The sequence below is a fragment of the Phyllobates terribilis genome, unplaced genomic scaffold (assembly GCF_046119375.1).
Source record: "Phyllobates terribilis strain yellow unplaced genomic scaffold, ASM4611937v1 Scaffold_2__4_contigs__length_985480577, whole genome shotgun sequence".
Lineage (NCBI taxonomy): Eukaryota > Metazoa > Chordata > Amphibia > Anura > Dendrobatidae > Phyllobates > Phyllobates terribilis.
In genome coordinates this window covers 682,650,614-682,722,702 of record NW_027362762.1, presented here as the reverse complement: position 1 = coordinate 682,722,702, position 72,089 = coordinate 682,650,614, and the positions used below count along the sequence as shown (strand labels likewise).

General features: G+C 43.3%; 1 protein-coding gene across 1 annotated transcript; it reads left to right on the top strand.

Moving 5' to 3' along the window:
* The first annotated feature begins 58,935 nt into the window (after positions 1–58,935).
* On the top strand, positions 58,936–64,342 carry LOC141247190 (interleukin-20-like). The gene is made up of 5 exons (XM_073669193.1): positions 58,936–59,028; positions 59,735–59,797; positions 63,166–63,327; positions 64,054–64,167; positions 64,259–64,342. The coding sequence occupies exons 1-5, from the start codon at positions 58,936–58,938 to the stop codon at positions 64,340–64,342; spliced, it is 516 nt and encodes a 171-aa protein (XP_073525294.1).
* Positions 64,343–72,089: the final 7,747 nt, after the last annotated feature.

Here is a 72,089-nt window from a genome sequence, read left to right as displayed (position 1 = left end):
CAGGACCGTCTCGAAGTTTCTGTGGCCCAGACAACACTCCATTAGTCGTTGGAAGGTTCCCGGTGCGTTGCAGAGTCCGAACGGCATGCAGGTGAACTCGCTAAGTCCCATCGGGGTGGTGAATGCGGTCTTCTCCCGGTCCGCCTCTGCTACAGGAACCTGCCAGTACCCGCTAGTGAGATCCAAGGTAGAGAAGAAGTTAGCAGATCTTAAAGCAGCCAATGACTCCTCTATCCTTGGTAAGGGGTACGCATCCTTGTGTGTGATACGATTGATTTTCCGGTAATCTACACACATCCTCGTGGTGTTGTCTTTCTTTCGGACTAAGACTAGTGGAGCTGCCCAGGGGCTACAGCTATCCCTGATCACCCCAGCCTCCTTCATGTCTCTAAGCATCCCCTTGGCGTGTTGGTAGTGGGCAGGGGGTACGGGTCGATACCTCTCTTTTATAGGAGGATGGTCTCCCGTGGGGATGTGGTGTTCTACCCCCTTGACTCGCCCGAAGTCTAACGGGTGTTTACTGAACACTCTCTCGTACTCCTGAACCACCCGATAGACTCCTTGTTTCTGGTGTGCGGGAGTGGAGTCAGTACCCAGATGTAGTTGCTGACACCAGTCCTCCATGTTTTTCTTAGAGCCGTTACCTTCCTCCGGGTGAGATGGAGGCAAGGGTTCCACAGATTGTATAGAATTTTGGTTAATGGTATATAATTTGGCTAGCGTGGCATACCGGGGCAGGTACCCTTCCCTCTCCCCGATATTTATTATGCGAACGGGCACCCTCCCATGGCGTACATCAACCACCCCCCGTGCTGTCAAAATGGTGGGCCTACTGTCCGAGTAAACTGGTTCTACCATTGCCTGGTAATCTCTACCTCTCAGACCAATAGCTGCCCGGCACCAAATCATCATTTCACTTTTTGGGGGCATGGCAATAGGAAAAGGGTCACACATTCTTACGCTACCAATCTCACCGCCGGAGAGTTCCACCTGTTGCCGTCGCATCAGTGCCCGGATCTCTTTCTGGTGCACCCGCTGCTCGCCGGAGCTGGCGTTCTTGGCAACCTGCTGTAAAAGGAAAATCACCTCTGCAAGACAATTTTCAATTACATTAGTTCCTAGAGTTATTTTTGGGTGACTCTCATGTTTGTCAATATCTACAATGATCAGTCCCTGTGCTGCCAGTTCGACTCTACCGATTTTGATGGTCACCTCTTTAAATCCGATCTGTGGCACGGGCTGGCCATTGCTGGCGATGATACTCAAGTCGTCGTCAGGGTAGCGGGTAATATCCGAGTCATTCCAGTACTGCTTAAAGAGCACGTACGGGATGGTGGTGACCTGTGACCCGGTGTCCAGTAGGGCACTCATGGGAATGCCATCCAGTACCACAGGCAAGACTGGACGTCCTCCCACATATCTGTCGCGCCAGTTCGATGGGCCTGGTGATCTTTTTCCTGGGGGTTGGCCCTCTACCCCAGGTTGTGCCCGTTTAAAGAACAGTACCTTGCCATATGTCCAGGTTGATTGCAGCGGCGGCAGATGGGTCGTCCGTCCTCGCTGTATCGGTCACTGGGTCTTCCTCTGGCCGGTGGGGTCCTCCTTGGTCGACGCCACGGGATGTCCTCCGGTCCGGATGCCAGCTGGATCTTCCCTGGGGTGGAAGCCTGTAAAGACTGCACAGTTCGGGTTAGCGCAGCAACGCTCTTAACTAGCTCTTGGACCTGATGGTGTAGGTCTGGAGCCGGGTCATTGTCCAAAGCCTGCGCATCAGCTCCCACAGGCCCTGCCGACAAGTGCGCCGCCTCCTGGTGGTAAGTGATAGCAGGGCGCTTGTGGGTCACAACGCCACCCGGTGCCGGTTCTCGGAGCACCCGGATGGCTCTGTCCTTGAACTGTGCAAAGCCCAGATGGGGATCCTGTAAGGCCATTGCCCGCAACTGGGTTCGGTGGGTATTACAATACAGTCCCTCTATAAACTGTTCGGTCAACAGCCTGTCCTCGTTTCCCACTCCATCAGGGTCGGTCTGCTTAATGGCCCTCAGGGCCTCTTGTAGGTTTAGTGCATAGTCCCTTATACTCTCATGCGCTCGCTGCTTGCACCCGTAGAATCTAAGCTTAATCTCGGCTGAGGTGCGGGTATCAAAGGTGTCCTTCAGCCGGGTTAGTATCCCTGCGACAGTCTTCCTCCCAGGTGGCCAGGATTTTACTTCCCTTTTGGCTGCCCCGGTTAGTTGGGCCACCAGGATGCTCACTTTTTGCTCTTCTGTGAGGGGGTACACCTGGAAGAGGCTATCCAGCTTTTCTCTAAAGTCATGCAGGGTATGTGACTCCCCTGAGTACTGGGGTAGCCAAGCTGCTCCCGGGATATAGGGCATGGTGAAGGGCATAACTGCAGCAGCGGTAGCGCTGGCGGGGGTTGAGGCAGTGAAGCTCTCCTCCGTATCCGACATCTTCCTCCCCCCTAGTGGACCGTGGCCTACCTTGCGATGATCCTGTTCCGTAGGCCGCGGCTCCGCAGTGGATCGTCAGGGTTGAGGACCTTCCGTCGCGCTCCTGTGACGTCGGCGTCTGCTGGGCTCCTTCCAGGACCGTACGCAACATCCGGACGTGAGGCGGGGCTTCAGTTCTCGCGCGCTTTCGGAGTCCACGCCCCTCTTCTTCCCGCGCGGCGTCCTCAAGATGGCGTCCAATGGCGGGAAAACTCCACGGATGGCGGGAAGAAGGCAGAAGATGGCGCCGGATGGCGGGAAACTTCACCGATGGCGGGAAGAAGGCTGAAGATGGCGCCGGATGGCGGGAATCTTCACCACAGGTAAGTTTGAAAAGTCTCTTTTTCAGGCACGCAGTACCCGGTGGTTGCGGGCACGAAATCCTGCCGACTACGCCAAAGTTGACGCGCCCCTGGGCCTGTGTCGTGCTGTGTTGCGCACGCGGGAGCTTACCCGGAGCCGGATCTCTTGAGGGTTGTAGTCTCGTGGCGGTGACCCGGTCTGTGCCCAGGGAGTCAAACTGAGCGGCGATGTAACAGCGGTAGATGTAGGATGACTACGCCACCCGTTGAATGCAGCTATGGAGCTGCCGCTGCAGGACAGTCCGCTGAGGCCGGTGGATGGATGGTGCAGCGTAGATGGTATAACCCCCAACGGGAGGGGTATGGCCTCAGGGCAGCAGATGTGGATGATGGGGGTAGCAGGAACCACTCAGAGACGGTGCGGTGTAATTCAGGGTCTTTACTGGTAACAACGATAGACCCTCCCGGAGTACTTGCTAGTGAACGGGGCCTGGTCAGTCCTTGAGCAGATGGGATCTCCCCTGGCCAGGCGGAGTTGTAGGCCTCCCAAACTGACTGTACTCTTCTGGCTACCTTGCTAGAAGCGGATATAAGTAGCCCACGTCCCTGAGTGTACCGTGTGGTGCTCACCCGTATGGCCGGTGACTCGGGGCCTTCTAATGGCTTCCGCTCCATGATGGCGGTGCTGGTCCCACGCGTGTGACCGTGCCTTCGGGTTTCTGGGCCTGAGGACCTGAAATCCCCTGCCGGTCGGCTTCTGCTGCTGGGTAAGAGTTAGTCCCCACAGCCTCGGACGCCGGGTCCGGTAAGAAAGCTTCTCAGTCAGGGCGAGCTCTGCAGCTGCCAGCCCCTGACTCGTAGTAGTATTGCTTCTGCTGTTTCTTGTCTCTACTCTCCTTGACTGACTAACCCTGCCTCAGCCCAGGGTTTATACAGGGGAAGTTCTTCCCCTCCCAAGACTGGGCAGGAGGTGTGGCATGCACAGGATCCCTGACCAAAGGACCTCCCACCTGCTCTCAGACATAACATTACATTACTGTGGAAAACCAGACCCCTGGGGTGCCACACTTGCATTGGAATGCATGGATTATGCATCACTGTATATGTAGATGCGCATTCCATGCGTTCTAATGTGCGGATGGCACCCGGGTGTGGAGGACAGGAGACTCTCCTCCAGACACAAGTACCATAGAAACTGTAAGAAAAAGAATAAAATAAAAAATAAATGTTATAGTTACCTTCTGACAGCCCCTGATACGCTCGTGCTCTCATTCCGGCAGATCGCGATGAACTGAAGGACCTACGCTGCCGTCATAGTCATGTGACGGGTCACGCCATGCTGACGTCGGCAGGTCCTTCAATGTACCGCGATCTGCCGGCAGCCAGGACGCAGCGAAGCAAGACTCTGGGGGCCATTGGAAGGTAAGTATAAATTTATTTTTTTATTTTTAACCATTCTTTGGGGTCACACTATATAAATCCATGCCATTTGCATGGATTTATATAGTGTGACCAAGTTGACAAGCACTTTCCAAGTGATGCTAAAATCGCTTGGAAAGCGCTTGTCAACCCGCAAGCGGAAATGCATGTGAAGAACGCTTCACATCCGCATGTCCCTGGCAGGAAAACGCATGTACAATCCGCATGTACAATCCGCATGCGTTTTTTCTGCCAGGGGAGATGCAGAAACGCTCAGGAAAAATCCGGAGCATTTCTGCATCGTGGGCACATAGCCTACGAGATAATTATGATGTGGCCCCATTTTAGCATCCATATTACAGCTATTCCTGTCCCAACTGTGATTCTCATGTCGGGAACATACAGCATCAATAATGCATAGGATGCTTTATATAAACTTAGAAACATGAAGTCACAAATTCAAATCATATAAAAAATAATGACTTTATTAAATCATGTTAAAATAGAACAAAGTTTTGAGGTCACCAAAAGAGAATAGGAAAAAAAAGCAGCATATCATGATTCCTTGATAATTAATGTCGGTGACATACTATCGATCCCACCACTGCCACCAATTTGTCACGAACAGTACTCCACTTGCCACCAATTTTTTAGGAAGATCAGGAAGATATCCCACAGCTGCCACCAATTGTCAAAGCAATCAGAATTGACAGATAGATGGACGAGGAAACTAGCCACTAGGCAGGTTATTGGGTGCTTTCACCGTGAACATATAGTATATACACATCCATTTCCAGCCTTGACCAGCAACCTGAGATAATCGAACACATGGCTATAAACTGTATACAGTTGAAACCAGAAGTTTACATACACTATATAAAAATACACATGTGCATGTTTTTCTCAATATCTGACATGAAATCAGAATAAACCTTTCCAGTTTTAGGTCAATTAGAATTTCCATAATTTTTAATGTTTGCCAAATGCCAGAATAATAAGAGGGAAAGAATGTTTTAAGGCATTTTTATTACTTACTGCAAAGTCAAAAGTTTACATACATTTCATTAGTATTTGGTACTATTGCCCTTAAACTGAATGACTTGGGTCAAACGTTTGGAATATCTTTCCACAAGCTTCTCACAATAGCTGGTCAGAATTTGGGCCCATTCCTCCTGACAAAACTGGTGTATGTGATCCATGTTTGTAGGTCACCTTATTCGCATCTGCCTTTTCAGCTCTGCCCATAAATTTGCAATAGGATTGAGATCAGGGCATTGGGATTTCCACTCCAAAACATGGACTTTGTTATTGTTAAGCGACTTTGTTACCATTTTGGCAGTATCCTTTGGGTCATTGTCCTTTTCGAAGACCCATTTCTGCCCAAGCTTTTAACTTTCTGGCTGATGTCTTGAGTTGTTGCTTCAGTATTGCCACATAATCTTCTTTTCTCATGATGCCATCTATTTTGTGAAGCGCACCAGTCCCTCCTGCAGCAAAACAATCCCACGACATGATGCTGGCACCCCCGTGTTTCACAGTTGGGATGGTGTTCTTAGGCTTCCAAGCTTCTCCCTTTTTCCTCCAAACGTAACGCTAGTCATTATGCTCAAAAAGTTACATTTTAATTTCGTCAGACCACAGGACATGTCTCCAAAAATCAAGTTACTATAAGAATGGCACAGATCTTGCAAAGGGGAGAACTCCATTTAGAAAATATCACAGTCCTTACACTGTATCTCACAGCACTAAACATTGGGTTCTAGGTCAGAACCAGCTTTCACCAGGTAGCAGCCATTCCCACCTACGTCCCCTGGTGACCTCAGATGGGGGCCGGTAGATGAGATGCGAGCTCAGGTGCCAAAAATTCTGAGATCCCCCATCTTAAGGATATCTACCCCACTGAAGGTCCATGGTGAAAGATATTAACGTCTTATTTTGAATCATATTTTTAGCTTTCTATACATGTGAGACATGGTATACATACCTTCATCCACCTGGCCGATATTAATTTTGGGCTAAAAGGCAGACCGCACAGTAATGCAAGTGAATGCAAAGCATTCGGCACTGTGCCACAATGCCAAAAATATATCTTTCATATCTATAGAACATACACCTGTCCCAAAAAGCCCAATATTCATACCTGGTATGTGGCTCCGTAAAGTCTGAGACATTGTCTTGTGTTGCTTTGAAGTAAGGAAACCTAATTACACAGGGACAGAAAAGTATCACCACACAAGCCTATTGTTTAATATTCATACTGACCACAAAGGATTTGGCTGCGCAAATGGGAGGAAGAGATTGTCAGCTCTTTTTTCCCATGGCCCTGATTACAATTCATATCAAATAGTATATAGTGGCAAGTACGCTGTAAGTTCCAAGTAAAATTAAAGCGAAATTACCCCAGTATTCCCAAAATCAAGTACAAATTTTAGAAATATAATGCAACAATGCTAATACATAATAATGGTACATGTAAAGTTCTTTAAATACCAATCTCACCCATGATATGTAGTACAAAAGTGACTCATATGATTGCCACTGCCCCAATGCGCGTTTGCATGCCCACTTTCTCAAGAAGACATATGCTCACTGCCCTGAGTTCTGTTATATTAATGGATTACAAATTACCTAATCCAATACCACTGTGTTACTAGCGCATGTCCGGTGATGTCACACGGGCAAGCCAGCTACACTTCTGGGCATCAACTCAGAGTGAGCATTCTCTAGCAGTGTGGCACGCCATTGCACTACTGGCACGTGCATAGGACTGTGATGCCATGACAGGGTAGGTCAGGAGGGTGACTCAGCGGACATGCGCTCTAGCACTGAAAGAATAAAAAGAGAAACAAGGTGTCCATGGCACAATAATGCAACTTGACCCAGGGTGCAGTGAGTGGGTGGGTCAATAGATGACCCAGCAGACATGCGAACCAGGAGAAAAGGGAAAAGACGAGATAAAGAATATTCACATTATAAAAGCTCAATTAGATCTGTAGCTAAGTACATCTAAAATAAAGTGAAATTGTGCATAAAAAAGCAAGAAATATTGCAGTTATATAAATAAACAATAATATGTTACATCATTTTAAATTGGTATAAAGATAATAAAGGCATTAAAAGAAATACATTTATTTCATATGATTTTCAGTATTTTGATTCCATAGTATCAAGTATCACATGGACATAAGGATGGAAGAATGACCAAAATATTAATCTATATGAATAATAAAACAAGTGTCAGTAAAATAGGACAATGAAATTAAAAAAAGTAAAAAATGGTAGCTATTACAAAAATGATGAAAAACTAAATTTCTCATTAAGACCATTGGGCCCCTTGATGCTAAGTAAATTTATCTTGAAGAAATTACACAGCAAAAATGAATTAATTATGGGATTGGATAGTGCTACTGAGCGGGAGGCCTTGGCAGTACTTGATAATCTACTATGTGAACAGAACCTCAAGAAACAAGGTACATTTGTTCTCTAACTCAGTTATCCCTGATCCATGGTATTCCCCCATTTGTCACTCTGCCCTCAAATTTAAATCTTTACCAGACTTGTTGAAATTTTTAAATATATTTCCACAAAGGGGTAACTAATGATAACCAATCACCTGAACAACGCAGAGCATAAAAAATTACAATCTTATAGTAGTGTAGTTTGCAAGGCAGCTGACAAAGTGGGCAATGTAGTAGTTTTGCCAGTTAAAAAAATGCGAAAAAGGGTCTTTTATGCAACTAAAGTATTGAGACACATATGTCAAACAATCTACCAATTTCAGCTGCTGCTAAATTTTAAAAAATACTTAAGATGAAGATGGTGTTATTCCTAAAAAAGTCTTTAACGTACTTATTGTTTAAAATTTCAAAATACCCACTTTCTATATTTTACCAATAAAGATCCGCCAAGGAATATTGTCTGTGGCAAGGGAGTTCTCCTCAGCACGACTATCCGGGACATATATTTCTGTGAGATGATTTTAAAGTTATTACAATTCATAATAACACACATTTTTTTTTTTATTAAAAAAATATACACTGCTCAAAAAAATAAAGGGAACACTCAAATAACACATCCTAGATCTGAATGAATGAAATATTCTCATTGAATACTTTGTTCTGTACAAAGTTGAATGTGCTGACAACAAAATCACACAAAAATCATCAATGGAAATCAAATTTATTAACCAATAGAGGCCTGGATTTGGAGTCACCCCCAAAATTAAAGTGGAAAACACACTACAGGCTGATCCAACTTTGATGTAATGTCCTTAAAACAAGTCAAAATGAGGCTCAGTATTGTGTGTGGCCTCCACGTGCCGGTATGACCTCCCTACAATCCCTGGGCATGCTCCTGATGAGGTTGCAGGGTGATACTGCAATGATAGACACTTTTATGAAGTCCTTGAATAACAATGATTGCAACATTAGACTTACATATACATACAGCCAACACAAAATAGAGTTCCTGGATATACAATTTGCTGATGGTTGAAAGTTGAAAACTGATGTTCACAGAAAGAGCACATTGGTGAACTCTTTACTCCATGCATTGTCAGCCTATAAACCCTCTACCATCAAGGTGGACCGAATTGGTCAATTTCTAAGGATGAGGTGAAAGTGCTCATCTGTGGAGAAATTTGAACAGCAAGCCCTAGAGCCATTGTGATATTAAAAATAGTTAAGGATGGCTCACTTTACTAAACGTCAGGATCTCCTATATCTATCAATGAAACCTAAAAATGGAGATTTTTTTTCATCCATACACATAATAATCCATGGCATTGTATAAGACAAATATTGATGAAACATTGGTCAATCCTTAAAATTGATCCAGAACTAGCTGCTAATTTACCTGACCTTAATGACAGCAAGAAAAAAATGTGAGAGCTTGGTGAGATGTCATAATATTATTAATACAACTCATTTTGTGTCTGCTAATGATAAAAGAAATCTCCAAATAAGAGATTACAATTCATGCAGTACTACCCATGTGATATATTATACCACCTGTATATGTCCTAAAATGTACGTGGGCCTTACCACAAGGGAATATACATACATGGGAACATGTCAGGGACATAATTGGAGCCAGAGACACTCAGGACTTATCCTCATTGAAAATCATTCCAAGACATTTTAGACCCTTGGTGTCAGAGGGGGGTGATATTAAATGCCTATTGGCCTAAACCAAGTGCTGTTGTGTAGTGAACCATGGCATCATGGTGCCAATGGTCTTAATGAGAAATTGAGTTTTGCATCATTTTTGTAATAGCAACCATATTTTATTTTTATTTAATTTCATCGTGCTATTTTATTGACACTTGTTTTATTATTCATATAGATTGATATTTTGGTCATTATACCATCCTTATGATCATGTGACACTTGATACATTGGATGAAAATACTGAAAATCGGATGAAATACATTAATTTCTTTTCATCTTTATATTTATTCAAAATGATGTAATGTAGTATTGTTTATTTATGTAACTGTATTTGTTGTTTTTTATGTCTAAAATTCTTTATTCAAAATGTACTAAGGTACAGTTCAAATTGTACTTTTATACTGTTGAGGATATTCTGTATCACATTATCCTTTTACTGCTGTTACGCATATCTGCTGGGTCATCTGCTTGACCCATCCATTTGCAGCACCAAGGCCCTGTAGGTCGTGTTGCATTGTTGTTCTGTGGACATTATGTATCACTTTCTGTTCCTTCTACTATATACTTCTTGATATTGATTATCATGGAATCATATTTTTGATATGTGCTTCTATCATACTGATATGCTGCTATTGTTTCATATCCTCCTTTGGTGATTTCAATACCATAATATGAAATTTGTTCTGTTTTAATATGATTTAATAAAATATTCTAACATTTTGCTATGTAATAATTTTTTACTCAATTTTTCTGAGTGTTTTGTTATGTAGGGACGATACATTATAAATAGAGATGAGCGTTGTTCTACTCGAACTGTTCGCCAATCTCAAATTCGAGCTGTTTTGGGAGGTGTTCGAGCCGTTCGGCGAACACGAACAATTTGAGAAAAATTCGGCTGTTCGAGGTTATGTTCGATAACTGTTCGTGCACCAAAATCATAACTGGATTTTTTCTCAGTAATGATGAAAATTAATGTTAATACGCAGTTTGAGTGTACAGCGGGGTGGGGGGAGGGGCAGGGGATGGATCTCTGCAGGAACAATGAAGATCTCCATTTTTTTTCCTCTTTCCCGCATTTACAGTGGGGAGGTGCAATCTGTCAGCCTATCAGCAGCGCACACACGGAGCGAAGTGCTTTTTTTCACACAAGCAAGGGCATGTGTCATTGGCAGTGTATGTCACATGTCCTTGCCCTATAAGACAAAGCCATTTTCCCCGTCGCCACCATTTTCTCACTGCTGCAGCTGCGTGTTAGACGGCACCGCTGTTGCTGTGTGCGCTATACCTTGTTAATTTCAAGCCAATATTCGCACAAATATACAGATAGCTTGGGAGTAGGGAATAGTTGTGATTGCAGTCCTTTTAAGGACTAGGTTACAGCATTTCCTACGACTTTTATCAGGCAGGTCTGTGCTCTTAAATAGATAGGTTGTGGGAGTAAAGACTAATTGTAATTGGAGTCCTTTTCAGGACTAGGTTACATCAGTTCCTATCAGTTTTTGCCAGGCAGGTCTGTGCCAGTGCTGTGCAAGTTTTTTTCACAGCATTTGGCTGAATCTAGCAAAGCTAATCCTTTTTGGCCTATTGCAGAGTGTGTTAGTCAGTGGAGTAGCCTATCTGTGTTGCAAGATATACCACCTGTGTATAGAATACCAATTTTTTTACTGCACCTAGTGAAGTAAAATCTTTTGGGCATAGCATCATTCTATTAGTCCATCTATACTGACCTCCATCAGGTTGCAAACTGAATCTAATTTTTTTCTGCATCTAGCTCTGAAAAAATATTTGGCCTTCTAGCAGTGTGTCGGACTTTCTCTATTAGTCCATCTATACTGACCTCCATCAGGTTGCAAATTCAAAATAATTTTTATCTGCATCTACAGTACCTCTGAAAAAATATTTGGGCTTCTAGCTGTGTGTGGGACTTGTTGTATTAGTCCATCTATACTGACCTCCATCAGGTTGCAAACTGAATATATTTTTTTCTGCATCTACCTCTGAAAAAATATTGGGCTTCTAGCTGTGTGTGGGACTTGTTGTATTAGTCCATCTATACTGACCTCCATCAGGTTGCAAACTGAATATATTTTTTTCTGCATCTACCTCTGAAAAAATATTGGGCTTCTAGCTGTGTGTGGGACTTGTTGTATTAGTCCATCTATACTGACCTCCATCAGGTTGCAAACTGAATATAATTTTTTTCTGCATCTAGCTCTGAAAAAATATTGGGCTTCTAGCTGTGTGTGGGTCTTGTTCTATTAATCAATCTATACAGACCTCCATCAGGTTGCAAACTGAATATAATTTTTTTCTGCATCTAGCTCTGAAAAAATATTTGGCCTTCTAGTAGTGTGTCGGACTTCCTCTATTAGTCCATCTATACTGACCTCCATCAGGTTGCAAATTCAAAATAATTTTTATCTGCATCTACAGTACCTCTGAAAAAATATTTGGCCTTCTAGCTGTGTGTGGGACTTGTTGTATTAGTCCATCTATACTGACCTCCATCAGGTTGCAAACTGAATATATTTTTTTCTGCATCTACCTCTGAAAAAATATTGGGCTTCTAGCTGTGTGTGGGTCTTGTTCTATTAATCAATCTATACAGACCTCCATCAGGTTGCAAACTGAATATAATTTTTTTCTGCATCTAGCTCTGAAAAAATATTTGGCCTTCTAGCAGTGTGTCGGACTTTCTCTATTAGTCCATCTATACTGACCTCCATCAGGTTGCAAATTCAAAATAATTTTTATCTGCATCTACAGTACCTCTGAAAAAATATTTGGGCTTCTAGCTGTGTGTGGGACTTGTTGTATTAGTCCATCTATACTGACCTCCATCAGGTTGCAAACTGAATATATTTTTTTCTGCATCTACCTCTGAAAAAAATATTGGGCTTCTAGCTGTGTGTGGGACTTGTTGTATTAGTCCATCTATACTGACCTCCATCAGGTTGCAAACTGAATATATTTTTTTCTGCATCTACCTCTGAAAAAAATATTGGGCTTCTAGCTGTGTGTGGGACTTGTTGTATTAGTCCATCTATACTGACCTCCATCAGGTTGCAAACTGAATATATTTTTTTCTGCATCTACCTCTGAAAAAATATTGGGCTTCTAGCTGTGTGTGGGACTTGTTGTATTAGTCCATCTATACTGACCTCCATCAGGTTGCAAATTGAATATAATTTTTTTCTGCATCTAACCCAGCCAATAGTTTTGGCCTAATACGACAGTTTGGCCACTCAGCTCTGCTCGGTTACCATCCATTGTTTTTTTGTGCAAACAACTCCAGAGTTGTGAATTAGTTAACCACCAAAATGAGTGGAAAAAGGCCTGCTGCTGGTGGAAAGGGGAATAGGCTTGTTGGGAAGGGGAAAAAAGGTTGTGTCCGTGGGGTAGGTGTTAAAGCAACAGTAACATCTGCAGAAGAAAGACCATCTTCCAGCCAAACTAAAATGTCTACTTCTTTTAGCAGACAATGTGATAAGATCCCTTTCTTACGGCCACGCCAATCGCTACAAATTCCAGATGAGGCACAAAAACAGCAGGTGCTTCAACGGATATCAAGTGCTCCTTTAAGTGGGCTCTCCTCCACATCAACTTCAACATCACAAATACTCCAGTCCTCAAAGGTGTCACCCAAATCGCACTTGCTTCCTCACAGCTCCCAAATCTCCAGCTGCCCGTCTGAGTATGAGGTAGAACAGATGGTTTAGTCTGCAGAGCTGTTTACTCATACTATAGCCTGGGAATCAGAGGTCGACTCCAGCGCTTCTGTGAATCCAGACGATGAAATGATCTGCACTGATGCCCAGAATCTTTATGAGTCGGATCCAGGACCAGACGCAGAAGGTTCTGACCATAATGTAGACCCTCATTCCCAAACTGTAACTCCTGTTGGTGGAGACAATGAGGAAGACGATGATAAGACTCAAATACCTGATTGGAGCGACAACTTTAGTTTTTTGTCAGGGCAGGAACAGGTTGGCTCTGAGGACGACGGGTGTGATAACACACAGGGTGATGATGATGAGGTTGGAGATCCAACTTACTGTCAACCCACAGTCAGCCAAGAGATGAGGTCAGCAGAGGAGGTGGAGGAAGATGCTAGTGACGACGAGGTCAGGTTGCGCCTTCCTGGACAGAGACGTAGTACTGGAAGCACGTCAACAACTGCATCCTCAAACACAACTCTGCCTCTCACCACAAGTCGTGGTGGCTCTTCAGGTCGCATGGGTGCTAAGCCTTGCATAGCCTGGGCATTTTTTCAGATCGATAAAGATGACCCAACTCGTGTTATCTGTAACATTTGTCAGCAAAAGCTAAGTAGAGGCCAAAAAATACATAGTTTGAGTACTTCATGCATGAACCGGCACATGGACATGAAGCATAAGTTGCAGTGGGAAGCTCAGTGTGCTACAATGCGGCCTAGCCAGCCGGGCCAACCACCGTCTGCCATATCTTGTGCATCCGCGGCCTCTTCATCCTCTGTGACTGGGGGGACAGCAGTCACACCTGTTTTGGGGCGCAGACCTGCCACCTCTTTACCCGCAACAGCCAGCGTGATTGGCAGGTCATCATTTTCTTTGGAGGTGGTAACACCAGCTGGTGTTGAGCGCTGTCCGACATCGATAGCACCATCAAGGCAACCTAACATGTCCGCCTGCATCTTCCTCACAGACCGGCAGTTTGCCGGGGACACCCTTATCAACCCCGTCTAAGCACAATAGCCAGCCCTCGGTCCCTCAGATGTGGACAAGTAAAAGACCATTTCCTCCTAGCCATGAGAAAGCTAAGAGGTTGAATTTCACCATCTGCAAGCTCTTGGCTACAGAAATGCTGCCTTTCCGCCTGGTGGACACAGAGGATTTTCGAGACCTTATGTCCGTCGCAGTGCCCCAGTACCAGATGCCCAGTCGGCACTACTTCTCAAAGAAAGGTGTGCCTGCGCTCCACCAGCATGTCGCACACAACATCACCGCTTCTTTGAGAAACTCTCTGTGTGACAGGGTGCATTTCACCACAGACACTTGGACGAGTAGGCATGGACAGGGGCGTTACATGTCGCTGACTGGGCACTGGGTAACTATGGTGACAGCAGGACAAGGGGCTGCTGTCCAAGTCTTGCCGTCCCCACGAGTTGTGCGTCAATCCTCTTTATGTCAAAGTTCCTCCACTGCTTCTGCCTCCTCAACCTCCTCTCGGTCTTCCACCTGCACCCAAAGCCTGTCTGGTCATGCCACAAGCTTTCTAACTGCGCAGAAGGGATCCTGCACACCTCCTTACTATGCTGGCAATAGGGCTCAACGTCATCAGGCAGTTTTTACTTTGAAATGTCTGGGAAATGTGAGTCACACAGCTGAGGAGTTGTGGTCAGCTCTGGAGAACCAATTTCATGAATGGTTGTCTCCACTGGACCTGAAACCAGGGAAGGCCGTGTGCGACAATGCTGCAAACCTGGGTGCGGCCCTTCGCCGGGGCAATGTCACACACGTGCCTTGTATGGCTCACGTGTTGAACCTGGTTGTCCAGCAATTTTTAGCCCACTAGCCCAGACTAGATGGCCTTCTGCAGAGGGCACGGTCGCTGTGTGCTCACTTCCGCCGTTCGCATCCCGCAGCTCAGCGACTTACATCTCTACAGAAGTCGTTGGGCCTGCCACTTCACCGGCTAAAATGCGATGTGCCTACCCGGTGGAATTCAACTCTGCACATGTTGCAGCGACTGTGGCAGCACCGACAAGCCCTGGTGCAATACGTTCTGACATATAGCCTGGGCCAACGAGATTCAGAGGTGGGGAAAATCACGCTGGAGGAGTGGTCTCATATCAGGGACCGATGCACCCTTCTGCACAGTTTTGAAATGGCGACGAAGATGTTTAGTGCTGACGATGCCATTATCAGCATGACTATTCCGGTGATTTACATGCTGGAGCACATGTTAAACAGAATTCGGAGTCAGGTGGTGGCACAAGAGGAGGTGGAGGAAGTAGAGGAGGAGGAGTTGTATGCGGAAGGGCTAACATCTGCAAGGTCCAGACGGTCGGCAGCACCAAGGCGGTAGGCATGTGAGGGTGGGGGAGATGGTTTTACCAGGGCGCATGGTAGCAGCCAAACTAGTGAGGAAGGTGCAGGAGCCCAGGAAGAAGTGGAGGACGAACTGATGGAAGACTCATCAGATGAGGGAGACCTTGATCACATTTCTGTTGTGCGAGGTTGGGGGGAGAGGACAGAGGAAGGAAGCATGATTGTTACCTCGCCACCAACACAACAGGGACTTGGTGCTCCTGGATGCGCAACACACATGAGTGCCTTCTTGCTGCACTACCTGCAACATGACCCTCGAATTGTGAGAATTAGAAATAATCCTGACTACTGGGTTGCCACACTGTTAGATCCCCGGTACAAAAGTAAATTTGCAGAAATTATTCCTGCCATAGAAAGGGATGCACGCATGCAGGAGTATCAGCAGAGACTGTTGCAGAATCTTACATGTGCTTTTCCACAAAATACCAGTGGTGCACGTAGTGAATCTCACAGTTCCAACTTGCCAACCGTGGGACCGTCAAGTGTTCAGCACTCAAACCGTAACAGAACCACAGTATCTGCTGGTAACATCAATTTTGCGGAATCATTTCACCACTTTTTTAGCCCATCCTTTGCAAGGCCACAGGAGACAAGAAGTCTGACACATAGTCAACGCCTAGAGACGATGGTACAGGAGTATCTCCAAGTAAACATTGAAGCCACGACTGTGTCACTGGACCCTTGCTCTTTTTGGGCTTCCAATCTGGATAAATGGTCAGAGCTAGCCACTTACGCCTTGGAGATCTTGTCATGCCCCGCAGCCAGCGTTCTGTCTGAACGTGTGTTCAGCGCTGCTGGTGGTGTGCTGACAGATAAGCGCACGCGGCTCTCCACTGATAATGTAGACAGACTCACGTTCATAAAGATGAACAAATCATGGATCCGAAACGACTTTTCTACCCCTGTGTCATCCTGGGGAGAGTAAAAGCTTGATGATTGGTTAAAATCACCCTACCAACCGTTTTAAGCTTTCAAATTACTAATCATGTTTATCTGTATCTTGACTGGAAAATAATTTGGGCTTTGTAGCAGTGTGCAGCACTGATCCTATTAGGCCATCTATACTAAAGCTTCACCAGATTTAAAATTAAAAATAATTTTTAGCTGCATCTAGCCCGGAAGATAATTTTGGGGCTCCGAGATGCGCAAGGCACATAAGTGCCTTCTTGCTGCACTAAGTGCAGCATGACCCTCATATTGTCAGAATTCGAAGTAATCATGACTACTGGGTTGCCACACTCTTAGATCCCCCAAACTTTTCGATCAACCTTTTCATTTTAATAAAGACCAAAAAAATGGTCATTTTTGAAATTATAAGCATTAGCAGGTTGTTAGAAACTGAAATCACAAAACTTTATTCTAGGTGATGTTACATTTTCACATAGGACCCCTTGTTCGAAAGGAGCTTCTGAACTCTCTCGTCCATTGAATTTGTCAGGTTTTGGATGGTTTCTGCTTCAATTGTTTTGCATGAGGACAGAATACCCTCCCAGAGCTGTTGCTTAGATGTGAACTGCCTCCCGCCATCATAGACACTCCTTTTAATGATGCTCCAAAGGTTCTGAATGGGGTAGAGGTCAGGGGAGCATGGGGGTCACACCATAAGTTTGTCCCCTTTTATGCCCATATCAGCCAGAGATGCAGATGTTTTATGTGCAGCATGAGATGGTGCATTATCATGCAGAAAAATGATCTTGCTGTGAAATACACGGTTCTTCTTCTTGAACCATGGCAGGAAGTGCTGTTTGAGAAAATCCACATACATTATGGAGTTCATCTTTAGCGCCTTCAGGGATCCTAAAGGGGCCGACAATCTCTCTCCCCATGATTCCAGCCCAAAACATTACTCCACCTCCTCCTTGTTGGCGCTGTAGCCGTGTTTGCGTGGGGTGTCCATCAACCAGCCATCCTCCACTCCATCCATCTGGACCATCGAGCGCTGCACGGCACTCATCCGTGAACAAAACAGTTTTGAAATCAGTCTTCATGTAATGTTTGGCCCACTGGAGCAGTTTCTGCTTGTGTGAAGTGGATAGAGGAGGTCGACAGGATGGCGCATGCACAGCTGCAAACCTCTGAAGGACCCTGCATCTTGTTGTTCGGGGGACGTTGGAGGCACAAGCAGCTTCAAAAACTTGTCTGCTGCTATGACAAGGCTTTTTTGCCGCTGCTCTTTCAACCTGACGTAATTGCCTGTAGGAAAGAGTCCTCAATTTGCCCTTATCAGCACGCACACGTGTGTACTGTGAATCAGCTACATACTTCTTGATTGCCAAGACACTTCATCCTGATCATCGCACAATGTTGATTGTAGTCATGCCTTGACCTAAACACTCCACAATTTGTTGCTTCTCAGCAGCCGACACATCCTTTTTCTTTCCCATTTTGGCAGAAAATGTAGGCTGCTTAATAACGTGAGAGAGCCTTCTTAAGTAGTCTTACCTTTCATTGGACACACCTGCCAAACTAATTAACACAGGTGTCTGCAATTGCTTACAGTGATATAAAGAGCCCTGACACACATCACCATCAATGAGTTTAACTGACAAACAAACAAATTCTTCCCTTATCACTCCTAAACACTTTTTGCATAATAATTTGGAACGCAGTGTACATGTGCTTTTCCACAAAACACCAGTGGTTCACGTAGTGAATCTTACAGTTCTAACTTGCCAACCGTGGTCTGTATGGAGTTGTTCAATAAAGGGCCCAAAATTAAGATAACATAGATGGGAGAGGTCTCTATGAATAGGAATTCCTAAGTATTTGATACCCTGTGAGGGCCAGGCAAAGGGAAAGTTGGACTGGATGGAATCCTATATGGATTTGGGGAGGGAGACATCGAGGGCCTCAGACTTCGCTGCATTGATTTTAAAATTTTACCATGTAACAAAGTGATCTATTTCAGCCATAACAGCAGGGATGGATATATGTGATTGAGTGATATATACTAGGACATCATCAGCAAATAGAGAGCACTTGTACTCGGTGCCTCCCACCTCAATCCACCTAATATTGGGGTTATGGCGAATTGATGAGAGCAGGTGCTCCGTCACTAGGATGTATAAGAGAGGGGACAGAGGACATCCCTGCCTTGTCCCATTGGTGATTGTGAAAGGTGATGAAAATGTTCTGACGCACCCCCTGGGCCTTGGGACACCCGGAGCCGGACCCTTTTTGGTGGATGCTGGTGGTTGTAGTCTTCGTGGCGGCGACCCGGTTCCGTGGCTCAGGGCGGTCAAACCAGTGGCGGAACTATTTATGTGGTTTTGATGTTTAAATGTCCGACTACGCCACCCGTGGATTGCGGTCAGAGTGAACCGCCGCTACAGGGCAGACCGCTGAGGCTGGTGTTGTGGGTGCAGCAGAGCGTAGCATAACTCCCCACGGGAGGAGTATAGCCTCAGGGCAGTGTATGCGGAGGATGGGGGTGATGGTGCAGGGCAGCAGCAGTAACGACACGGAGTCAGTGATGCAGTCCAGGGCCTTTACTCACAGTTCTTATTATCCAGACCACATCTGCAGGTAACGGCTGCCCACGTCGTACTGTGCTCACCAGGTGAGGGGCTCAGACAACTCCCAGATAACTTTGGAGCACTTCACAGGACCCCCTTTGTGTGTCCTTTGTCTGGCCTTTCTTACCAACACTTCTGTCCGGCTGCCTCGGGCCTCCTCTTGGTAAACTTGGCGCCAGTTTCCCTGACCCTATGTGGTGCCTTCCTAGCGGGTGTAGCGAGGGGCTGCGCCACATAAAATGTCAGAGCCTCCGGTTTCTAGCTGAGGGTCGTTTCCTGCCTCCACTAGTTCGGGGATCGGTCTCCCCCTTTGGCCTGACCCCTCCACGCAGGTGGATTCGGGCGTGCGGTGGCGACTCGCCCGTCCGCACCCCTGGGATCCCTTCATTCCTCGTTCCTGGAGCCTTCTCCGCTCCTCTTCCTTCCTTCTCCCTCTTCCAGGCCTGGGCCTCTGTTACTAGGCCCGCCTCCGGAGCAGAGCTCATGCAGAGCCCCTGCTCCCTGCCACTTCTGCTCAGACTTCTCTGCACTGAACTAAGATGGTGCCCACCTTTTATACTCCCTTCTCAATGCACCCAGGAACTGCTTCCTCCCTGCTCCTGCACTACAGGGTTCCCCTTCCTCAGTGTTCCCTCCCCCCACTCCAGCCAGGGACAGGGACTGTCGTGCCCATCTCAGGGGCATATTGGTCGCCCTGCCCCACGGCAATGTGGTGTAATGCATGCAGGTGTCGGGTCCTGATCCACACTCCATCCTTACCTGAGAGTGAGATATCACACCTCTGGGTGAGGTGCAATACGTCTGTACCAACCGAGCCCTCAGGGTGCTACAGTTCCATTTATCTTCAGCCTAGGTGACGTATTGCGATACAGGGCCGTGATTTTGGCTATAAAAGGATCCCCTAGACCCCTACCCCAAGCTTTTTAAGAGAATCATATATGGCGTGCCAGGAGACTCTATGGAATGCTTTCTCAGCATCCAACGAGAGTATCTAATTACAAATTTTTAACTGCATCTAGCCCAGGAAATACTTTGTGCCTAGTAGCAGTGTCTGCTAGTCAGCGGATTATCCCGGCTGTTAAGCAAGCTACACCACCTGTAGTTTAGACACTTAATTTTTTCAAAGGAAATGCTTCAGGACCATGGGATACTTAGTGAAGAGCATCAGGAGGCACCCCAAGGCATAGGGGCTGGGACTGGCAGAAGGATGCCTTGTGGTGGACAGCCGAGCTCGATCCTTATAAAAGCTTTTTAACTGCAGCAGCTTTAGTGGACGCTACTGGAGCTGGAATTACCGCGGCTGCTGGCATGAGACTTGCCCTCCAATAGATCCTTGTAAATGGATTTAAAGTGTATTCATTGAAATTAGAGAGACAATTTAAATTAAAAAGCTTAGAGCTGCCTCCACCACAGGGGGGCTCGCTCGACCCACCAGCAGACAGGCACCAGTATTGGGAGAGGGGGGCTGGGCGTCAGGGTTCACCGCGGCTCTGGCACAAACCCGGCGACACGGAGGTGGCACGGGCAGGAGCGGACTGGCCGTGTCGGCTTCTCACTTTTTGGATTTTAGAAGGGCATGACATGCCTATATCTGTGTCTCCCCCTCCTTTTACTCCTCCACCTCTTTTATTTTCGCATGATTATATGTACTTGTCACTTTTCCATGTGTTAGTTATGTCTTCTGAGCAGTTTGTCAGCTTTTGGACACCTTTGAAGGTGTTTTCTATGTGTTTCTATGTGTTTTTGTTTGCCTGCCATTGGTTTTAACGGTGTTCGAAGGTGTTCGACGAACAGTTCGACGAACAGTTCGGCGAACACACGGGTGTTCGACGAACCGAACCGAACTCGAACACTACGGGGGTGGCTCAACACTAATTATAAATGCTATGTATATACTTCCCATATTTAAGTGGTGCCACATGAACAGTTCTATAATAGGATGCTTTATGTTTGAGTCAATAAGAACTACAGCCAAAAAGTAACGTCATATTATGTATTCACATTCCAGTGGTCTGACTTGTCCTTAAAGGGGTATTCCCATCTCCAAGATCCTATTCCAATATGTAGTAGATATAATAATAATAATATTAGCAAATACCTCCAATTAGAAATGTAGTATAGTTCTTCAGATTCACTGGGTCGCTTACCTCATGTAGGCATTGCAGTAGTTTAGGTATCCATGTGTACGACCACTAAGAGCTGTTTAACTAACTGTCCCTATGTGAGTCATCATAACCTTGTTTTTTTGTGGGATGATTTGACATTTTCATTAATACCATTTTATTTACATATGACTAGTTGATATATTTTTTATTTAGTTTTTATGCGATTTTTTGATCACTTTTTATTCCATGTTTTGTGTGTCAGTATGATGAACAAGCTATATTTACGACTTGTTTTTTTTTATTATTTTTTTCACAGTTTTCACCAAACAGAATAAATAAAATGACAGTTTTATAGATCGAGTCATTCTGGACATGGTGATACCAATGATGTGTACGTTTTTGTTTATTTTTGTTTTATCACAAAGGCTGCGTTTTTAGTGATGAATTAGCTGTTCGTGATTTTTGTGCTCTTTTTTGTGTTTTTTTTACTTTTTTACACATTTTATTTAACTTTTTTTTTTCATTTTTTCACTTAGTCCCACTGTGGGACATGTATATTTTTTAATTTGATTGTTTGCCGCATGCATTGTATTACTCGTATACTGCAGTGTCTCATCAGGATCTAACAGACCACCATACCCTGATTTCATCAGATGACCTTGAGGTACCATGGGAACGATCGGCATCGGCAATTAAGATTGCAGTGGTCCATCCTGTTAAATTGGGTCATTTAACCTCCTCTTAACTACTTAGATGTTGCAGTCAATCATAGAATCATAGAATCATAGAATCATAGAATGGTAGAGTTGGAAGGGACCTCCTGGGTCATCTGGTCCAACCCCCTGCTCAAAGCAGGATTCACTAAATCATCTCAGACAGATGTCTGTCCAGCCTCTGTTTGAAGACGTCCATTGAAGGGGAACTCACCACCTCTCGTGGCAGCCTGTTCCACTCATTAATCACCCTAACTGTCAAAAAGTTTTTTCTAATATCTAATCTGTGTCTCCTCCCATTTAGTTTCATCCCATTGCTTCTAGTCTTTCCTTGTGCAAATGAGAATAAAGATGATCCTTCTACAATGTGACAGCCCTTGACATATTTGTAGACAGCTATTAAGTCTCCTCTCAGTCTTCTTTTTTGCAAGCTAAACATTCCCAAATCCTGCAACCGTTCCTCATAGGACATGGTTTGCAGACCAGTCACCATTCTGGTCGCTCTTCTCTGAACTTGCTCCAGTTTGTCTATGTCTTTTTTAAAATGTGGTGCCCAAAACTGTACACAGTATTCCAGATGAGGTCTGACCAAAGAGGAGTAAAGACCGATAATGACTTCACGTGATCTAGACTGTATGCTTCTGTTAATACATCCCAGAATTGTATTTGCCTTTTTTGCTGCTGCATCACACTGTTGACTCATGTTCAGTCTATGATCTATTAGTATACCTAAGTCTTTTTCACATGTACTGTTGCTTAGCTCTATTCCTCCCATTCTGTATATGCTTTTTTCATTTTTATTGCCCAGATGTAGTACTTTGCATTTTTCCCTGTTAAAAACCATTCTGTTGGTTGCTGCCCACTGCTCCAGTTTATTTAGGTCTTTTTGAATCCTCTCTCTCTCTTCTCTAGTATTAGCTATCCCTCCTAGCTTTGTGTCATCAGCAAATTTAATCAGTTTACCCTCAATTCCTTCATCTAAATCATTGATAAAGATGTTGAACAATACAGGTCCCAGGACGGAGCCCTGTGGTACCCCACTTGAGACATTCATCCAGCTGGATGTGAAGCCATTTACAACCACCCTTTGAGTCCGATCACTAAGCCAGTTATGAATCCACCTAACAGTTGCCTGGTCCATTGCATACTTGGTCATTTTTTCAATAAGGATGGTGTGAGATACTTTGTCAAATGCTTTGCTGAAGTCAAGATATACTATATCTACAGCATTTCCCTGATCCACCCAGTCAGTGATTCTGTCATAGAAGGAAATTAAGTTAGTCTGACATGACTTGTTAGTTACAAACCCATGCTGACTCTGGTTAATCACTTCATTCTTATCCATGTACTTACATACATGTTGTTTAATAATTTGTTCAAAGATCTTTCCTGGTATAGAAGTCAGACTCACCGGCCTATAGTTCCCTGGGTCCACCTTCTTCCCCTTTTTGAAGATAGGAACAACATTTGCTCTTCTCCAGTCTTCTGGGACTTCTCCTGTTCTCCAAGAATTTTCAAAGATTATGGAGAGTGGTTCTAAAATTTCTTCTATGATCTCCTTCAGTACTCTGGGGTGTAATTCATCTGGACCTGGAGACTTGAACTCATTTATGTTAGCTAAATATTCCCTCACAATCTTTCTGTTTACAGATAACTTGGATTCCTCTATTCCTCTAAAAGGACAGTGAAGATCAGTTGATGTTACATTTTCTTTCTGAGAGAAAACAGATGCAAAATAGGAATTAAAAAGTTCGGCCTTCTCAACATCCTCTCTTACCATTTCTCCATTTTCATCCTGTAAAAATCCCATAGCATCTTTGACTTTTCTTTTACTTTTGACATACCCCCAAAATCCTTTTTTATTGCTTTTGACATCTCTTGCAAGCCTTAATTCATTGTCAGCTTTAGCTAACCTGATACGTGCCCTACAGGATCTGCAGACTGCATTATAATCTTCTTTAGATATGCCTCCCTCTTTCCATTTAATAAACATTTCTTTCTTTCTTTTTAGCATGTGTTTAAGTTCTGTGTTCATCCATCCTGGTTTCCTTAAATGCTTCCCATTCTTCCTACTTTTCGGGATTGTTAACGATTGTGCTTTGAGAATCTCATTTTTAAAAATTTCCCATCCTTCCTGGACATTTTTGTCCTTAAGGACATCCAGCCATTGGATCCCTCCTATTCTCTTTCTGAGTCTCTTAAAATCTGCCTTTCTAAAATCTAACCTTGAAGTTTGAGTCTTCACATGTCTTCCTCCTCTAGTTATCCAAAATTCTATAATAGCATGATCGCTGCCTCCTAGCGTCCCAGCCACCTTTACCTCCTCAACCATTTCCTCCCTGTTTATAAGGATTAGATCCAAAGTAGCAGATCCCCTTGTTTTCTCCCCTACCTTTTGGAAGATAAAGTTGTCAGCAAGAGAGGATAAGAATTTGCTTGACCTGTTAGTTTTACTTGAGAGAGATTCCCAACAAATGTCTGGATAGTTGAAATCTCCCATGACCACTACGTCATATTTTTTGGAGAACTTGGTCATTTGATACATAAAGAGTTCATCCATATCTTCAGCTTGCCCAGGTGGCCTGTAGTAAATGCCTACAATGGTGTCCTTTCCGTTGTTCTCTCCTTGTATTCTTACCCAAACAGTTTCCACAGAACTCCCAGTCTCTGAAGCTTCAATCTCTGTGCAGATATACGCTTTTCTAACATACAATGCGACACCTCCTCCTCGTTTATCAAGTCTGTTTCTTGCAAATAAGTTGTATCCTTTTAGCCTTTTATTCCAATCATGTGTATCGTCCCACCAAGTTTCAGTGATTCCAATAACATCATATTCCTTTTCCTGCGTTAGTAGTTCCAATTCTCCTTGTTTGTTGCCCATGCTTTGTGCATTTGTATAAAAACATTTTAGTTTGTGATTGGTTTCTCTTCCTCCCATATTTTTATTATTTAAATTGTCTTGTCTTTGTTCTTCCTTTCCACTTCCAGTAGCAGAGATCTCAATAGTATTTGTCAGCTGTATGGCTTTTTCTGGCCTTTTGCTTCCCTTCCCACATTGTTCTAGTTTAAAGCTCTCCTGATGAGTGTAGCAAGGCGACTTCCAAATACATGTTTTCCAGTCTTCGTAAGGTGCACCCCATCTCTAGCAAGTAGTCCATCGTATAGGTAATTCATTCCGTGATCCAGAAATCCAAATCCTTGTTGACGGCACCATCGACGTAGCCAGTTGTTCACCTGTAGAATCTTATTCCACCTCATTGTTCCATGGCCATCCACTGGGATGATGGATGAGAAGACCACCTGCGCTCCCAATTCTTTCACTTTCTTGCCTAAGTCTTCAAAGTCACTGCAGATGGTTTCCAGGTCCTTTCTTGCGGTGTCATTTGTCCCCACATGTATTAGCAGGAATGGGTAGTGATCTGTAGGTCTGAAGAGTCTTGATATCCTGTCAGACACATCTTTAATTTTTGCTCCTGGAAGACAGCACATTTCTCTTGAGGTTATGTCTGGTCTGCAGATAGCGGCCTCTGTTCCTCTTAACAGGGAATCCCCCATGACCACCACTCTCCGTTTTTTCTTCACAACATTCTTCTTTCTCCATCCAGGAGGATTCTGAGGGCTTACAAGGTTATTCATTGCTGGCAAAGTCTTATTTTGCTGTATTTCTTCATGGTTCTCCTGCGTGAGAGCCTGGTACTGGTTCCTGAGCAGTATGGGTGCTGACTGCCTCTCGATCCTCCTGCTTCTCTGGGTCACATGCTTCCATTCCTCTGTTTCGTCAGGTGCAGTTCGAATTTCTTCTCTTTCTGAATCATGAAGAGATAATTCTGCTCTGTCTAAGAACTCTTCACCTTCCTTAATGATTTTCAAGGTAGTTAACCTCTCTTCTAGATTTCGCAACTTTTCCTCCAACAGGGACACAAGCTTGCATTTCTGGCATGTGAAGTTTGGCTTTTCCACTGGCAAGTCTGTGAACATGTAGCAGGATATGCAGCTCACCAAATGGCTCCTGGACTCTTCCATGTTCTTACTGTTAATGTTCTGAAAACAGTGAAAAAAGCTTAAAAAAAAAAAAGCTTCAAAATGCGCGCGCCGGTAGGCGCGCGGTTTACCGATGTCCTCTTTTCAGCTCCAACAGCCAAAATCCAGTGTTCTTTGAGCTCGCGGAGACTCTTCACTTACCCCAAAATGCAGTGGGAATATGCAAATTATCTCCTCAGGACTCCTCCCCTGGTTTACCGATGTCCTCTTTTCAGCTCCAACAGCCAAAATCCAGTGTTCTTTGAGCTCGCGGAGACTCTTCACTTACCCCAAAATGCAGTGGGAATATGCAAATTATCTCCTCAGGACTCCTCCCCTGGTTTACCGATGTCCTCTTTTCAGCTCCAACAGCCAAAATCCAGTGTTCTTTGAGCTCGCGGAGACTCTTCACTTACCCCAAAATGCAGTGGGAATATGCAAATTATCTCCTCAGGACTCCTCAAGATTGATGGCAGTATTTAAAAGGTTAACTAATCCTGATTGGTTCCAAAACTGTTCGGGGCTGATGCCACAGGGTGTCAGATGTCATGTTCGACTGTCATCCACAGGAACTCGCTCGGGGGGGGGGGGAGTTATTCACTGGTTCTTGATTGCCGTTTTAAAATGATGATGAAGGAATAGAGCCTCTTTAACGACCGCTGTTTTAATGCGTATCGCCGGTCATTAAGGGGTTAAACACAGATTTTTTTTTTTCAGTGTGTTTTAGAGATGAAAGAAGCTGTTGAAATTAAATTTTGCTCCATTTGATTAATTTTTTCAATAAATTTGATTTGCAGAAAGGTGATGTCCTCTGAATCTCAATACCGAAAAGCCTCTAGTTGCCCAGAAAAGATGAATAACACTCTATATTCAACCCCTTTTGAGGTCTTTAACGCAAACACATCCACGATATGTCCACTTCATTTTATCTTATCTGGTGATAAGTAAATGGATGGTTACTAGTGGTAACTAACTGCTAACTGTTTTAAAATTAGAAAGTTGTTCAAAATGTACCCTTCTTAGTCTTCTGTTATCTAACTATTCTGTTATTATTACCTATAAGTCCTTAATAATGACTGAAATTTCCTGCATGGTGGCCAACTCAGATGCCTGGACCTGTAAAAAACATCACATTTGATTAACCATGCATTAATAAACAATGCATTCAGGGTCCTTGACTTGATGACAGCCATCTATTCTTGTAGTAGTAACAATGTGTCGGTGTGTCTTATCAAGTTTGCATGGTACTTTCCATGGTACTTACAAGGGAAGTCACCTCAGTAGATGTCCCTAAAAAGCTTACCTTTGCAAAAAAATGAGGAACTGACAGAACTAAAAAAAAATTGATAGCCATTAGAAATGAGTAGAGTTTTTGAAGTTCACATTTGCTGGCTTGGCTTTTCTTTCTCAAATAATTTGAATTGTATAATTAAAATGCCTTTAGTTGCCTGGAAAATATGTGTATAATACTCTGAATTTCCCTTGGAGTCTTTTGAACCTGTTTTAAGCTCTGTAATGCAAACATATTTTAATGTCCTAGTGACCACAACCTATATAGCTAGAGAAAAAGCATAATAAACTATGGAAACTAGAAGCCTATGTAACCAAGCACAGCACTTTCAGAGTTTGTAGGCTACTTTTATTGTATGAATGGTCCAAAAATTATCCCTTTTTTTTTGGGGGGGGGGGGGCAGATGTATTCCTTTCTGTTGTTTATGCACAGGTGGTGCAAATGGAGTGCTGTATAGTTGCTTGTATTGGAAAGATTTATTTGTTCAGTTTGATTCTAACACTTTACTATTCACTTTCTGCTTTGATTTTCCATTTGAAAAGGGAGGTATCAGGGAATCCCAGGTGGCAGAACATTTTAACTAATTACTTTAGGACATGCACACCATGCATGCACTTATTTTGATTCTAGAAAGGTCTATGTCCATCTTAATGTTCTGCCTATTTACATCAGTGGGCTTTAGGGGGTATAAAAGTTAGAATCAAACAAAGAACAGTGGAGAGCAAGTGAGACTGCAACATGCAGTATGAAGTCTTCTTTTGACAATCTGGTCCTGTGCTGTATATTGGGGGGCACCCCAGATATGGAAGCTGAGTATAATACATGTTTTTTATTATTATCTGGTTAGCTGTTGATAAAATCTTTGGATTTGTTATACATTTTTTGATTTCGTATATGTTTTTTGCATTCACTTGTATGAATTTACCAATATCATTTGATATCTGCAGCTGTTCTGCCGTATGTTAAAGAGTATTTTCCACCAACTATTGGAAAAATTAATTTTGTGTACCACTTACAGAAAAAGTAACCATTGCTAATATGGTGCCTTATTATGAGAAAAAAAAATTAATCTTATACACCAAGTTTTCCAGCATGGCATAGCCTCCCACACCATGAAGCATTGGAAGATACAGCAGCAAGTACAATGGGCAATGTTTTGTAATATACACACACATTAATCAATTAATTTTAAAACTTTAATTACATTTTTATTTTTACTGGAATTTTTCATGGGTAATAAAAAAAAATATATGCATCAGAAATTGTAGATATATTAAAAAAAATTCCAAAAATATATTCACTGCTCAAAAAAATAAAGGGAACACTCAAATAACACATCCTAGATCTGAATGAATGAAATATTCTCATTGAATACTTTGTTCTGTACAAAGTTGAATGTGCTGACAGCAAAATCACACAAAAACCATCAATGGAAATCAAATTTATTAACCAATGGAGGCCTGGATTTGGAGTCACCCCCAAAATTAAAGTGGAAAAACACACTACAGGCTGATCCAACTTTGATGTAATGTCCTAAAACAAGTCAAAATGAGGCTCAGTATTGTGTTTGGCCTCCACGTGCCTGTATGAACTCCCTACAATGCCTGGGCATGCTCCTGATGAGGTTGCGGATGGTCTCCTGTGGGATCTCCTCCCAGACCTTGGAGTTATATTCTGTTGTTTAAGTGTTCCCTATATTTTTTTGAGCAGTGTATTTTCCATATTATCTGTAAATAAAAAGATCAACAAATATCAAAAGTAATAACTGTACAAATAAATGTAAAATCCTCAGTATAATGAACAATTTACACACATTTTTATTTTTGAATTGTTATTCCCAAAATATGAATGTATTCCCTAATCTTATGAAAGGCAGTAATGTATGCAATGCTGAAAATCGGACTGCTGAGACCCTCAGAAATCCAAAGAACAGAGCTCTGGAACAAGGGAAATAAGCTCCGGAGACCCGTGTTTTAAACAGAGCGGAGATGCACATGCTCGACCTCTGTTCATTCTCTATGGGACTGTTGTAATTAGCTAAGTGCCATGCTTGACTTTCTCTGGGAATAAAACTTTTGGTTATATATTACATTCAGCATTGCGTGAGAAATATTCAAAGAGAATCATTAAGGCAGAGGTTGAGGGCTCAGGTGGAGGCCCTAGAGGACATGGAGTAGGCAGAAGAAGTGGAGGAAGGGTTCAATACAGAGGTTTGTCCCGCAAGCCTAGAGGATTCCAAGACTTGTGGAGCAGACCCTACCCCACCTGCCCCCACAGCCACCAGAGTCACCCAGTGCTCAGGCAGTGAGATGGAATGCCCCTGGCCATGATCGCATGTCCAGGTATCAGTGGTGAAATGCACCCTGTCAGACATAGATTTTTTCAAGGAATGGGTAATGTTGTCTGCGACATGCTCATGTACGCAGGCGCAGCTTTCTTAGAGAATTAATGGCAATTGGGGAACTGGTACTGGGGGACTGCGACAGCCATAAGCCTTTGGAAACCATCTGTATCCACCAGGTGGAAAAGCAGCATTTCCATGGCCAACAGATTGGAGATGGTACAGTTCAAGCTCTTAGCTTCGGCATGCGTAGGAGGAAACAATCTTTTACGTGACCACAACTGCAGAACTGAGGGTTGGCTGCTGTGCTGAGAGTGGGTGAGTAGGGTGAACATGAAAAGCTGCTGGCCTGTGAGTGAGGTGCAGGTGAAGATGTTATGGTGGAATGAGAAAGATGTGATGTGCTTGGTAAAACAAAAACAGCAGGCATGTCCACTTCCACAACAGCCGATGGGCTCTCAATCACCCCGACTGTAGTGAGTAAACAAGTGGAGGAAGATGCAGCAGATGCAGTTGATGGGGTGGCCGGCAGTGATGGGAGAGCACTAAAATGCTTGGGTGTTCAATGCTCGGGTCGAGAAAATTGGAATACTCGGGTGCTCAACCAGAGCAACAAGCCCAATGTAAGTCTATGAGAAACTCGAGCATTTTTCGATGGGGACAGTGCTCAAATGACATGGGGACAGCATGGGGAAGACCCCTGGAAGCATTTCTGACTCCCAGGTCACTGCTGTCAACAACGTTGTCAGAGGTATTATGCCACTTTTACGGACTCACAATAAAACATACAAAAATGAAACCAAAATGGATTTTCCTGGGAAATTTGTTAAGGAACATCCTTTCCAGGGTAATGACTTGTATATAAGGCAAAATAAATAACCAAAAACAAAAATGCTCCACCACACCTTGGGTTATGTTCACACATAGCGTTTTTGATGCGTTTTATCACTTTTGCATTGCTTTCAACCGTGACAAATGCATTCACCAGGAAATGTAATTTTAACATTTTACAACCTTATCTGGCCATGTGGTGTGTGAGATATCATCAGACACATCATGTTTCATTTATGAAGGAGGGACTCTGAAAGTCACAAAGCCTATTTTTATAGAGCCATCAGGTGGCCTTTACTATTCTGAAAGGGACAGCAGTCGGCCCTCACTATTCTTTGACAGACATCAGCCGGCTATGTTTTATTGTTCCCATTGCTAAAGAGTGGGTCTCCTATACTGTTATTGCGCATGTAGTGAGTGGCAGAGCTGTCCAAAATTTGGACGCAGCCCAATACCACTTTGAAAATTTGGACGCACCCCTATACCCCTTTGAAGAGACTTAGAGGAGGTCCTCCTGAAAACAATGTTCCCATTATTAGGAAGTGGGTCTCCCATTGTGTTTGCCTATGCAGTGAATGCAAGGGTTGCCAAAAATTTGGAGGCACTCCAATGCCCCTTGCAAGAGATGTGGAGGTCAGAGGGCCTCCTGAAAACAATGTTCCCATTATTAGGAAGTGGGTCTCCTATTGTGTCTGCCTATGCAATGAATGCAAGGGCTGCCAAAAATTGGGAAGCACTCCAATGCCCCTTGGAAGAGACGTGGAGGAGGGCCTCATAAAAAAATGTTCCCATTAGAAAGGAGCGGGTCTCCTATACTTGTAATGCCCATGCACTAAGTGTATAGGTTGACAAACATTTACCCCTGGGCTGTATAGATGAACATACTGTATAAAAAAATTTTTTACGGGCATCATAAACACCCTTTAAAAAAATTATGTGGGTATTGCATCACGGATCACGGTTACCCTGGTGATATGGTAGTGGAGGATGAGGATGAGAAGAAGGAGGAGGACAAGAGTAAATAGCCAAAATCAGGAAGCGTATACCCATGTGTGGGTATGAAGATGTGCATGGGAATACTCCTCCCAAAAAATGACACTGGATTTGAGTTTATGTTACGCTGCTATCATTCGGTGGTGTTGAGAAGTCTGGCCCAATCCAGTCCTTGTTCATTTTTATAAGAGTCAGCCTGTCAGCCTGTCAGCATTTTCAGTGGACAGGTGGATGCGATTATCAGTTATAATTCCACCAGCGGCACTAAAAACCGGCTCTGACAAAACGCTGGTGGCAGGGCAGGCCAGGACCTGCAAGACGTAGAGAGCCAGTTCATTCCACGTATCCAGCTTGGATACCCAATAATTATAAGGCACAGAGGAATCACGGAGGACGTTGGTACGGTCGGCAAGGTACTCCCTCAGCATCTTCCCAAACTTTGCACTCCTTGTGACAGTATCCTGCTGTTATGATCTGCAACAAGTAATAAGGAAAGAAAGGGGAAAGCTATCCCTACAGTAAGACTAAGCTGAATCCCTACAATGTAGCGGGCTGCCTGTTCCTTGCGAACAGACCCGCCTCAGTCCTCGGTTAGTCTGAACGGAGACCTATAGCATAAAGGGAAGGGGTCCCTAAGAGAACTAAGGACTGGAACAAAAATGGGACATCTCCTGAACAGAGAAAGTTGTTGCAGAACACAAAAAGATAAACTGACAAAAAGGTACTAGAGGTCCCAGAAGGACCAAGCAAACTGACAGAGATAGGCACAGAAGCACCTGGCTAGCAAAACAGTCAAACAACACTAAAGTTCAGCACAGCCAAAAGGGCGGAGCTGGAATATAAAGGCAGATGTTCACGTGACCTTAAAGCACAAGATGGAAAAAACAAACAAGAGGGTTCTAACAGTACCCCCTCTTTTATGAGGATCCTCTGGATCCTCCAGGCCCAGGCCTATCCGGAAACCTCTTGTGGAAAGCTCTAACAAGCCTAGGAGCAGAGACAACATCCACCCTTACCCAGGAGTTATTTTCGGGACCGAAACCCTTCCAGTAGACGAGATACTGTAACCTCCCTCTATGCCATCTAGAATTCAAGATACAAGAAATTTCATATTCGACGTCTTCCACCACAGGAGGAACTGTGACAGTGGCATCCCTATCTGATACATCAGCTTTTTTCAACAAGGAAACATGTAACACAGGATTAATCTTCCAGGAAGTAGGGATATCCAACCTAACCGCAGACGGGTTAACAACCTGAAGCACTTTAAATGGACCCATAAACTTAGGACCCTGCCAACTAAGACTCATGACACTCCACAAACAAATCTCTCCTAAAGGTTCTAAGCACGAACAACCTCCCATGGGGAGTGTTAAATGGAGCATCACCTTTAGCTTTCAGAATCCCATTCTCCAAAACAGAGTCCAATGCTGCCACCACAACTCCTTTCTGTAGAATGCACTCCTCCTCCTCGGCATCGACCATAGGAGAGAAGCATCGGCTTTAACATTCTTAGTACCAGGGATATAGGTAACATAAAAATGAAACCGAGAAAAAAAAAAGTGCCCACCTAGCTTGACGGGCATTCAAGCACTTGGCAGCATCCAGATAGATCAAATTCTTATGATCTGTGAAAACCTGAATAGAAAATTTAGCGCCTTCCAAAAAATGACACCAATGTTCAAACGCGAGTTTAATAGCCAGCAACTCCTGATTTCCAACATCATAATTAAGTTCGGTTTCCGAAAATTTTTCGAAAAGAAGGCACAAGGATGTACTCCATCCCTGTTCTCCTGAGACAAAGCTGCTCTGACCCCCACCGATGAAGCATGGACCTCGACCAAAAAATGCTTGGTCTCATCAGGCAGCATAAGGATAAGGGCAGAACTGAACCTCTCTTTGTGATACTCAAACGCTTCAATAGCCTCAGTAGTCCACTGGACCGTATTCGCACCTTTCCTGGTGAGATCAATTAGAGGCTTAACAATTACAGAAAAATTCTTAATGAATTTTCTGTAATAATTGGCAAAACCCAAAAATCTCTGTATAGATTTCAAACCAATAGGCCTAGGCCATTCCTGCACAGCCTGAACCTTCACCGGGTCCATCTCAAAACTCTCACTGGAGACAATGTAGCCCAAAAAAACTAATTTTCTGCACAGCGAACTCACATTTCTCCAGCTTAGCAAAGAGTGAATTATCACTCAATAACTGCAAAACTTCACATACACTCTGCCAATGGGACTCCAGATCTGGCGAATAAATCAAAATGTCATCTAAATACACAACCACATTCTTACCAATCAAAGGTCTCAGGATGTCATTAATAAGGTTCTGAAAAAATACAGGTGCATTGGTAAGACCAAAAGGCATCACCAGATTCTCAAAATGACCTACCGGAGTGTTAAAAGCAGTTTTCCATTCATCACCCTCCTTCACTCGTAACAAATTGTATGCCCCCCGGAGATCAATCTTAAAGAACCACTTGGCCTCCACTAACTGGGTAAACAAGTCAGGAATTAACGGCAATGGGTAGGAATTGCGTACGGTAATTTTATTAATTTCACAAAAATCCAGACATAGAAGTAAACCCCCGTCCTTTTTTTCAACAAAGAAAAATCCAACTGCCACAGGCGACTTAGAAGGTCTAATGTGACCAGCAGCCAGGCTAGTCTGTACAGTCATGGCCAAAAGTATTGAGAATGAGACAAATAGTAATTTTTCCAAAGTTTACTGCTTCATTTTGTGTAATGGCAATTTGCATATACTCCTGAATGTCAAAGAGTGATCAGCTTAACAGCAATTACTGTATTTGCAAAGTCAATATTTGCCCAGAAAATGAACTTTAACCCCCAAAACACATTTCAACATCATTGCAGTCCTGCCTTAAAAGGAGCAGCTAACATCGTTTTAGTGATTGATCCATTAACACAGGTGTGGGTGTTGATGAGGACAGGGCTGGCGATCAATCAGTCATGATTAAGTAAGAATGACATCACTGGACACTTTAAAAGGAGGCTGGTTCTTGGTATCACTGTTTATCTTCAGTTAACCATGGTTATCTCTAAAGAAACACGTGCAGCCATCATTGCACTGCACAAAAATGGCCTAACAGGGAAGAGTATCTACAAAGATTGCACCTCAGTCAACAATCTATCGCATCATCAAGAACTTCAAGGAGAGAGCTTCCATTGTTGTCAAAAAGGCTCCAGGTCGCCCAAGAAAGACCAGCAAGCGCCAGGACCGTATCTTAAAACTGTTTCAGCTGCGGGATCGGACTACCAGCAGTGCCGAGCTTGCTCAGGAATGGCAGCAGGCTGGTGTGAGTGCTTCTGCACGCACTGTGAGGCGGAGACTCTTTGAGCAAGGGCTGGTTTCAAGGAGGGCAGCAAAGAAGCCACTTCTCTTCAGAAAAAACATCAGGGACCGACTGATATTCTGCAAAAGGTACAGGGAGTGGACTGCTGAGGACTGGGGCAAAGTAATTTTCTCTGATGAATCCCCTTTTCGATTGTTTGGGACATCTGGAAAACAGCTTATTCGGAGAAGAAGAGGTGAGCGCTACCACCAGTCTTATCTCATGCCAACTGTAAAGCATCCTGAAACCATTCATGTGTGGGGTTGCTTCTCAGCCAAGGGAATCGGCTCACTCACAGTCTTGCCTAAAAACACAGCCATGAATAAAGAATGGTACCAGAATGTCCTCCAAGAGCAACTTCTCCCAACCGTCCAAGAGCAGTTTGGCGCCCAACAATGCCTTTTCCAGCATGATGGAGCACCTTGCCATAAAGCAAAGGTGATAACTAAATGGCTCATGGAACAAAACATAGAGATTTTGGGCCCATGGCCTGGAAACTCCCCAGATCTTAATCCCATTGAGAACTTGTGGTCAATCATCAAGAGACGGGTGGACAAACAAAAACCAACAAATTCTGGCAAAATGCAAGCATTGATTATGCAAGAATGGACTGCTATCAGTCAGGATTTGGTACAAAAGTTGATTGAGAGCATGCCAGGGAGAATTACAGAGGTCTTGAAGAAGAAGGGGCAACACTGCAAATATTGACTTGCTGCATTAACTCATTCTAACTGTCAATATAACCTATTGGTACTCATAATATGATTGCAATTATATTTCTGTATGTGATATAAACATCAGACAAACACTAATAAAAACCAGAGGCCAGCAGATCATGTGAAAATATAATTTTGGTGTCATTCTCAAAACTTTTGGCCATGACTGTATGTACTCCTCCAAGGTCTTTCTTTCAGGGATTGTCAGATTAAACAAGCGACTCTTGGGCAGAGTAGCTCCTGGAACAAACTCAATGGCGCAATCATAATCCCTGTGAGAAGGTAAAACTTGCGACTCCTCCTCTGAAAAAACCCTCCAAAAATCTTGAATAGGTACAGGTAATTCCCCTTTTTCCACAGCCACAATGCGACCATTACAACATTTATCATAGCATTTTGGACTCCAAGACTTTATCATATTAGTAGACCAGTCCAGCAAAGGATTGTGCAGTTTTAACCAAGGCAATTCTAGAACGACTGGAGAGGGTAAATTATCTAATACAACCAGGTCCAAAATTTCTTGGTGAAGTCCATTGATAGTGAGGGGAAATGCAGCAACCTTGTGAGTAATACATTTCAAGGGAGTGTTATCAATTGCAATCACAGAAATAGGTGATGACAAAGGTTTGGATTTCAATTTAAGCTTTTCCAAAAGCCCTTTATCAATCACATTAAGTGTTGAACCACAATCCACAAATACCTGAAATTCAATAAATTTTTCTGCAAAGTAGTACTCCCTGAAAGAAATACTCCTGCAGAGCGTAAACAAGCTATACGGGCGTACCTGACCCTTTTTTTTTCTTTACTTAAACAAAGCTTACAATACTTAATCAAATGGTCAGCTTTACCACAATAAAGACACAATCCCTCGGCGAACCTCCGGTCTCTTTCCTGAGAGCGGAGTGACATCGCCCCAACCTCCATCTGTTCTCCGTCTGAGCAGATTTTCTGGGGACTAGGACCTGGCATTACAGGAGTCTTTACCTCATTCTGCCTAGATGTCAGCCTCCTATCCACACGAACAGCTAATTGCATAGCATCCTGCAGAGTCTCATGTGCGATGAATGCAATTAGCAAATCCTTAACCCATTCACTAAGACCAGCAAGAAATAGACATTTCAGAGCAGGATCATTCCATTTAACTTCTGAAGCCCACCTTCTAAAGTGTGTGCAATAATTTTCAACATCACCTGACCCCTGATCCAAACGCCTGAGTTCTGCCTCAGCAGATGAGATTTGATCAGGATCGTCATATAATAGCCCCATAGCAGAAAAAAATTCTTCTACCGACCTTAAGCATGGATCATTAGGCCCACCCTTGTGGTTCATTGCGCAAAAGTGACATAATAAAACCAATGCGCTGTGATTCATTCCTAGTGGACCTTGATCTCAAACGAAAATATAACAAACAAACATTTTTAAAGGAAAAAAAATCTTGCTGTTTACCATAAAAAACATCAGGCAGTCCTACCTTGGGTTCCACAAAATGCGCTCCAGAACAGCTATTCACATGTTGCTGGAGCTCGGCCACCTCCAGAGACAATCCCTGCAAGCGTTGAGCCAAATCCCAGATGGAAGCCATACTGATCCCCGAATTTCTTTCCTTTTAGTTTTTTTGGACTGGATTTACTGTTATGATCTGCAACAAGTACTATGGAAAGAAAGGGTAAAGCTATCCCTTCAATAAGACTAAGCTGAATCCCTACGATGTAGTGGGCTGCCTGTTCCTTGAGAACAGACCCGCCTCAGTCCTTGGCTAGTCTGAATGGAGACCTATAGCATAAAGGGAAGGGGTCCCTAAAAGAACTAAGGACTGGAACAAAAATGGGACAGCTCCTGAACAGAGAAAGTTGTTGCAGAACATAAAAAGATAAACTGACATAAAGGTACTAGAGGTCCCAGAAGAACCAAGCAAACTGACAGATAGGCACAGAAGCATCTGGCTAGCAAAACAGTCAAACAACACTAAAGTCCAGCACAGCCAAAAGGGCGGAGCTGGAATATGAAGGCAGATGGTCACGTGACCGTGTGGCACCCTGAGGACTCGGCTGCTACAGGGGTATTACACCTCAAGCCAGAGGTGTGGTATTCCACTCCCGGGTAAGGATGGAGTGTGGAACTGAGCTAGTAGGCTGCATGCACTACATACATCCCATTTCCGGGGGACAGAACGACGGTACTCCCACCAGTTTATGTGCAGGTACGACAGCGTCTGTCCCTGGCTGGAGTGGGAGGGGGGTGGAACATCCCAGTAGTGTAGGGGCAGATAGGGGGAGTAGTCTGGGTAAAGATAGGAGCTCATTGGGTGCTGGTCACCTGAGCTCACACATAGCCTGAGGAGCAGAGCAGAGGAGCTCAGCCAGGAGGGCTGACAGGGAGCTGTGGCTCCGGCTGGGCCCAGCTCCAGAGCAGAGCCTGCAGAGAGAGAGAGAGGAGTGAGAAGGACCCAGAGAGGAAACAAGAAGGAACCCCAAGATCCCAGAATAAGGACAGAAGGGTGAAGGGTTGGCGGACACGGGTACCGGATCCCAAGCTGGCGGAGGCCAAAACGAACCTTAGCCAGGAACCGGAGGTCGTGGTCAGGATCTGCCACGACCCTCACCAAATCCACTAGAAAGGCACACCGAGTATAGGGTCAGGGAGCCCAGAGGAGGCTTGACCACCAAGAGACCCGAGGGAGCCGGCCAAAAGTGGATCCCTGGTGGGAACGGCCAGAGGAAGGGAGAGTCAGAAAGGAGCTCAGGACCACGCTCCGGAATTGCCTGGGGGTTGGCCGAGTCCAGGACCTGGTGGACGCAGCACGGCTCGGGTGGTCACTCAAGGCCAGAGTGACCAAGAGAACACCAGTAAGTAAAAACCCTGAACTGCATCTCCTGACTCTGAATCTTCTTTCTGCATCATCACAACCCCCATCATCTACACCTGCTGCCCTGAGGCCATACCCCTCCCGTTGGGGGTTATACCATCACTGCTGCACATATACCACCGGCCTCAGTGGACTGCTCTGCAGCGGCGGCTTCAAAGCCGCACTCAACGGGTGGCGTAGTCGACAATCAAGTTAACATCTACTGCCATAGACTGCCACTTAGTTTGACACCCTGGGCACGGACCGGGTCACCGCCACAAGGACTACTATCCCCTACCCAGATCCGGCTCCGGGTATCCCTTGCACATGGCCCAGGGGGTGCGTCAACCGCAAAGCACAAGATGGAAAAAACAAACAGGAGGGTTCTAACACCTGTGCCTCAGGGCTTGTGCGATGGGAGGGGCTGAGAAAATTCTCCCAGAACCTTGAAAGTATTCCACTGCCTCTGCTGGATTGAAGTTATGTCTCTCTCGCCTGTACTCCTTGGTTGTCCAGTGAACTGTGACCTCTGCCGCCAGCGTTTTCAGATGGGAATTTTTTAATAGGTCCGCAACAAGGGCCTTCTGGTACTGCCCCTTTTTTGTAGACCTGTCCGCCTCAGGAATAAGAGATATAAAGTTCTCCTTGTAGTGTGGGTCTAGAAGTGTCACCAATCAGTAATAACAAAATAGAAAAGGTTCACCAGCTCACCTGAGTATAGGCGTTCTGAGGCACGGAGCAAGAGGAACCACTTCGGAGTCCATGTAGGAAAAAAAATGGTGTGTTCTTTTTCCAGGCTTGGAAAAAGAACACACCATTTGTGTTCGAAATGCGTTGCATTTATTGACATGGCTTTGATATCTGTATCTTAGCTCAATAAAGACAACTATTTTTTGGGATTCATCTGTGGCTGGAGCTTTTCTCCTTTTTTTTTTTTTTTCCACCAATCAGTAATGACTGTCATGCAAAATTTTGAGAACGCGAGGGTCATGGGAAAGGCAGCGTAACACAAACTCAGCCATGCGTGCCAGACTGCTAACAGGCAAGACTTCCATGTCTTCACCAAGAGGATGACTGACCATGCTCCCCTCCTCCTCCTCCTCTCTGTCCTCTGGCCATCCACGATGAACAGACGGTATGACAGTTGTGCAGGTAGTACCGTCTATAGCGCAGGAAACTAGCTCCTGTTCTTCCTCCTCCTCCTCTTCCTCATTGTCACCCAATCCACGTTGGGATGAGATGAGGCTTGGCTGTGTGTAATCACCCTGTATGGTTCCTTGCTCCATCTCATCGTGCTCCGCCTGGAATGCATCCTCTTTGATTGTGAGCAGAGAGCATTTCAGAAGACAGAGAAGTGACTGGAAGCATTATCCGCTATCCAACCAACAACCTTTTGACACTGCTCTGGGTTCAATAGTGGTGTGCTGCGGTCCCCTAGTAATTGGGACAGGAAGGTCGGGCGAGTAGATGTGGGTGTTTGTTGTGGCTTAATTTCAGCTTGCCCACGGTCTCGGACTCGGCCTCTGCATGCACCATCACCATCACCATCATGTCCAGTTCCCCATCCCTTGCCACGTGCCATGCTCATTTTAAATGGAGGACAATATCTTCCACGCTCACTACAAATGGCTGAATTTGGAGCGAAGTTATATGTAATCCATGTGCTGGACAAACCACAGTTTTAAATAGCTGGCCTGTAGGTAACTATTTTGAACAGCAAAATGGTGCCAAAAACTTTGACACACTGAAAAAAATTTTGAATGGAGACCAAAAATAGCAGTATTTTCAGCGCAATTATATGTGATCCGTGTGACGGACAAACCACAGTATGAAATAGCTGGATTTTTAACGCTGTAATATTGAAAAGACCTGGCTGTATTCTGCAGTGGCAACAAGCAAATGGCGCAGCAAATTGGTGTTCTCTGGATTGCTTTTTATGCAAATACACTGTGTTCCAAATTATTATGCAAATAATATTTTCTCAGATTTTCCCAAATTACCTATATAAATTGCAGTCATTGTAATTTTCCAGTCAAATAACTATTAGAGTACAATTGAAAGGTTTTTGTACAAACTGCCTATGATAACAGTATATTTTTAAAAAAATAAAAAACTCAAACTGCACTCAAAATGCATGTTCCAAATTATTATGCACAGCAGAGTTTTCAACCTTTTCATTTTAGTAAAGAACAAAAAAATTGTCATTTTTCAAATTATAAGCATTAGCAGGTTATTACAAACTGAAATCAATCAGTTTTCAACTCAAAACTTTATTCTAGGTGATGTTACTTTTGCACATAGGACCGCTTGTTCGAAAGGAGCTTCTGAACTCTCTCGTCTATTGAATTTGTCAGGTTTTGGATGGTTTCTGCTTCAATTGTTTTGCATGAGGACAGAATACCCTCCCAGAGCTGTTGCTTAGATGTGAACTGCCTCCCGCCATCATAGACACTCCTTTTGATGATGCTCCAGAGGTTCTCAATGGTGTTGAGGTCAGGGGAGCATGGGTGCCACACTATAAGTTTGTCCCCTTTTATGCCCATAGCAGCCAGAGATGCAGATGTGTTATGTGCAGCATGAGACGGGGCATTATCATGCATGAAAATGATCTTGCTGCGGAATGTACGGTTCTTCTTCTTGAACCATGGAAGGAAGTGCTGTTTGAGAAACTCAACATACATTATGGAGTTCATCTTTACCCCTTCAGTGATCCTAAAAGGACCGACAATCTCTCTCCCCATGATTCCAGCCCAAAACATTACTCCACCTCCTCCTTGTTAGCGCCGTAGCCGTGTTTGCATGGGGTGTCCATCAACCAGCCATCCTCCACTCCATCCATCTGGACCATCAAGATCATTTCATGCATGATAATGCCCCGTCTCATGCTGCACATAACACATCTGCATCTCTGGCTGCTATGGGCATAAAAGGGGACAAACTTATGGTGTGGCACCCATGCTCCCCTGACCTCAACCCCATTGAGAACCTCTGGAGCATCATCAAAAGGAGTGTCTATGATGGTGGGAGGCAGTTCACATCTAGGCAACAGTTCTGGGAGGGTATTCTGTCGTCATGCAAAACAATTAAAGTAGAAACCATCCAAAACCTGACAAATTCAATGGACGAGAGAGTTCAGAAGCTCCTTTCGAACAAGGGGTCCTATGTGCAAATGTAACATCACCTAGAATTAAGTTTTGAGTTGAAAACTGTTTGATTTCAGCTTGTAATAACCTGCTAATGCTTATAATTTCAAAAATTACCATTTTTTTGTTCTTTATTAAAATGAAAAGGTTGAAAACTCTGCTGTGCGTAATAATTTGAAACATGCATTTTGAGTGCAGTTTGAGTTTTTTATTTTTTTAAAAATATACTGTTATCATAGGCAGTTTGTACAAAAACCTTTCAATTGTACTCATAGTTATTTGACTGGAAAATTACAATGACTGCAATTCATATAGGTAATTTGGGAAAATCTGAGAAAATATTATTTGCCTAATAATTTGGAACACAGTGTAATGAGGATTAAGACCCCAAAAAAATTATTCCTGGTCCCTGAGACCTGGGCCTTTGTCTAGAAATATCTAACAGCAGCAGAAGACAGAACTGGAATGGAGCCTCTTGTGCTATATGCACTGCAGTCTGCTATATACCCTGCCTGCCTGCCTATATACACTGCCTGCCTGATATCTCAGCAGATGGATTAGTCCTCAGAAGGACTGTTTGTTGAGATGGATATGTGTAATGTACTTGTTTTCTCCCTACACTACCTAATACACAACCAAATCTCTCCCTAGCTCAGCAGCACTTCTACCTACACTGCCTGATTGCAGAGTAGACTGATGAGCACAGTGGCGCCAGGTCTGATATACACCTGATGATGCTGTGCGACCAGCCAATCACTGTAATGCCACAACCAACATGGCTGTGGCATTACATTGAGTGGCGGGCAATCCCTGCATGCCAAACAAGCAGGGAGGGGACCTGAGCATCCACCCAAGCATCTTGCAAGTACTCGGCGAGTTCCGAGCATCTCGAGTACCAAGTACTGCTCGCTCTTCACTAGTGGCCGGTGGTTGGCGAGGCCCGCTAGTCTGCATTTTAACGCAGTGAGATTCCCAGACAAACGCATATTGCTCACGCATGTGCTAGTTTATACAGTGAAGGAAGTAATTATTTGATCCCTTGCTGTTTTTGTAAGTTTGACCACTGACAAAGACATGAACAATCTATAACTTTAAGGGTAGGTTAATTTTAACATTGAGAGATAGAATATCCGCAAAAAAATCAAGAAAATCACATTGTATAAATTAGATAAATTTATTTGTATTTTGCAGTGAGAAATAAGTATTTGATCTCCTGCAAACCATTATGAGTTCTGGCTCCTACAGACCAGTTAGACGCTCCTAATCAACTTGTTACCTGCATTAATAACAGCTGTCTTACATAGTCACCTGTATAATAGACTCCTGTCGACAGACTCAATTAATCAGTCAGACTCTAACCTCTACAACATGGGCAAGACCAAAGAGCTTTCTAAGGATGTCAGGGACAAGGTCATAGACCTGCACAAAGCTGGAATGGGCTATAAAACCATAAATAAGACGCTGGGTGAGAAGGAGACAACTGTTGGTGCAATAGTAAGAAAGTGGAAAAAATACAAAATGACTGTCAATCGACTTCGATCTGGGGCACCATGTAAAATCTCACCTCGTGGGGTATCCTTGATCATGAGGAATGGGAGAGATCAGCCTAAAACTACATGGGGGGAACTTGTTAATGATCTCAAAGCAGCTGGGACCACAGTCACCAAGAAAACCATTGGTAACACATTACGCCTTAAAGGTTTAAAATCCTGCAGTGCCCGCAAGTTCCCCCTGCTCAAGTAGGCACATGTGCAGGCCTGTCTGAAGTTTGCTAATGAACACCTGGATGATTCTGTGAGTTATTAGGAGAAGGTGCTGTGGTCAGATGAGACAAAAGTTGAGCTCTTTGGCATTAACTCAACTCGCCGTGTTTAGAGGAAGAGAAATGTTGCTTATGACCCAATTAACACCATCCCCACTGTCAAGCATGCAGGTGGAAACATTATATTTTGGGGGTGTTTCATTGCTAAGGGCGCAGGACTACTTCACCACATCAATGTGAGAATGGATGGAGCCATGCACCGTAAAATCCTGAGTGACAACGTCCTTCCTTCCTCCAGGACATTAAAAATGGGTCGTGGCTGGGTCTTCCAGCCACGACAATGACCCAAAACATACAGCCAAGGCAACAAAGGAGTTGACAAAAAGAAGCACATTAAGGTCATGGAGTGGCCTAGCCAGTCTCCAGACCTTAATCCCATAGAAAACTTATGGAGGGAGTTGAAGCTCCGAGTTTCCAAGCGACAGCCCCAAATTCTTAATGATTTAGAGATGATCTGCAAAAGAGGAGTGGACCAAAATTCCTCCTGACATGTGCACAACCCTCATCATCAACTACAAAAAAAGTCTGACTGCTGTGCTTGCCAACAAGTGTTTTGCCACGAAGTATTAAGTGTTGTTTGCCAGAGGAATCAAATACTTATTTCTCACTTCAAAATGCAAAAAAATGTATCTAATTTATACAATGTGATTTTCTTGATTTTTTTTGCCAGGGAGAAGCGTAAAATATATGCAGCATTTCTGCATCGTGGGCACATAGCCTTACACATATAGCAGGGCTCATGATCAGATCATCTCAGCTTCTAGTCTCCCATGGAAACTATTGAAGCAAGTCAAAAGTAAAAAAAAAAATGTTTTTAAACATATCAAAAAAATATAAAAGTTCAAATCACCCCCTTTTCGCCCCATTCAAAATAAAACAATTAAAAAAAAAATTACACATATAGGTATTTGCCGCGTTCAGAATCTCCCGATCTATCAATATATAAAAAGAATTAATCGGATCGGTAAATGACATCATGAGAAAAAAAAATCAAAACGACAGAATTATGTTTTTTGGTTGCCACAACATTGCAATGAAATTCAATAAAGGGCGATCAAAACATTGCATCTACCCCAAAATGGTATGAATAAAAACATAAGCTCGGCGCACAAAAGATAAGCTCTCACTCAACTCCAGGTCCCGAAAAATGGAAACGCTACAGGTCTCGGAAAATGGCGACTTTTTTTTTTTTTTACTAACTTTGGATTTTTTTTTTCACCACTTAAATAAAAAAGAACCTATACATGTTTGGTACATACAAAGTCATAATGACTTGGAGAATCAGAATGGCAGGTCAGTTTTAGAATTTCGTGAAAATGGTAAAAAAAAAAAAAAAAGCACAGTTTTAGAATTGCACTTTCTTTGCAATTTCATCACACAAAGTACAACTCGTTCTGCAAAAAAACAAGCCCTCACATGGCCATATTGACTAAAAAATAAAAAAGTTATGGCTCTGAGAAGGAGGGGAGCAAAAAACAAAAATGCAAAAACGGAAAATCCAAAGGTGGTGAAGGGATTAAACTTTTGTGCAGGGTCTAATACCAGCCCTGAGGACACTTCAGGATGTAATACATGCTTTTTCAGAGAAATTGGGTTACCGGTAAGTCGCAGTAAATTTATTGGTTGCAAGTCAAATTTTTCGGGAAAATTTTGTTAAAGCTGACAAATTTAAATTTCAAAAGATTTGGTCATCTCTAGTAAACAGCTTTTTGGAGCAACTTACAGCATAATCGTATGAGTCCCATGACAATGGAAAAGCATGTTAACCTCTGCATACCGATGATAATGGGGCGTGGTGTAGTCAAACATGCATAATTTATTAGGAGGCCTCTTAATGAATCAGGTGAGTCTTAAAAGTGGAGTTTGCCTCACCACAAACCTTACTCCAGTCAAAGTAAGATTTGGGGAGTAAGGTATGTCACAACTTACCAAGAATTAGTCGAGAGGGAAATGTCCCCATATTACTCCAGCTCTGCCAATCACACAAAAGTTGCGTGAAAACGCCAAAAGTTGCACAATTATTGTTCTGCTTCATGTTGTGCAAAAATGTTGCTACTTTTCAAACTATTTTTACATTTTATGATAAATTGGGACCTTAGTATGTAGAAAAAAACAACAATATCTGTGCAAAAATTGTTTTATTTTTTTCATATTCTATTATTTATCCTTTGGCTGAGACATTACATTGACTGTTTCATTATTTAGATTTTCAAACAGATCCTTTCAGACAGCCCATTTCACATTTTACAGCTTCATCACCAAAAAAATATTTCCTTTTCGACAGAAGTCAAACATTGTACGCAATAATTAAAGGTAAAACTAGTGTTGGCGTATCTTCATGGAAAATACCAACATGACATTTCATAAAAAAACTAATGTGATTTATGTTAAAAGTCATAGAATATTTCAACTATTTTGATTTGTCATATTTTATTATGTTGTATATGTGTAGCTCAAGAAAATGTTTTTAAGATCAATTAAAGGGCGTGTCCCATTAACAAGATATATATCCTATTTACAGAATAGGTAACAAATTTAAGTTTTAGAACTGTTAGTACCATCATCAAGAAAGGGGTTCAAAAGTCCACTGGTAACTCCCCTTTTAATTTAAAATAAACTCTGTTAGCAGATTATCATGCAGATCTACACACGGTCAAAATTGTTGGTACCCCTCGTTTAATGAAAGAAAAACCCACAATGGTCACAGAAATAACTTGAATCTGTGAAAAGTAATAATAAATTAAAAATCTATGAAAATGAACAAATGAAAGTCAGTCATTGCTTTTCAACCCTGCTTCCACAGAAATTTTAAAAAAATTAAACTCATGAAATGGGCCTGGACAGAAATAATTGTACTCTTAACTTAATATTTTGTTGAACCTTTTGAGGAAATCACTGCAATCAAACGATTCCTGAAACTGTCAATGAGACTTCTGCACCTCTTGACAGGTATTTTGGCCCACTGCTCATGAGCAAACTGCTCTGTTGTCTTGTGTTTGAAGGTTGCCTTTTCCAGATGGTGTCTCGTGTCCATAGGACATTCTCCCAGAAGCTTTGTGGCTTGTCAACATGTAGTTTGGCAAATTCCAGTCTGGCTTTTTTATGATTTTTTTTCAACAATGGTGTTGTCCTTGGTCGCCTCCCATGAAGTCCACTTTGGATCAAACAATAACGGATGGTGCGATCTGACACTGATGTTCCTTGAGCTGGAAGTTTACCTTTAATCTCTTTAGAAGTTATCTGTTATGGTCTGCAACATGAACTAAGGAAAGATAGGGGAAAGCTGTTCCTACAGTAAGACTAAACTGAATCCCTACGATGTAGCGGGCTGCCTATTCCTAGTGAACAGACCCGCCTTACTCCTCGGCTAGTCTGAATGAAGACCTATAGAATTAAGGGAGGGTCCCTAAAAAAAATAAGGACTGGGACAAAAATGGGACACCTCTTAAACAGAATTTGTTGCAGAACACAAAAGACAAACTGACAAAAAGTACTAGAGGTCCCAGAGGACCAAGCAAACTAGACAGAGAAAGGCTCTGAAGCACCAGGCTAGAGAAACAGTAAAACACTGAAGTCCAGCACAGCCAGAAGGGTGGAGCTGGAATATAAAGGCAGATGGTCACGTGACCGCAAAATACAAGATAGAAAATACAAACAGGAGGGTTCTAACATTATCCTGGGCTCTTTTGTTACCATTCGTATTATCCGTCTCTTTGATTTGTCATCAATTTTCCTCCTGCAGCTACATCCAGGGAGGTTTGCTACAGTCCCATGGTTCTTAAATTTCTGAATAATAAGTGCAAATGTAGTCACAGGAGCATCAAGCTGCTTGGAGACGGTCTTATCACCTTTACCTTTAACATGCTTGTCTATAATTTTCTTTCTATTCTCCTAAGACAACTCTTTCCTTTGCTTCCTCTGGTCCATATTGAGTGTGGTACACACCATGTCACCAAACAGCACACTGAGTATCAGTAGCCCTTTATACAGGCCCACTGACTGATTACAACATTGTAGACACCTGTGATGCTAATTAGTGGACACAACTTGATTTAACATGTCCCTTTTGTCAGATTATTTTCAGGGGTACCATCATTTCTGTCCAGGCCTATTTCATGAGTTTAATTTTTTTAACGTTTCTGTGGAAGCAGGGTTGAAAAGCAATGACTGACTTTCATTTGTTCATTTTCATAGATTTTTAATTTATTATTATTATTCTCAGATTCAAGTTATTTTTGTGACCATTGTGGGTTTTTCTTTCATTAAACGAGGGGTACCAACAATTTTGACCACGTGTATGTCCGGACCATAGCCTGGAATAGCTCATTTACATATAAGAAAAACGTAGATATCTCTGGAATAACACATCCGATCATAGGTATCAAAGTATCATTTTATTCAGCTTCATATGACCAACATGCCCATATAGACAGCTTAGCGAATTTGATAGATTCTCTTTAAATAGAATTTGTCACTAGGTGAAAAGGGGCCAGTTTTTGCTATTATTTTATTCTATTCCCTCTGCTCCCAGAATATTCTGGGTTTTTTTTAAATCCGCCAAGTGGTTACAGAGATATGGGTTTTGTTATTTAGTGATAATTTTTATGATCTTTACGAAGGGGCATGGCTCACAGGGTAATAATGCAGGACATCCTAAAGACATAGCTATGAGAATCCTATGAACAATGGCCACCTAATAAAGACCATATAAATTAGCACTAAAATGAAAAGTTTAATATTTCTGGAACTGTATGGCGGATTTAAGAAAAAGAAAAAAAACACTCAAGGCGAAAGTGGGAATAAAATAAGAGCAAAAACTGGACACTTTTGACCTGGTGACAGGGGAAGGATAATATCTGTATATTGATAAGTAACTGACACAACAGTTCTACATATTGCATTTTCAAAAGTTGTCAGGTACAGTTCTGAAATGAGCATTGAGATTTTGACCTCCTGAATTCAAACCTGCCAATGAAAATTTTTAGTTAGCTCTTGTGTCTATGATATCAAACAGTTTTCCTTTTACTGCTACATATAATTAATGCATAAAAGTTTCAGTACTTTGAAACATTATTATTTTTGCAAATATAAAGATGCAGAATATTTTGTCATGCCAATTTTCTGATATTTATTTAGAGGAAACGTAGCAACAATTAAAACAATTAAGACATGTCTAAACACTATTGTGAATTATAAACAGTTACAGAAATTGCACTACAAAATTTGGTCTTCATTCAGTGACAACTCTTTTTTGCTTGTCTCTCATACTCCTGCATCGGATCATCTCTTGCAATTGTCCAACAGTAATCTGCAAGCATTCATGGATTCCATTTTCCTTGACATCTTTCTCTATAGCCACAATATCCTGGTGAAATCTCTTGCTGCATTCGTGGATCACTGCTCCGCAGTTTGGTGGAAAGCGGTCTAGATGTGAATGTAAGAAATGAATCTTTAAGAACATGTTATTGTCAAGATCCTTATATGTTTTGAGGAGATTTTCCACCAACTCTTCATTGTTATCTGCTCTTGAGTTTCCCCCAAAAAATTAGCACTAATGCGAATGCTACCCATGCAGCCTTTTCCTTGCCCCGCAACAGAGAAACTCCTCATCTTGATGAAGCTTACGAATCTGAGGTCCAATAAAAACTCTTTCTTTTATCTTAGCTGCACTCAGCCTTGGAAATGTATCAATGAGATAGTTGAATGCTTTTGGATTTTTATCCATTGCATTTAAAAAGTTCTTCATTAGGCCCAACTTGATATGCAATAGTGATAAGAAAATGTTATGTGTGTCAACAAGTGCTGGATGCAGAACATTTTTACTCCCTAGTAGTGTTGAGCCACCCCCATAGTGTTCGGGTTCGGTTCGGTTCGTCGAACACCGGGATGTTCGAGGAACTGTTCGTCGAACTGTTCGTCGAACACCTTAGAACACCGTCGAACACCGTTAAAACCAATGGCAGGCAAACAAAAACACATAGAAACACATAGAAAACACCTGCAAAGGTGTCCAAAAGCTGACAAACTGCTCAGAAGACACTCTCTTTAAAAAAGCCGGCCGGCAAATTCAGCAGCGGCATATACCGGTACCCGACAATTTAGACAAGAAGGAATAGAGCATCACACATAGATTAGATAGATAGAAACATGTCAGTCACACATATAAGAAGCACAGTGACAGTGTTGGTTACTGCACTTGTCATTTAGTGTAAAGGATTTATTAAAAAAAATATTAGTGTTTTCATGCACCGTCTCTTTAAAAAAGCCGGCCGGCAATTCAGCATCTGTACCCGACAATTTAGAACAGAAAGAATAGAGCTTCACACATAGATTAGATAGATAGAAACATGTCAGTCACATATATATGAAGTACAGTGACAGTGTTGCTTACTGTACTTGTCATTTAGTGTAAAGGATTTATTTAAAAAAATAATAGTGTTTTCATGCACTGTCTCTTTAAAAAAGCCGGCCGGCAATTCAGCAGCGGTACCCGACAATTTAGAACAGAAAGATAGAGCATCACACATAGATTAGATAGATAGAAACATGTCAGTCACATATATATGAAGTACAGTGATAGTGTTGGTTACTGTACTTGTCATTTAGTATTAAAATAAAGGATTTATTATTAAAAAAATTGGCGTGGGGTTCCCCTTAATTTTAGGCTCTAGCGGAGGTTAAGCAGACGGCTGGGGCAGATGTTTGAAGCCTGGGAACGGGGTAATACCCACGGAGCTTCCCAGGCTACTAATATCAGCCCCCAGCTGAATACATAGCCTTTACTAGCTATTAAAATGGGGGACCCCCCAAAAAAAATGACGTGGGGTCCCCCCTAATTTAATAGCTAGCAAAGGCTAGGCAGACAGCTGGGGGCTGATATTAATAGCCCAGGAAGGGAGCTATGAATATTGGCCCCCTCCCAGGCTAGAAACACCAGCCGTCAGCCGCCCCTGAAATGGCGCATTCATAGGATGCGCCAATTCTGGCACTTAGCCTCGCTCTTCCACGCTGCCCTGGTGCGGTGGCAGGGGGTAATAGGGTTGGGGTTGATGTCAGCTTATAATGCCAGCTGACATCAAGCCCAGGTTAGTAATGGAGAGGCGTCTATAAGACACCCCCATTACTAACCCCATAGTCAAAGTTAAAAAAAACACAAACACCCAGAATAAAGTCCTTTAATTGAAATAAAGACACAATCCTTTATTGTTCTAAATTAAACCATACTTACCATCACGCCCATTCCAGCTGAAGCCAACGATCTCCTGCAATAAAAGAAAAATAATAAAGCAACCTCATCCTTACCTTTCCATGGTTCCCACGACAGCTTCAGCTCTGCTACATCGAGATGACAGGCTGGACCGCAGCAGAACGCTGCCATCCAGCCTGTCATCCCGCAGACACTGAGAAGCGCAGGCTTGCTTGCGCTGCTCAGCGTCTCTCTGTGACGACATCCAGATGAGCCGAGTTCATGTCCAATGAACTCGGCTCACCTCATGCACGTCACTGACAGCGTGGGAAAATTCTCACGCTGAAGCGCTGATTGCAGGAGAATTTTCCCACGCTGTCAGTGACGTGCAGGAGGTGAGCTGAGTTCATTGGACATGAGCTCACCTCATGCACATCACTGACAGCGTGGGAGAATTCTCCTGCACTCAGCACTTCAGCGTGAGAATTTTCCCACGCTGTCAGTGACGTGCATGAGGTGAGCCGAGTTCATTGGACATGACCTCGGCTCATCTGGATGCCGTCACAGCGAGACAGTGAGGAGCGCAAGCATGCCTGCGCTTCTCAGTGTCTGCGGGATGACAGGCTGGATGGCAGCGTTCTGCTGCGGTCCAGCCAGTCATCTCGATGTAGCAGAGCTGTAGCTGTCGTGGGAACCATGGAAAGGTAAGGATGAGGTTGGTTTATTATTTTTCTTTTATTGCAGGAGATCATTGGCTTCAGCTGGAATGGGTGTGATGGTAAGTATGGTTTAATTTAGAACAATAAAGAATTGTGTCTTTATTTCAATTAAAGGACTTTATTCTGGGTGTTGTGTTTTTTTTAAATACTTTACTAGAAATTCATGGCGGTCATGTCTAATACTGGCGTGACCCCATGAATTTTGGGCTTGGGGCCAGCTGATAATACCAAGCTGGCCCTAACCCCTTTATTACCCAGTGAGCCACCGCACCAGGGCCCTGGATGAGTTGGGTACAGCGCCAGAAGATGGCGCTTCTATGAACGCGCCATTTTCCGGGGTGGCTGCGGACTGCAATTTGTAGCGGGGGGGGGCCCAGAAAGCTTGGGCCTCCCTGCGCTGCAGATTCCAGCCCCCAGCTGCCTAGTTGTACCTGGCTGGACACAAAAATAGGGCGAAGCCCCACGTACTTTTTTTTTAATTATTTCATGAAATTCATGAAATAATTAAGAAAAAAAGGCCTTCCCTATATTGTTGTGTCCGGCCAGGTACAAATAGGCAGCTGGTGGATGGGGGCAGCCCGTTCCTGCCTGCTGTACCTGGCTGGACACAAATATAGTGCGAAGCCCCACTTCAATTTTTTTTAATTATTTCATGAAATTCATGAAATAATTAAGAAAAAAAGGGCTTCCCTATATTGTTGTGTCCGGCCAGGTACAAATAGGCAGCTGGTGGTTGGGGGCAGCCCGTTCCTGCCTGCTGTACCTGGATGGACACAAATATAGTGCGAAGCCCCACGTCAATTTTTTTAAATTATTTCAGGAAATTCATGAAATAATTTAAAAAAAATTGACGTGGGGCTTCGCACTATATTTGTGTCCAGCCAGGTACAGCAGGCAGGAACGGGCTGCCCCCAACCACCAGCTGCCTATTTGTACCTGGCCGGACACAACAATATAGGGAAGCCCTTTTTTTCTTAATTATTTCATGAAATAATTTAAAGAAAATTGACGTGGGGCTTCGCCCTGTTTTTGTGTCCAGCCAGGTACAACTAGGCAGCTGGGGGCTGGAATCCGCAGCGCAGGGAGGCCCAAGCTTTCTGGGCCACCCCCGCTGCAAATTGCAGTCCGCAGCCACCCCGGAAAATGGCGCGTTCATAGAAGCGCCATCTTCTGGCGCTGTACCCAACTCATCCAGGGCCCTGATGCGGTGGCTCACTGGGTAATAAAGGGGTTAGGGCCAGCTTGGCATTATCAGCTGGCCCTAAGCGCGAAATTCATGGGGTCACGCCAATATTAGACATGACCACCATGAATTTCTAGTAAAGTATTTAAAAAAAACACAACACCCAGAAAAAAGTCCTTTAATTGAAATAAACACACAATTCTTTATTGTTCTAAATTAAACCATACTTACCATCACGCCCATTCCAGCTGAAGCCAACGATCTCCTGAAATAAAAGAAAAATAATAAAGCAACATCATCCTTACCTTTCCATGGTTCCCACGACAGCTTCAGCTCTGCTACATCGAGATGACAGGCTGGACCGCAGCAGAACGCTGCCATCCAGCCTCTCATCCCGCAGACACTGAGAAGCGCAGGCTTGCTTGCGCTCCACAGTGTCTCTCTGTGAGGGCATCCAGATGAGCCGAGCTAATGTCCAATGAACTCGGCTCACCTCATGCACGTCACTGACAGCGTGGGAAAATTCTCCTGCACTCAGCGCTTCAGCGTGGGAGAATTCTCACACTGAAGCGCTGAGTGCAGGAGAATTCTCCCACGCTGTCAGTGACGTGCAGGAGGTGAGCTGAGTTCATTGGACATGAGCTCACCTTATGCACGTCACTGACAGCGTGGGAAAATTCTCCTGCACTCAGCGCTTCAGCGTGGGAGAATTCTCACGCTGAAGCGCTGAGTGCAGGAGAATTCTCCCACGCTGTCAGTGACGTGCAGGAGGTGAGCTGAGTTCATTGGACATGAGCTCACCTTATGCACGTCACTGACAGCGTGGGAGAATTCTCCTGCACTCACCGCTTCAGCGTGAGAATTTTCCCACGCTGTCAGTGACGTGCATGAGGTGAGCCGAGTTCATTGGACATGAACTCGGCTCATCTGGATGTCGTCACAGAGAGACGCTGAGCAGCGCAAGCAAGCCTGCGCTTCTCAGTGTCTGCGGGATGAGAGGCTGGATGGCAGCGTTCTGCTGCGGTCCAGCCTGTCATCTCGATGTAGCAGAGCTGAAGCTGTCGTGGGAACCATGGAAAGGTAAGGATGAGGTTGCTTTATTATTTTTCTTTTATTGCAGGAGATCGTTGGCTTCAGCTGGAATGGGCGTGACGGTAAGTATGGTTTAATTTAGAACAATAAAGGATTGTGTCTTTATTTCAATTAAAGGACTTTATTCTGGGTGTTTGTGTTTTTTTTAACTTTGACTATGGGGTTAGTAATGGGGGTGTCTTATAGACGCCTCTCCATTACTAACCTGGGCTTGATGTCAGCTGGCATTATAAGCTGACATCAACCCCAACCCTATTACCCCCTGCCACCGCACCAGGGCAGCGTGGAAGAGCGAGGCTAAGTGCCAGAATTGGCGCATCCTATGAATGCGCCATTTCTGGGGTGGCTGACGGCTGGTGTTTCTAGCCTGGGAGGGGGCCAATATTCATGGCTCCCTTCCTGGGCTATTAATATCAGCCCCCAGCTGTCTGCCTAGCCTTTGCTAGCTATTAAATTAGGGGGGACCCCACGTCATTTTTTTTGGGGTGTCCCCCATTTTAATAGCTAGTAAAGGCTATGTATTCAGCTGGGGGCTGATATTAGTAGCCTGGGAAGCTCCGTGGGTATTACCCCCTTCCCAGGCTTCAAACATCTGCCCCAGCCGTCTGCTTAACCTCCGCTAGAGCCTAAAATTAAGGGGAACCCCACGCCAATTTTTTTAATAATAAATCCTTTATTTTAATACTAAATGACAAGTACAGTAACCAACACTATCACTGTACTTCATATATATGTGACTGACATGTTTCTATCTATCTAATCTATGTGTGAAGCTCTATTCTGTCTGTTATAAATTGTCGGGTACCGCTGCTGAATTGCCGGCCGGCTTTTTTAAAGAGACGGTGCATGAAAACACTATTATTTTTTTTGATAAATCCTTTACGCTAAATGACAAGTACAGTAAGCAACACTGTCACTGTACTTCGTATATATGTGGCTGACATGTTTCTATCTATCTAATCTATGTGTGAAGCTCTATTCTGTCTGTTATAAATTGTCGGGTACCGCTGCTGAATTGCCGGCCGGCTTTTTTAAAGAGACGGTGCATGAAAACACTATTATTTTTTTTGATAAATCCTTTACGCTAAATGACAAGTACAGTAAGCAACACTGTCACTGTGCTTCGTATATATGTGGCTGACATGTTTATATCTATCTAATCTATGTGTGAAGCTCTATTCTTTCGGTTCTAAATTGTCGGGTACAGGTGTATGCCGCTGCTGAATTGCCGGCTTTTCATGTTTCACTGTTGGCACTGTTCCCATCGATTTGGGCAATCACTGTAATGCCACAACCACCATGGCTGTGGCATTACAGTGAGTGGCAGACAATCCCTGCATGATTGGTGCTCTAAATAGCGCCAGACATGCAGGACACGCTTTTGGTGCACGAACAGTTATCGAACATAACCTCGAACAGCCGAATTTTTTGCAAATCGTTCGGGTTCGTCGAACAACTCGAACACCGCCCAAAACAGCTCGAATTTGAGATTGGCGAACAGTTCTAGTCGAACACCGCTCATCTCTACTCCCTAGTTGAAGTGAATGTCAGAGAGGCCGGTCTCTTTTATTGTAGTGATATTCTCTTGCATGACTATCCCACTCACACAGAAAGCAGCAGTACTTTCTGTAGCCACCCTGAAGACAAAATAAGAGGGCAACCACCATTAAGTTACCAGAGAGGGCCACAAATGTTGATCATAGTTAAGACACCTCAACAGCTGTTTCTTGTTGTCATAGGTTTTTTTCAGGTGGACTGCATAACCAACTTTAATTGAAGGTAGTATATTGCCATTATGCAGCAAGACGGCTGCATAATGGAGCAAGAGCCCTGGATTATTGCTTATCTTCAGAGCTTAATTTAAACTGTTGATGTTGTTGCATGCCTCAAGATCACCCTCTATGAATAAGCATTGGACAAGATCTTTATCACGTTTATGGAACAAAGAAATCCAAACATCGCCAGCTAGGAGATTTCACTACTGTAGCCTGGAACCTAAAAGCTCAGCCTTACTCTTGGGCAGATCCAAATCTCTAACAAGATCGTTCAGTTCACTTTGTATTATAAGATGTGGTTCAGTTGAGGTTGATGACAGAAAGTCTGGGTTGTGAGAGGAAGATGCTTCATGACACCAAGCGCCCTCTTCTTCCTCACTTGACTTGACTAAAAATGTTTCTGGTGCTTTTGTAACTGGCAGTTCTTCTGTATGTGGTAATGGTCGTATTGCAGATGCAATGTTTGGATACTAAAAAGTCCACTTCTTCTTCCTTGAAACTCCTTTCCTAATAGGGGGCACCATGGAGAAATAGCAATTGGTAGTGTGATTGGTTGGCTCTCTCCAGATCATTTGGTCTGCAAAAGACATAGATTGCCTCTTCCCATGCAACCACTGGGTAAGATGTGATGCACATCTATTGCAGCATGTGTGAAGCCCAGCTCTTGTCCTGTTCTCCTATTCTGCAGCCAAAATACAGGTTGTAGGCTTTCCTTATCATGGAAGTCAAGTTTCGCCTTTGTGAAGCAAAAGTGGCTTCTCTGCATATCTAGCAAAAACTATCCGCTTTGTTAATGCAAGAACGAGGCAAATCTGAAAAAACATATAGAAACATATCAATATGCTAAGAAACTAAGCTAAGAAATCCTAAAACTGTATACCTTACACCGAGAGCATTTATAAAAGTAGGTGATGCAACTGTAATTAGGATTATGTCATCGGAGCTGAGTTGGCGTTTTTTGATTGGTCACCCTAAAATGATAGAATACTGCAGTCTCAATAGACTAAATAGATGATGTAATAGACTAACTACTAACAATACAATAATGATGATGAAATAATAACGATGCAATTTTTCTATAAGCCTGTATGAAAGGTGTCATTAGTAATAACAACCTCCACTGGATCTTGAAAATTAGAGCCAATTAGTAAATTTAAGCATCATATTCATTTTAGTCTCTGAACCAATTTGGATGTAGAACATTGTACTCAGGAAAGGGTCAGAAGACCCCCGCCTGGTTTACTAGGCTGCCATAATTGGTGCATCTGATATATAATCCCAGACTAGCAGATTAAAAGTGTCTACTCTAGGGGGTGGTAACTCATTGTGATTTAGCACTGTATGTTGGTATTATTTGATGTTTGAACTGCATAATATGTGCGACCCTCCAGCAGCCACCACATTCAATGTATCGCTGTCTTCCAGATCTGTCATTGCCGTATGGTGGGCAAGGAGTCTTTAGAATCTACCCACATCCCTGCTCAGGAGACCTGAGGTGTTCATATGGTATATGCTACCATATACTATGTTTTAAATCATAAATTTGTGGTTTTGGTGCCTTTATTTTTAAATCTAACCCCTTTACTGTTTTTTTTTTACTAAGCAGCATAACAATGTTCTGTAACGTGGATTCCTGTGATTTGCTGTCAATATGTAACATTAAAATTCTATTTTCTAAACTATGTTACTTATTTTTTAAAGAATAAATAAACTTATCAAGATAAAAAAAAATCTAAAGGTGATGAACATCGGACATTTTCATTTTGAGTGATACCTGCTTTTGTAGAAAATGGATTCAAGTTCAGATGATATGAAACTAGTAAAATATGTAAAAAAGGAATGAATCAACAGGTACATTACCTGGGGATTTTAAGTCCCATCAAATTATTAACTGATTGTATTCTTCTATGTATGCAAAATCTTAAAAAGAAGAGAAGAAAAAAAAACACCTCCCTGGTGTTAAGGAAGTAAATAAAGAAGATGCTCAAGTATAAAAGAGCCAAAATGAAAGCTCAAAATAACGTCAGTCAAACAGAAGATAAGAGGAGGTGAGACCTACTCATGTTCTTTTTGTATAGCAACTCATATTTTTACATATATATCTATCCATTCATCCATCTATCCTATCATCGATGTAGCTAACTTATATCTATCTGTAAAGACCCTATTTTTCACAGATAAATTTGAGTGCTTTTACCTATCTATTCTATAATCTATCTCATATTTATCCATCCTTCTTCCTATCTATCTATATCTATCTATCTATCTATCTATCTATCTATCTATCTATACGTCTGTCTATCCATCCTTCTTCCTATCTATCCATATTTATTTATTTATTTATTTTACTCACTTATATAGCGCCATTAATTCCACATCACTTTACAGACATTATTTACACTGTCCCCATTGGGGCTCACAATCTAAATTCCCTATCAGTTTATATTTGGAGTGTGGGAGGAAACCGGAGAACCCGGAGGAAACCCATGCAAACACGGGGAGAACATACAAACTCCTTGCAGATGTTGTCCTTGGTGGGATTTGAACCCAGGATCTCAACACTGCAAGGCTGCAGTGTTAACCACTGAGCAACCGTGCTGCCCATATCTATCTATCTATCTTTCTATCTATCTATCTATCTATCTATCTATTACATATCTATTTATCCTTCTATCTATCTATCTATCTATCTATCTATCTATCTATCTATCCTTCTTCCTATCTATCTATCTATCTATCTATCTATTTATCCTTCTATCTATCTATCTATCTATCTATCTATCCTTCTTCCTATCTATCTATCTATCTATCTATCTATCTATCTATCATCTATCCCATATCGCTTTGTGTATATTTATCTTTCTGTCTGTATACTGAAAAAGCTACATAGTTTATTAGATTATCTCCATTAGTCCCATAGACAATAAATCCTATGGGAATATGCATGCACAATAAGTACTTTATGCTAATAGAAGATTTAAAACCCCTGCTCTCGTTATTGGTAATAGTGGAAATACCTCCAGTCATCATACAGTTATCAACATTCTTGTGAATATGTATTAAATGTTATTAGTCGGCCAATCCCTTTAAACGGACCTTGTCACCTGAAAAAGCACTATTAACCTGCAGATATGGGGTTAATTTCTAGATAAATAGTGTTATTATGCCGCCCGGCGCCTGCACATAGCTGAATTCTGCGGTTCAGTCACCGCTCTGAGTATACATAGCAGTGGTTATAACCGTGCCCCCGGCCATGACTAACAGCCGGCCCTAATGCATAGCCATTGTCAGTCAGTGCCGGAGGGGATAGGGATACAGCCGCTGCTGAGTATTTTCAGAACGGTGGCTGAAGAAGCACCAGCGCCGCCACCGTGACTTTAATCTAAAGCGGCTGGTGAGAATAAAGTTAATTTTCTTCCCTCTGTATTCGGCTGTGTGCAGGCGCCGAGCAGGTTAGTAACACTATTAACCTGCAGCTTAGCCCCATATCTGCAGGTTAATAGCGTTTTTTCTGGTGACATGTTCCCTTTAAATGTTATGTGTTTTATCAACTAAAATGTATCTTTACACTAGTATATGGGTGTGCATTTTTACAAACATAAATGCTTACATAAGGATAAAAAAATGTATGTGTAAACACAATAGTTCACAATTTCATACACATTAATATTCATATATTTTTGTTTATAAATGATTAATGGTCTCTCCCTTTAATTTCTCTATAATTTAGTTCTTTTAAACATTTACCTAGAAGATTAACATGGAATTGTGGATTAGTAATTTAAGCTTTATGGTTGCTACAATCCTACTGATGAGGATGCCATACTCAGAAAGCATTGCTATCAATGGCAAAGTATCAACAGACTTACTAGAGCTAAAAAGACACTTTGATGCTATAAAGGAAATCTTGGTGAGTATGTTATTGTGTGGCATAATACAAAGTAATGGGATGATGTAGAGTTGCAAATGTCACAGAAGGAAGCTTAAAGACATTGTCCAGTGAAAACAATTAGTAAGTAGATGATAACTTATTGATCGTGGGAGTCTGACTCTTTGGGCCTTGCACCGATCTGCAAAATGGGGAACTATTATCCACATTAGAATGAAATGACATGGCACATGCACAGTCCCATGGAGAATGAATGGATTGGTGGTTGGGTATCTGAACTGTGGCTCCATTTTGTAATGGAGATAAAAGTTCCCGTCGAGATTAAAAGTTCCCCGTTCTGGCAAATGGCGCAGGTACCAGCACCGATCAGCAAGGTATCCCCTATCCTGTGGCCAGATGATAACTGGTCTTCACTAGACAGCCCCTTTAGGAAATATTTGCAATATTTGTGGTATTATATGGTATCATATTCTTAAATATTGTAATAATGTATCTGGGTTTATAAAGCCTGAAAGAAAATTATGAGGGGTGGCGTGACCACCTACACTTAAGTTTGAATTTAGAACAAGTACCACTGCCCACTTACCAGTAAATTTGGCAGAAAATAATAATGATAGTCGAATAGAGAGATGTTGTAGTAGAGGAAATAAGAAATACTTTACTTGTTCCAGTAATATTTGTAATGAAAACAGAAATTGTAAGTGACTTTGGATTTTATCTGATGCAGCATAAAGAGGACATCATTACAGACATTAACCTCATCAAGGAAAATATTCTGAACAATATACCTGTAAGTAAAAAAAACTATACAACTATACTGAACACCAAGTATTGAACGCTGTATAGTAGATACTGAAGTCCTATGCACATACTTTCGACATGCAAAAGACACTATAAATCTATAAAATCTGCTCTTAAAAATTGTGGTCATTGGCTGGAAAGCTTCTTCAAAACACGCAATAAAAACATGAAACTTGACCTGAACTAAATCTGTATGGAAGCTTCTGGTATCAGCACTAATTAGATTAAAGGGAGTAAGTGGCATAAAATAACAATAGCCATTACTTGCCTGATAAATCTCCTGGATCAGCTCCGGCAGCCTTGTGCCATATACTACTGAGGCCAGTTGTTGGCAGTTGGTAGACAGCTCATCACTTGTACAAGATTTATTACGAAAGTAGTGGTTCTTTAGTTTTTTTCTGCTTATTTCTTTACCCCAGTTGTGTTTTTCTGACAACCAGCTTTAAATCACCTGCATAGAAAATAGATATATTTAAAGAGGTTTTCCACTACTTTTACATTGATGGTCTAACCTTAGGATAAGTGATTCAAACGGAACCCCTATTGGAAGATTCCCTATAATGAGGCAGATGGATATACTTTGGACACGGTCTGGCCTTTGATCCGTCAGTGTCCATTTTTTTCGGCGTCTTTTTAGACATGCACAAAAGCATGGTAGGCCACAGTTTTGTGCACCACTGAAAAGTGACATGGCTCCCACCAATAGACAGCTTGAGAAATCTGCTCTCCTGAATCCAAATGCTCCCCTCCCTTCTGAGCTCCACAGTGTGCCTAAAATGAAGCTAGCATCCATATGTTTGACATCAACGTATTAAGGTAGCCCAAGTAATTTAAGGGTGCGTGGCTCCAGAAGCACAGGCTGGGCACAAAGTATTGGGCGCTACAATGTATTGGGCACTATAATGGCTTATTTGCAATTTTCTCTCTTCAACTTCCACTGCGTGTTTGTTTATGGAAAACGCCCATATTGTAAAGATTGTCACTACACCCATAGATGAATTCTCAGAGGGGTTTAAATTCCAATAAGGTATCACTTGAGGGGGGTTTCTACTATTTAGGTACATCAGGTGCTGTGCAAATGGAGTTTGCAAACTATTCTAGAAAGATCTGAGCTGCAAAAGTCAAATAGCGCTCTTTCCCTCCCAAGCCATGCCATATGGCCAAACAGTACTGTACAGCCTAATATGGGGTATTGAAACATTCAGGAGAAATTTGGTAACAAACTATAAGGCCTTTTTACCAATTTTCCCTTGTGAAAAAAAATCTTGAGCTAAAACAGTAAATTTATAATAAAAATGTAATTATTAGTACTTCACCACAGAATGATATAAAATTCAATGACACACCTGTGGTGTCAATATCCTCACGACATCACTAGATGTATTCACTGAGGGATGCAGTTTGTAAAATGGGTTCACTTATAGAGGGTTCTGCTATTCTGGCACCTCAGGGGCTCCGCCAATGTGACATGACGCCTACAAACCATTCCAGAAAAAACTGCATTTCATTATGGCACTCCTTCCCTTCTGAGCTTTGAACTGTGCCTGAAAAGTAGTTTCCGACCACATATAGGATATTGGCGAACTCAGGAGAAATTGCATATCAAATTATGTGGTCCATTTCCTCCTAATAGTCCTTTTGAAATTTAAAAACTTGGGGCTAAAACAACATTTTAGTGGAAAAGGTAAATTTTTCATTTCAGCAGCCCCATGTTACACAATTCCGTGAATAATCTGTGAGTTTGAAATATTCACTCCATCACTAGACAAATTTCTCAAGAGGTGTACTTTCCAAAATGGGGTCACAAATGGGTGGTTTCTGCTGTTTTGGCACCATAGCGGCTCTTCAAATGCAACAAGGTGCCTGCAGTCTATTCTTGCCAAATCTGCTCTCAAAAGTCAAATTGGGCTCCTTCCCTTTCGAGTCCAGTCATGTGTCCAAACAGTTGTTTTCCACCACATATGGGGCATCAGCATACTCAGTAAATATTGCAAAAAAATTTAAAAGATTAATTTTCTCCTGTTACAGTTGTGAAAATGAACAATTTGGGGCTAAAGCAACATTTTTGTGGGAATTTTTTTATTTTTTTTATTTCCACGGCTCAACGTAATAAAATTCTGTGAAGCACCTGTGGGTTCAAGTTGCTCACCACATATCAACATAAATTCCTTGAGGGGTGTAGTTTCCAAAATGGGGTCACTTGTAGGAGGTTTCCACTGCTTTGGCACACCAGCGGCTCTGCAAACACGAAGTGGTGTCCTCTATCTATTCCAGCCAATTTTGTGCTCCAAAAGTAAAATGATGCTCCTTCCCATTCGAGCCCTGACGTGCGCCCAAATAGTAGTTTTCCACCATATATGGGGTATCGGTGTACTCAAGAGAAATTGAACAACAAACTGTATGGTCCATTTTCTCCAGTTACCCTTGTGGAATTGCAAAATTTGGAACTAAAGCAACATTTTTGTGGGAAAAATTAAAATTTTTATTTTTTCCTTCTATATTGCATTAATTCCTGTGAAGATCCTGAAGGGCTAGTAAACTTCTTGAATATGGTTTTGACCACTTTGAGGCGTACAGTTTTTTTTAAATGGTGTCACTTTTGGGTACTTTCTGTACAATAGGGCACTCAAAGTGACTTCAAATGTGAAAAAAATGGTTTTGTAAATTTTGTTGTAACAATGAGAAATTGCTGGTCAACTTTTAACTGTTCTAACATGTGGCAAATGTTATTTATTATCTATTTTGTGTGGTATAGCTATCTGGTTTAAGGGGATAAAAATTAAAAGTTTGAAAATTGCAAAATTTTCGATATTTTCCCCAGTATTCTGATATTTTAACAAATAAACACAAAAAATATCGATTCAAGTTTAACACTATCATAAAGTTCTACGTGTGACAAGAAACTGTGTCAGAATCACTGGGATCCATTGATCCATTCCAGCGTTATTACCTCAAAGTGCTGGTCAGAATTGTAAAATTTGGCCTGGTCATGAAGGTGAAAACAGGCTGGGGGTGAAGGGATTAACATTATGGATTGCAACTGCTGATATTTCTCACACTGTGTATGAGTTTTCACACAGAAGAACAGCTGATTTTCAGCAAGCGAATAGACAGCAAAAAGTCTGCAGCATTTTTGTTACACGGGAAAAAAAAGTACTTTTGTTGCAATCACTAACTTATTCACTTTTCCTTTATAAATGGTATAGTAGTATACAATAGTTTTGTTCACATTAGAGAAATATTAGTGTAATAACCTATACATAAAATTCAACCTAAAAAATAGTCCATTGTTTGTGTCAAATGCAATATTGTCCTCCAGAGCAGCTTACATGCTCCCCTCATTGTCTCTTTTTTCAGGTATCAGAACAATGCTGCTTTCTAAATGAGCTTGGCAACTTCTATCTAGCCAATGTCTTCTCCAACATCAACTTCACAAAGAAGAGGGCACATGAACGAAGACAATATCATAATTTAGCAAATGGACTGCTCGGATTGAAGACAGAGCTCACATTTCGTTGTGTACGTTTTTCCATAATAATATGATGTAGTATTTAGATACAAAGTAAAAAATGTAATTTACATCATATCTACCTATTTTCTATGTTTGTCACATTATCTTAAATGAGAAAAAAAAGTGAAAAGCAGGACTGATACATATAGCAAACCCGGTGCAAATTTATAAAAACTGGACATGTGCTGCCGAGAACATGATATTCTATGTGCACCAAAAGATTATATTAAGAATTGTTTTGTGTGCATGGTAGTGGGATATTTCTGTCTAAAACAGGCCATTAAATGACCACCAATTAGCTTGCATATAGCCGATCAGTGGTTAGTAGTGATGAGCGAGCGTGTTTGCTTAACCCTTTTGCCGAGCACGCTCGGGTGCTTTCCGAGTATCTTCGGCATGCTCGTATATTAAGTTCGAGTCCCTGCATCTGCATGATTTATGACTGTTAGTCAGTCTCAACACATGTGAGGACTCCCTAACAAACAAGCAATCTCGGCAAATATTGAGGCTAATAACCATAAACCATGCAGAGACTCAAACATAATATATGAGCATGCCGAAGATACTCAGAAAGCACCCAAACGTGCTCGGCGAAAGGGTTAAATGAACACGCTCGCTCATCACTAGACTGGTCACTTAACGGTAGTGCTGACACTTCCGTTAATGTATGTTATTTGTGTATATGGATCAGTATCACCATGTTTAACTGGTTTGTAATTTTCTATTTTATTAAGCTTGATATTACGGGGTGTGAATGTGGAACACAAGCAATGAACATAATGGAAGAATTCAAGAATAAGTTTTCCAAGGTAGAGTTTCTATCATGTATTCCTTGTAAAGTTATTAGGGTAATAGATAAAGTATATATTTGATAAACCAACATATCTTACTTTGAAAAGTAATTAATTGTTTTTTTGTCCTTATTTTGATTCTTAATAGTTGGAAAAAGAAGCTGCTGCACATAAAGCTGTTGGAGAACTTCATATTCTATTTCGTTGGGTGGAAAAAAACTTTTTTTGCTAAAAATCTTGTCACTTCGATGTTGTACTCTTGAATATTTAGTTTTTTATATTTTATTTATAATTAATATTTGCAATGAGCATTTTTATAATAATTTATACTGTCAGGTAATCTTTATTTTTCTACATATGTAGTTAGAATTTTACCTTCTCTTAAAAGGGATCTGTCACCACATTTGACCTATCTAAACTATTAATATGGGCATACAGGTTATACACTGCTGAAAAAAGTCCTACCTGTATGCCTCATATCAGATGCCTTGTTATTGGATTCATCATCTTTTATCACTTTATGTAAATTAACTCTTCCAGGCTCTGGGAAGGATGTTGCCTGAAAGATAACTCTGCCTCCAGACTTTATTATACATGGAGGGTTACTCTGCTCTCCTGATCTCACTGCAGAGCTGTGTGTGATTATAACTGACACATCTGCAGGTTTCTCTCAACTAGTGTTGAGCCACCCCCGTAGTGTTCGAGTTCGGTTCGGTTCGTCGAACACCCGTGTGTTCGCCGAACTGTTCGTCGAACTGTTCGTCGAACACCTTCGAACACCGTTAAAACCAATGGCAGGCAAACAAAAACACATAGAAACACATAGAAAACACCTTCAAAGGTGTCCAAAAGCTGACAAACTGCTCAGAAGACATAACTAACACATGGAAAAGTGACAAGTACATATAGTCATGCGAAAATAAAAGAGGTGGAGGAGTAAAAGGAGGGGGAGACACAGATATAGGCATGTCATGCCCTTCTAAAATCCAAAAAGTGAGAAGCCGACACGGCCAGTCCGCTCCTGCCCGTGCCACCTCCGTGTCGCCGGGTTTGTGCCAGAGCCGCGGTGAACCCTGACGGCCAGCCCCCCTCTCCCAATACTGGTGCCTGTCCGCTGGTGGGTCGAGCGAGCCCCCCTGTGGTGGAGGCAGCTCTAAGCTTTTTAATTTAATTTGTCTCTCTAATTTGAATGAATACACTTTAAATCCATTTACAAGGATCTATTGGAGGGCAAGTCTCATGCCAGCAGCCGCGGTAATTCCAGCTCCAGTAGCGTCCACTAAAGCTGCTGCAGTAAAAAAGCTTTTATAAGGATCGAGCTCGGCTGTCCACCGCAAGGCATCCTACTGCCAGTCCCAGCCCCTATGCCTTGGGGTGCCTCCTGATGCTCTTCACTAAGTATCCCATGGTCCCGAAGCATTTCCTTTGAAAAAATTAAGTGTCTAAACTACAGGTGGTGCAGCTTGCTTAACAGCCGGGATAATCCGCTCACTAGCAGACACTGCTACTAGGCACAAAGTATTTCCTGGGCTAGATGCAGTTAAAAATTTGTAATTAGATACTCTCGTTGGATGCTGAGAAAGCATTCCATAGAGTCTCCTGGCACGCCATATATGATTCTCTTAAAAAGCTTGGGGTAGGGGTCTAGGGGACCCTTTTATAGCCAAAATCACGGCCCTGTATCGCAATACGTCACCTAGGCTGAAGATAAATGGAACTGTAGCACCCTGAGGGCTCGGTTGCTACAGACGTATTGCACCTCACCCAGAGGTGTGATATCTCACTCTCAGGTAAGGATGGAGTGTGGATCAGGACCCGACACCTGCATGCATTACACCACATTGCCGTGGGGCAGGGCGACCAATATGCCCCTGAGATGGGCACGACAGTCCCTGTCCCTGGCTGGAGTGGGGGGAGGGAACACTGAGGAAGGGGAACCCTGTAGTGCAGGAGCAGGGAGGAAGCAGTTCCTGGGTGCATTGAGAAGGGAGTATAAAAGGTGGGCACCATCTTAGTTCAGTGCAGAGAAGTCTGAGCAGAAGTGGCAGGGAGCAGGGGCTCTGAATGAGCTCTGCTCCGGAGGCGGGCCTAGTAACAGAGGCCCAGGCCTGGAAGAGGGAGAAGGAAGGAAGAGGAGCGGAGAAGGCTCCAGGAACGAGGAATGAAGGGATCCCAGGGGTGCGGACGGGCGAGTCGCCACCGCACGCCCGAATCCACCTGCGTGGAGGGGTCAGGCCAAAGGGGGAGACCGGTCCCCGAACTAGTGGAGGCAGGAAACGACCCTCAGCTAGAAACCGGAGGCTCTGACATTTTATGTGGCGCAGCCCCTCGCTACACCCGCTAGGAAGGCACCACATAGGGTCAGGGAAACTGGCGCCAAGTTTACCAAGAGGAGGCCCGAGGCAGCCGGACAGAAGTGTTGGTAAGAAAGGCCAGACAAAGGACACACAAAGGGGGTCCTGTGAAGTGCTCCAAAGTTATCTGGGAGTTGTCTGAGCCCCTCACCTGGTGAGCACAGTACGACGTGGGCAGCCGTTACCTGCAGACGTGGTCTGGATAATAAGAACTGTGAGTAAAGGCCCTGAACTGCATCACTGACTCCGTGTCGTTACTGCTGCTGCCCTGCACCATCACCCCCATCCTCCGCATACACTGCCCTGAGGCTATACTCCTCCCGTGGGGAGTTATGCTACGCTCTGCTGCACCCACAACACCAGCCTCAGTGGTCTGCCCTGTAGCGGCGGTTCACTCTGACCGCAATCCACGGGTGGCGTAGTCGGACATTTAAACATGAAAACCACATAAATAGTTCCGCCACTGGTTTGACCGCCCTGAGCCACGGAACCGGGTCGCCGCCACGAAGACTACAACCACCAGCATCCACCAAAAAGGGTCCGGCTCCGGGTGTCCCAAGGCCCAGGGGGTGCGTCAGAACATTTTCATCACCTTTCACAATCACCAATGGGACAAGGCAGTGATGTCCTCTGTCCCCTCTCTTATACATCCTAGTGACGGAGCACCTGCTCTCATCAATTCGCCATAACCCCAATATTAGGTGGATTGAGGTGGGAGGCACCGAGTACAAGTGCTCTCTATTTGCTGATGATGTCCTAGTATATATCACTCAATCACATATATCCATCCATGCTGTTATGGCTGAAATAGATCACTTTGTTACATGGTAAAATTTTAAAATCAATGCAGCGAAGTCTGAGGCCCTCGATGTCTCCCTCCCCAAATCCATATAGGATTCCATCCAGTCCAACTTTCCCTTTGCCTGGCCCTCACAGGGTATCAAATACTTAGGAATTCCTATTCATAGAGACCTCTCCCATCTATGTTATCTTAATTTTGGGCCCTTTATTGAACAACTCCATACAGACCACGGTTGGCAAGTTAGAACTGTAAGATTCACTACGTGAACCACTGGTGTTTTGTGGAAAAGCACATGTACACTGCGCTCCAAATTATTATACAAAAAGTGTTTAGGAGTGATAAGGGAAGAATTTGTTTGTTTGTCAGTTAAACTCATTGATGGTGATGTGTGTCAGGGCTCTTTATATCACTGTAAGCAATTGCAGACACCTGTGCTAATTAGTTTGGCAGGTGTGTCCAATGAAAGGCAAGACTACTTAAGAAGGCTCTCTCACATTATTAAGCAGCCTACATTTTCTGCCAAAATGGGAAAGAAAAAGGATGTGTCAGCTGCTGAGAAGCAACAAATTGTGGAGTGTTTAGGTCAAGGCATGACTACAATCAACATTGTGCGATGATCAGGATGAAGTGTCTTGGCAATCAAGAAGTATGTAGCTGATTCACAGCACACACGTGTGCGTGCTGATAAGGGCAAATTGAGGACTCTTTCCTACAGGCAATTACGTCAGGTTGAAAGAGCAGCGGCAAAAAAGCCTTGTCATAGCAGCAGACAAGTTTTTGAAGCTGCTTGTGCCTCCAACGTCCCCCGAACAACAAGATGCAGGGTCCTTCAGAGGTTTGCAGCTGTGCATGCGCCATCCTGTCGACCTCCTCTATCCACTTCACACAAGCAGAAACGGCTCCAGTGGGCCAAACATTACATGAAGACTGATTTCAAAACTGTTTTGTTCACGGATGAGTGCCGTGCAGCGCTCGATGGTCCAGATGGATGGAGTGGAGGATGGCTGGTTGATGGACACCCCACGCAAACACGGCTACAGCGCCAACAAGGAGGAGGTGGAGTAATGTTTTGGGCTGGAATCATGGGGAGAGAGATTGTCGGCCCCTTTAGGATCCCTGAAGGCGCTAAAGATGAACTCCATAATGTATGTGGATTTTCTCAAACAGCACTTCCTGCCATGGTTCAAGAAGAAGAACCGTGTATTTCACAGCAAGATCATTTTTCTGCATGATAATGCACCATCTCATGCTGCACATAAAACATCTGCATCTCTGGCTGATATGGGCATAAAAGGGGACAAACTTATGGTGTGACCCCCATGCTCCCCTGACCTCTACCCCATTCAGAACCTTTGGAGCATCATTAAAAGGAGTGTCTATGATGGCGGGAGGCAGTTCACATCTAAGCAACAGCTCTGGGAGGGTATTCTGTCCTCATGCAAAACAATTGAAGCAGAAACCATCCAAAACCTGACAAATTCAATGGACGAGAGAGTTCAGAAGCTCCTTTCGAACAAGGGGTCCTATGTGAAAATGTAACATCACCTAGAATAAAGTTTTGAGTTGAAAACTGTTTGATTTCAGTTTCTAACAACCTGCTAATGCTTATAATTTCAAAAATGACCATTTTTTTGGTCTTTATTAAAATGAAAAGGTTGATCGAAAAATTTGGGGGATCTAAGAGTGTGGCAACCCAGTAGTCATGATTACTTCGAATTCTGACAATATGAGGGTCATGCTGCAGGTAGTGCAGCAAGAAGGCACTTATGTGCCTTGCGCATCTCGGAGCCCCAAAATTATTTTCCGGGCTAGATGCAGCTAAAAATTATTTTTAATTTTAAATCTGGTGAAGCTTTAGTATAGATGGCCTAATAGGATCAGTGCTGCACACTGCTACAAAGCCCAAATTATTTTCCAGTCAAGATACAGATAAACATGATTAGTAATTTGAAAGCTTAAAACGGTTGGTAGGGTGATATTAACCAATCATCAAGCTTTTACTCTCCCCAGGATGACACAGGGGTAGAAAAGTCGTTTCGGATCCATGATTTGTTCATCTTTATGAACGTGAGTCTGTCTACATTATCAGTGGAGAGCCGCGTGCGCTTATCTGTCAGCACACCACCAGCAGCGCTGAACACACGTTCAGACAGAACGCTGGCTGCGAGGGAATGACAAGATCTCCAAGGCGTAAGTGGCTAGCTCCGGCCATTTATCCAGATTGGAAGCCCAAAAAGAGCAAGGGTCCAGTGACACAGTCGTGGCTTCAATGTTTACTTGGAGATACTCCTGTACCATCGTCTCTAGGCGTTGACTATGTGTCAGACTTCTTGTCTCCTGTGGCCTTGCAAAGGATGGGCTAAAAAAGTGAAATGATTCCGCAAAATTGATGTTACCAGCAGATACTGTGGTTCTGTTACGGTTTGAGTGCTGAACACTTGACGGTCCCACGGTTGGCAAGTTGGAACTGTGAGATTCACTACGTGCACCACTGGTATTTTGTGGAAAAGCACATGTAAGATTCTGCAACAGTCTCTGCTGATACTCCTGCATGCGTGCATCCCTTTCTATGGCAGGAATAATTTCTGCAAATTTACTTTTGTACCGGGGATCTAACAGTGTGGCAACCCAGTAGTCAGGATTATTTCTAATTCTCACAATTCGAGGGTCATGTTGCAGGTAGTGCAGCAAGAAGGCACTCATGTGTGTTGCGCATCCAGGAGCACCAAGTCCCTGTTGTGTTGGTGGCGAGGTAACAATCATGCTTCCTTCCTCTGTCCTCTCCCCCCAACCTCGCACAACAGAAATGTGATCAAGGTCTCCCTCATCTGATGAGTCTTCCATCAGTTCGTCCTCCACTTCTTCCTGGGCTCCTGCACCTTCCTCACTAGTTTGGCTGCTACCATGCACCCTGGTAAAACCATCTCCCCCACCCTCACATGCCTGCCGCCTTGGTGCTGCCGACCGTCTGGACCTTGCAGATGTTAGCCCTTCCGCATACAACTCCTTCTCCTCTACTTCCTCCACCTCCTCTTGTGCCACCACCTGACTCCGAATTCTGTTTAACATGTGCTCCAGCATGTAAATCACCGGAATAGTCATGCTGATAATGGCATCGTCAGCACTAAACATCTTCGTCGCCATTTCAAAACTGTGCAGAAGGGTGCATAGGTCCCTGATCTGAGACCACTCCTCCAGCGTGATTTGCCCCACCTCTGAATCTCGTTGGCCCAGGCTATACGTCAGAACGTATTGCACCAGGGCTTGTCGGTGCTGCCACAGTCGCTGCAACATGTGCAGAGTTGAATTCCACCGGGTAGGCACATCGCATTTTAGCCAGTGAAGTGGCAGGCCCAACGACTTCTGTAGAGATGTAAGTCGCTGAGCTGCGGGATGCGAACGGCGGAAGTGAGCACACAGCGACCGTGCCCTCTGCAGAAGGCCATCTAGTCTGGGATAGTGGGCTAAAAATTGCTGGACAGGTTCAACACGTGAGCCATACAAGGCACGTGTGTGACATTGCCCCGGCGAAGGGCCGCACCCAGGTTTGCAGCATTGTCGCACACGGCCTTCCCTGGTTTCAGGTCCAGTGGAGACAACCATTCATGAAATTGGTTCTCCAGAGCTGACCACAACTCCTCAGCTGTGTGACTCACATTTCCCAGACATTTCAATGTAAAAACCGCCTGATGACGTTGAGCCCTACTGCCAGCATAGTAAGGAGGTGTGCAGGATCCCTTCTGCGCAGTTAGAAAGCTTGTGGCATGACCAGACAGGCTTTGGGTGCAGGTGGAAGACCGAGAGGAGGTTGAGGAGGCAGAAGCAGTGGAGGAACTTTGACATAAAGAGGATTGACGCACAACTCGTGGGGACGGCAAGACTTGGACAGCAGCCCCTTGTCCTGCTGTCACCATAGTTACCCAGTGCCCAGTCAGCGACATGTAACGCCCCTGTCCATGCCTACTCGTCCAAGTGTCTGTGGTGAAATGCACCCTGTCACACACAGAGTTTCTCAAAGAAGCGGTGATGTTGTGTGCGACATGCTGGTGGAGCGCAGGCACACCTTTCTTTGAGAAGTAGTGCCGACTGGGCATCTGGTACTGGGGCACTGCGACGGACATAAGGTCTCGAAAATCCTCTGTGTCCACCAGGCGGAAAGGCAGCATTTCTGTAGCCAAGAGCTTGCAGATGGTGAAATTCAACCTCTTAGCTTTCTCATGGCTAGGAGGAAATGGTCTTTTACTTGTCCACATCTGAGGGACCGAGGGCTGGCTATTGTGCTTAGACGGGGTTGATAAGGGTGTCCCCGGCAAACTGCCGGTCTGTGAGGAAGATGCAGGCGGACATGTTAGGTTGCCTTGATCCAAAGGTGGTGCTATCGATGTCGGACAGCGCTCAACACCAGCTGGTGTTACCACCTCCAAAGAAAATGATGACCTGCCAATCACGCTGGCTGTTGCGGGTAAAGAGGTGGCAGGTCTGCGCCCCAAAACAGGTGTGACTGCTGTCCCCCCAGTCACAGAGGATGAAGAGGCCGCGGATGCACAAGATATGGCAGACGGTGATTGGCCCGGCCGGCTAGGCCGCATTGTAGCACACTGAGCTTCCCACTGCAACTTATGCTTCATGTCCATGTGCCGGTTCATGCATGAAGTACTCAAACTATGTATTTTTTGGCCTCTACTTAGCTTTTGCTGACAAATGTTACAGATAACACGAGTTGGGTCATCTTTATCGATCTGAAAAAATGCCCAGGCTATGCAAGGCTTAGCACCCATGCGACCTGAAGAGCCACCACGACTTGTGGTGAGAGGCAGAGTTGT

Excerpts from the sequence above, each read along its gene's own strand:
- LOC141247190 (XM_073669193.1), top strand. The coding sequence starts at position 58,936 with ATGCCATACTCAGAAAGCATTGCTATCAATGGCAAAGTATCAACAGAC. Across the intron at positions 59,029-59,734 it reads ATGCTATAAAGGAAATCTTG|CATAAAGAGGACATCATTAC; the intron begins GTGAGTATGTTA and ends TATCTGATGCAG. Across the intron at positions 64,168-64,258 it reads TTCCTTGTAAAGTTATTAGG|TTGGAAAAAGAAGCTGCTGC; the intron begins GTAATAGATAAA and ends GATTCTTAATAG.